We start from the raw sequence: 56,711 nt of genomic DNA on the forward strand, positions 1-56,711 counted from the left end.
AGAATCTGATTGGCTAAGCCATCAGCCCTTCATCTAAGAAAAAATTTTCACCGGGCGCCATATTGGCATACATTTTGTGCAACATTTTATTGATAATAACTCAACAAATTGCAAAAAATTTGTGTTTTTGAGCTTTCCGGATCAACTTGTCATGATGTTTTTTACTATACTATACGTCTTCGCCGTTCCGGTTGGACAAACAGGAGTGTAAACAACGATCAGCCTGACGTGCAATTTCCCGTTTGTGTGAAGTCCTTCGACAGCCACCAAAGCCAGAAAGTTTATAGAGAACAATACAATTAAGGATATCTATATTATTACAAGCATGAGTAGTAATGTGTATCGTTGTTTGATACTAGGACATAGTTTTGTACGTCGTCTGGAAAGATCCCTTCATACAGAAGCAGGCCTATCGCCTGATTTCTATTTAGGCACAAGCGAGACGATCAGTCTTGTGGGATACCCAGGTGGCAACTTTACTCTAACTTTAGAACTAGCTCGAACAATGTACATGAACACCTTAGGATCTATTGGCTCCACCACGTGATTATTCTACAGATCGTGGGCAATTGGATTTGTGTGTAAAATCTACGGCGGGGGCCCTTTGGGTTTTAAAAAAAACAAATGAAGCGGCTGACTATTGTAACGTGTTTGCTAAAGCCACCTACGTCAGCAATTTAATTGGGTTTTGGTTCAGTGTTGATTCTGGTGACATATTCCATACATCGCCCGAAACACCGAAGAGGCATGCATCCCCATGTATATGAAACTCGCATAGAGAGAGACCATTGCGGATATCTTTTGCGATATTTTAAACTTTGTGGCCTGTTCTAAAGCGGGGTATCCCCCACCTTAATAAACAATTAGTGAGAATGTTCGAGATTATTGTTAAGGTGTCATAATCGTTTTTACATAATTACTATAAAACTGAATTTATGTGTCTAATTTGTTTGCATTAGTGTCATATTTGGGAGTTTGGCATGGGGCATAATATTTGTTTTATTACTTATTGATATGAGTTTTATATAATTTTATAATAAATATGTCACCTTATGGTGGCCATTTTTCATTTCATTTAGCTCTTTGTTTTCTGTATGTGGAGTGTGCATAAAATGCAAGACTAGTAGAACGTATCAGACACTAGAATTTTATGTAGCTTGGACACATATAGAAGTAATTTGTGTACAAATTAAGTAGGAGTTATTCGCCTTTGCTTATGACTGTCCCCTTAGTTTTGGTGGGTTTACCGTATGACGTCACCCCTTTTGTAAAAGAATATGACTTGGCTAATGCCATCAGCCCTTCATCTAAGAAAAAATTTTCACGGGCGCCATATTGGCATACATTTTGTGCAACATTTTATTGATAATAACTCAACAAATTGCCAAAAACCCACCCTTTGTATACCCGCCCAATTTTTTTTATTATTTTAGTTCCTCTTTGAGATTTTTTTCATATTTTTTGGCCCTGTTCTATCGAACCCCCACCTTAATATCAATATTGAGATGTTCTAGATTATGTTATGTTTCATAATCTTTTAACATAATTCTATAAAACTGAATTATGTGTCAATTTGTTTGCATAGTGTCAATTTGTTTGCATAATATTTGTTTTATTACTTTGATATGAGTTTTATATAATTTTATAATAAATATGTCACCTTATGGTGGCCATTTTCAATTCATTTAACTCTTTGTTTTCTGTATGTGGAGTGTGCATAAATGTATTTTAATCAGATTGAGTTAACTTGGGGATTCTTCTGTATTGTTAAATTTAGGACGGTCTCCCATGTATGCGGAGTATTGTTTGTTTGTTTGTTTGTTTGATTAATTAACGTCCTATTAACAGCTATGGTCATGTAAGGACGGCCTCCCATGTATGCGGTGTGTTGCGTGTATGTTGTACGAGGTGCGTGTTTCGGGAGACTGCGGTATATTCATGTTGTGTCTTCTTGTATAGTGGAACTTTTGCCCTTTTTATAGTGCTATATCACTGAAACATGCCGCCGAAGACACCAAGCAACACACCCCCCGCCGGTCACATTATACTGACAACGGGCGAACCAGTCGTCCCACTCCCGTTTTGCTGAGCGCTAAGCAGGAGCAGAAACTACCACTTTTACAGACTTTGGTGTGTCTCGGCCAGGGGACAGAACCAAGAGCCTTCCTCACAGGGACGAACGCTCAACTCATGGCCAAAAGTGAGGCGGTGCCAAGGGAGGCATTAGGAAGGATAAAGTCAGTTAGGAAGAATAGAAAAGATAATATCCTAAATTTAGTCGCCTTTTACGATCATGCAATAGGGGCAGCAGGTACAATTCTAACGCCCTACCTGCAGGGTCAATGCGGAGTATACATCGTGTTAAATACGATATGTCACTCGACTAAAGCAGCAGGCTTATTTGGCTCTGGCACTAGAGCCGTGATTTTTACACCAGAGACCTGGATTCGATTCCTGGTAGGGACACATGCATCAGTATGATGCTAGATTTGTCCTCTTTAACAATAAAGAATTGTACCTGCTGCACCTATTGCATGATTGTAAAAGGCGACTAAATTTATGATCTTATCTTTTCTCTTCTTCCTAACTGACCTTATATTTGGTAATGCCTCCCTTGGCACTACCTCATTTTATGCCTTGAGTTGAGCGTTCGCATACAGGATGTGGGACGACTGGTTCGCCCGTGCACTTTAAAATGGGCAACAGCTTCACTATACAAGAATACACAACAGGAATACGCAGTCTCCCAAAATATGCACCTCGCACAACATACACGCAACACACCACATACATGAGAGGCCGTCCTTACATGACCATAGCTGTTAATAGGACGTTAATTAATCAAACAAACAAACAAAACAAAACAAAAAGTATTGAATGAGTGTAACCGAATTGAAGAGTTTTACGTGCCGTCACGCTATCGTTTCTGGGCACCAAGAAATGAGTGTAGTGAAGAGTTTTACGTGCCGTCACGTTATATATATCGTTTCGGGGCAAATGAGTGTACTGTAACCGTGTTATTTATAGTCTCGAGTACTGTCGCCAAAATCACAGGTAAATTGGCTCATCCAGCTTAACAAAACTGAATGACTAGTTAGCTTAACCGATCTATATATCATCAACAATGCGTCGGTATCTACTTAAAAACAAAACAAATATTCTTCAAATTGCATCAACATTCATTTGAAGAGTATTTCTTTATTTCAGATATTTTAACAAATCTTCATATTTCTAGTAAAATTGCATATGAAACTCCTTATAGATCTAGCGATGCTCATCACGTAGGGATCCGCCATACTATGTCCCGGCTGCAGGCCGTACGCAAAAAGTCTAAACACACGTGGGATTTATAAGATGGGTCCTAAACTGTCCTATATTTAGGATTTTCAATAAGTGGTTTGTAAAATTATTACAGTAAAACCGACAAGCTACAAGGTTAGTGGCATTTTTAACCGTTCTTTTATATATAATTAGCCATCAGATTGGATCTGGAGCCGTACAGGTAGTGAGTTTTACTCACCATGTGATTATTGTAAGCCAACGTACAATGTATCTGCTATCCGATTGCTCTTCGAAGTTTGTTAATGATCTCAAACACACTTTAACTTATTGTGGCAATTTAAAGTAACTAGATTATAATAATTTCAAATAGTTCTGATATCTATTCATGTGTAATATCTCCAGACATTGACATGTGTACGGAGTACGGCGGACTTGCAATATTTTGGACATGTTCTGCAAGATACATTTCAGTTACAGTGGCAAATAAAAGAAAACAAACACAGTGCAATTATATTATCTTATTTTCTTCTAAATACAACACTTCTTTGTGCAAGTTGTCAAGCATTTATTACATACAAATGGGTTCCGTCCGTACGAATGGTTTCCGGAGCATAACTCTAAAACCAGTAGAGATATTTCCACGAAACTTCATACACACACTGGTCTTATGGTCTAGTAGTGCCTTTTGCTATTTTTAAGGTTTTCACTTTTTGTACTTTTTTCTGTAACTATGGAAACATTGCTGAAAATGGCAGATTTTTGTGTAAAAATCGTTTCCGGAGCACAACTCTAAATCCAGCAGAGATATTTCCATGAAACTTCATAGACACATTGTTCATATGGTCTAGTAGTGCCTTTTGCTATTTTTAGGTTTTCATGTTTTTCACTTTTTCCGTAACCATGGAAATATTGCTGAAAATATCATATTTTTGTACCAGGTACGTTTCCGCAGAATAACTGGAAAACCGGTTGAGATATATGCACGCAACTTCATAGGCACATTAGTCATTAGAGATATTTCCATGAAACTTCATAGACACATTTTATGTATGACTTCTAATTTTGTATTATGCTTTACTTTTTATTTAATATGCATGCAGTAAAACTCAGATATATCAAACTCAATTACAATGAACATTCACTTAATTCCTATCTAACTCGTCGCTGTTTAAAACAAATCAAAAATCGCACTGTTAGCTGCTGAACTTTGTTAATGTTTAGATCAGTTCTGGTATTTTTCAAAGAAGCAAATGTTTTCAAAGTTGGTTTCACTTTAAGAAAAACATAAATATGTTTTTGTATATATTATTCAATTGCAGTTGGGTTTTGAAATACTTTCCCTATACTCTTAATAACATATAAAATTAATGCATTAATTGATTTAGCTCTTCATTGGCGGGGGATCTGAATGACTATGTCCTTGTTGTGAATGTTTTGCAATGAAATTTACCACCTTTATAACATTGAATTTGTGGTTCCCCGGACATCCTTTTTTCCCAAAGTTTTTGAATGCGCAAAATATACCGATAGTAGATTTTTTTCTCATTATTTTCAGCCCTAAGAAAAAAACGCATGTTCAAAGAACACTGGTGTGTAAGTTACACAAGTTTTTACGGTATTTGTAACAATTACGATTGTGTTTGGAAAAGCTAATATAGCCAGAGCACCCGCGATTTACCTGTGGTTGACTGCAGGTAGGGCGTTAGAATTGTACCTGCTGCCCCTATTGCATGATCGTAAAAGGCGACTAAATTTAGGATCTTATCTTTTCTTTCTTCCTAAATTACTTAATTCTTCCTAACGTCTTCCTTGACACCTACCTCACTTTTGGCCTTTAGTTGAGCGCTCGCCCCTGTGAGGAAGGCTCTGGGTTCTGTCCCCTGGCCGAGACACACCAAAGTCTATAAAAGTGGTAGTTTCTGCTCCTGCTTAGCGCTCAGCATAACGGGAGTGGGACGACTGATTCGCCCGTTGTCAGTATAATGTGACCGGGTGGGGTGTGTTGCTTGGTGTCTTTCGGCGGCATGCTTCAGTGATATAGCACTATAAAAAGGGCAATAGTTCCACTATACAAGAAGACACAACATGAATATACCACAGTCTCCCAAAACACTCACCTCGCACTACATACACTCATCACACCGCATACATGGGAGGCCGTCCTTACATGACCATAGCTGTTAATAGGACGTTAATAAATCAAACAAACAAAATGAAATCAAAATAATCAAAGTTAGTGAATGAACAGATATATAGATAGATTTAGACAATAGACAAATAGTACCAGGTATGAAGATATCCTTATAACATTTCAGTGATTTATGAGCTATACATACCATACCACAAAAAAAATATCAATGTCCACATGTTTCTTAAAGTTTGTACAGTATACTGTATTTCCTGAATAAATGTATTCAACAATTTACTAAAATTTAAAAGAAACGTCAAGAGGCATCTGAGTTTATATGCTGTCAATATATTGATAAACTTATTTACAGTTCCACTATACAAGAAGACACAACATAAGTATACCGCAGTCTCCCAAAACATGCACCTCGCACAACATACACGCAACACACCGCATGCATGGGAGGCCGTCCTTACATGACCATAGCTGTTAATAGGACGTTAATTAATCAAACAAACAAACAAACTTGACTGTCATTAATCAAAATCAAACACTTCAGTACATTTTGCACAAGAGAGCTTAAAACATGTTTTAACAGAATGGATATACATGATTGATTTAGTTGTAGCTAATAATTACTGGGCAACTAAGTTGTGTCAGATATTTGTTGTATTCTCATTATTTAATTTGTATTAAGTTATTTACTTGCATTTGCTTAACACCTTTTAGTATCTATCGATAATGTTAATTGTTATGTATACAGTACATTGACTATACTTTACATTCATGTATAACCATACTTATCAATGGATGAATGCTAGTAAATTAGAAATGAACCATTGGCTTATATTTTTCCAAACTGGAGATTATAGGGCAATATAAATTGTTAAATATTAAAATCAACACAAAGATATAATTGGTAAAATATATATATGCAATAATGAAAATAATAATCACTGTAGTAGTTATCCATATGAAAGGTATATCTTTCTCATATGAAAATATATTTTTGACATGGTCGCTTAGTTTATCGTTCTAAAATACAATTACAAAGAATAAAATTGGGCTATTATCGACTTGTTCTGTCAAAAACGCATCCTTCGGTACAATGCCCTTGCGGGTGTGAGGGTTACCGTCTTACATTCTGAAGCGTGCTGTCATGTCATGAGCTGTCGTATTTTTTTAACGAAAATTTAAAGACATTTCTTCTAAATCTTCCATTCTAAAAGCAAGTACTGAACGTTGTAAAATTAAAATTTACATTGGTGATTCCTTTGACTCGATAAGACAAGTATTTGTTGAGAAAATGGTTCTTATTCCCGGTTCATAGGCGTCTTGCGTGGTGTTTCGTAGTGTAAAGAGACAGTGATGATCCTTCGCAAATATAAATTCTTGCTAATATCAAAATTATTATATTTTTATTGCAAAATTAAATATAATCCTTAATCACTTCATATACCCTTAATGATTTTACAGAAACAGAGGTGGAGAGAGTATTATCTAAATAAGTACATATTATTGATTTTATAAGATTTCAACTATAAAAAAATAGATTTATGACCTTTAAAGAAATATAAAATGGTAAAAGGTATTGTCTCAGAAAAAATACTGATAAAATCAGGAAATAAAAAACAAGTTAAGATATTATAAGGTTATGTTATATATATATATATAATTACACATTCATGAATTTGGGATAATTGTGGCATCTTTCCCATTTGTATTGTACTCTACATTAGAAAAACGAGACATTTGCACAGGAAGTGACAACGACCGTTTGTCTTGTCAAAACACAATGGTGGATTGGTGGTCGTAAATAAACGACATGCCTATGTATGAAGCACCGTTTACGTCAATGTTCGAAACGACTTCATAAACGAAAATTTATTCAGACAGCTTTTTTTCGTGCCCTGATTTTACCGTCAAATCATCAATAAAATACTTTCAAAAGGCTATGTGTAGAAAACGTTGATTTGGCTTGTCTATTTCATACATACGACGCATGACAATATTTTATCATCTTCGTAGGGTGGACATTTCAGTGAACCACATCGTGTACTCACAGGGTAGAAGAGAATTCCATCATCATTGGTATCCGCTCCCCCAACAACAGTTTGTGGATTCTCGTCAACACACACATATTGTGTAGCAGCAGGGTGGGTATAATGACCAGACGACAGGTATCCGTGGTATGCTTCCTTCCACCCTGGGTAGCACTTGGTGCGCGCAGGGATCATGATTGTGGTAGAATGACTCGATTTACGGCATACGGCACATGGAACTTTCCTGTTTAAGTCAGGGACATTGTAAATAATGGGATCTTGATACTCAGCACCATACATGAAACTGCCAGCATGAACGGTTACATCTGCTTTTGGACCCCAAGAGGGATCTTTAGGAAGACAAACAAAATCTACCGCAGCTCCATTGTGATTGTAGTGAGATCCGCCGACGTAACCTAAAGATAAATAGACATGACTATAATTATATAATATAAAAAGACCACCAACATTGTTATATCTTATACAGTGTTTGGTAAGTTATTAACATAATTAATTATGTATCCACCTTTATACCGTTTTGCTACAGTTTAGTGTCTCTACAAGGCAGTTTCGGTCCACATTTATTTTAGGTGCGAATGTCGATTCCATTCTGTACAAGCAATTCAATGCAAGTAAATTCATCATCATCTTTCAAAACAAGCAATTGAATACTTTTATCATCTAATGTTCAAATAATTCAATTAAAACAATAGGCCCATAGGCCTTAACGGTCATCTGACTAATGGCAAAAACAACAGTAACAGTATAAAGTAGTGGTTAACAATATAAGCAATACAAGGAACTCCTTAGTTGAATATGTAAGTTTCTGAAATAGGTAAAGGTCATTTGTTGAACAGACTTGGTAGCCCTTCATCAATATATGGTTGTAACCCATTCAAGGATTAAGGCGGGTGTCAGATTTTAAAGCAAAATTTCAGCAAAGCTCCCATTTTGGACCCCCCTCCCCGTTCTATCCCGATGGATCTTACCTTTCCCCCCAAAAAAATATTCAATAGATATATAAATAACATTATGTTCCTTTCACAGAAGGACTTGCACACAAATTTCCATATTTAAATAGATTATTCTAATCTTGATCACAAACTTTCACCGCTTTCACATTATTTACAGATTTATTCATCATTTATTCATCATTACCTCTCAATCATACATATCAATTCAAAATAAATTGATATTTGTAATTTCAAATAATTAATTTACATTTTGCATATAATATGTCAGGTAAGGGGAGACAACTCAATAATATAAAAAATCGGTAGAAGGGAGACTACTCCGTATCACCTATTCTGACATTCTATTACAAATTGATATAAATGCTTTCTTCCTTCCAATAAATTCAGTTGTTACATATTATGTAATGTTATTTGTTAATATGTACTTTCTTCTTTATTTTTTTACATTTTTAAATTTAACTTCTAAAATAGTTTTAAGGATTTTGGTAAACACACAAAAAGTATTAAAATTGATATCAACAACAAGGGGAGCTAACTCTCACATATACTTGAGTGATAAAAGAGTAATTATAATTACATGTAGTTCTTAAGTCACAGTTTTTGTAATAAACTTCGGTATTTTGAAACTATCAATTCCTTTTTTCCATTTTGTTTGATGTTTATGTATAATTATAATGACATATTATTTTTAAGTAATTCTTTTAAAATTTGAAATGCTGATGTAGGAGAAGTTAATTTGTTTTGGTATTTTTTTATATTCCTGATCTTCCATATAACCCATTTAGTTGTAGTTATGACTGTGTCAGATATTGCATTTTTCAATAAATTATCAGTGCAGTCACCGAGCATCATTTTCTCCTCATCAATATTCCATGTCATATTTACAGTGTTAAAACTTTCATTATTGTAAAGCTTAAAAACAAATGGGTTAAAGTCTCATTTTCAGTTCTACACATATGACATAGTCCAACGAATCTATTCATTAGAATAAGTTTGTTTTCGGTATATATTACCCTATGTATACTTTTCCATTGAAATTCTTTCATTTTATTTGTAATTGCATAGTCGGTATTTCCAAAAAATTTCCAAACATTTATCCAATCTGTTTCCATCTGAAATTGAGTATTACATTTAATTTCTGCTTTTGGTCTTATAGTAGGTGTATTAATAGTATGCAGGGTTTTCAATTTAAGTTCTTTTGGTTTTACCATTTTAAAATGATTTACATTAAAAACACATATCTCTAATTTATTGTTAATATATATATGTTGTTTGTGTTCTAGTTCTGGTTCATTACCTTTAATAATTTCAATATATTTTCTAGGTATATCTTTCTTTGTTTTAGAAATCTCGGCAATCCAATTATGTTTAAATATAAGTTTCCTTAAAAGTTCTTGGTTGTTGATAAAGTTTTTCCTGTTCTCATCCCATATGTCAGACACTTAAGTGATTCCACTTTTCGAAAAATCTGTGATATTCCATTAGGTACTATTTTAGATTTCAAATTTGACCATGATTTCAAAATAGTGTAATAGAATTTAGGAATTTGATTGCTAATATTTAATCCATTCAAGTCAGAACATCTAGCTAGAAAATTGGTTTGCATATATTTATTATCAAATTTTTTAAGTAGTGTTTTCAAATAGCATTCCATGCCTCGGGTTTTTTGTGCATAATTCTGTAAACTGTTTTCGATTGTATATTTTTTACAAAGTCTGTCAAATTTATCATTTCAATTCCGCCATTCAATTTACTATTACAACAAACTTTTCTTTCTATCAGATTGAGTTTCCCATCCCATATGTAGTCCCATATGATTTTGTTTATTTCCTGTACATACTTTTCAGGAATGCCTCTTGCTTCTATCTCAATCCTAATAAGGATATAATATAAGATTTGATGATTAGTGTTTTCCCTTTTAAAGTGAGATTTCTTGTTTTCCATATTTGAAGACAATTTTTAATCTTCTGATTTTTTTCTTTCCATATATTATCATTATTTATCACATGTCCATGAAAGACGCCTAATGTTTTTACAGCAGTTTTTGACCATTTTATTTTTTTGAATATCGGCTCTTTGTTTTTCCATGGTCCTAGGTAGATACCTTCTGTTTTATTATAATTTATTTTTGCACCTGATGCATCTTCATATACCTTTAGTAGTTTAAATGTTTGTTCTATAGATTTTTCTGTTTTATTCATAAGCTGTGTATCATCCGCAAACATATTTAATTTGGTTTCAATATTATAAGTCTATTTCATGTGTGGATATGAAGGACAGGGATATTCTACCCGAGTGTCAAAAAATGTTGTAAAACCCGAGGCTTGCCGAGGGTTTTGCAATTTTTGCGATCCCGAGGGTAGAATATCCCTATCCTTCATATCCACTTATGAAAGAGTATTTTTCTTTCATACCTCGACGTTTTACTTCAATTTTACAACTATAATATCCCGCCATTTTGAAATAAATTCGAAGAAATCCACAACTGGAAGTCAATTTTCCATACATGAAAAATTATGTGATATTTTCAACACAAATTTCATTCTGAGCATCTTTTATAGTAAAAGCAGTCATATTTGTGAAAAAAGTTCAAATTTTACCGATGAAATAGAGATATCGTTGACGCCGTGACATCACGAGGCTTTATTGCATGGGTAGCCATGCAATACAGCCTCAGGCGACATGGGTGTATTGCCCTGGACCAGCCAGTATAGCTGTATTCCTTTTATTTCTGAAAGAATGCCCTGGACCAGCCAGTATAGCTGTATTCCTTTTATTTCTTTATCAGATCTTATAGCACATGCTAGTGGCTCTGCCTGTATAATATAAAGTAATGGTGCTATTGGGCAGCCTTGACGGGTTGATATTGAGATTTCAAAATAGGCCGATGTATAGCCATTTGTCTGTATTCATGTTTTTGAGTTCATCAAACGCATATATATCCAATTGCAAAAATTATTTCCAAATTTGAACTCTTGTAAATATTTCAAAACCCACCCCCACTCAATTCTGTCAAAAGCTTTTTGTTGGTCTAAAATATTATCGATCCTTCTTGATGTTCTTTTTCACAATAGTCAATTACGTCCTGTAGAAGTCTATTAGTATTCATTATGTTTCGCCCTGATACAAATCCTTTTTGGTCGGTATGGATTATTCTTGGTAAAATTATTTTTAATCTATTACTTAAATTTTTTGCATTTAGTTTGTAATCAGTATTTAAAAGTGTTAGAGGCCTCCAATTTCTTATATCTTCTCTTTCACCTTTTTATATAACAATTTTATAATACCTTTATGTTGAGAATTTGTTATCTTAAAGTTTCTAAAAACTTCCATAATCAATTTTGTATTCTCATTTTTAATCAAGTACCAATATCTTTTATAGAATTCAGATGTTATCCCATCTTCCCCTGGGGATTTATTTGATTTTAAGTTATTTATTGCTTTAGTAATTTCTTTTTGTTCAATAGGCCTATCTAGATGCATACTTTCTTCATTAGTTAATTTATTTTCTATACACTTTGTTAAGTATTCACCTTTATCAATACTCCATCCCTTTGTCATAAAAAGTTTTTTTTATAAAACTTTGTCTGCTCTTTGAGTATATTATCAATCCCACTTAAATAGTTACCTTCCTCATTTTTTATTCTATACAACTGCACATTCTCTGCATTTTTCTTTTCTTTCCCAAAAAAATATTTTGTTGAATGTTCTCCTTCTTCAAAATCTTGAACCCTCGATCTCACTTTTGCAGCATCTGCTTTGATATTATGATATTGTTTTATTTTAATTTTCAATTTCTCTATTGTGTTATGAGTTACTGGATCATTAGAGTTTGATTGTATTAGTTTATCTAGCTGTTCTTCTACGTGTTTAATTGCCTTAGCATTGGTGTTTATTTGTTTACCAACTTCCGTTGCTAACTCCTTGATCTTTATTTTTATTAAATCCCACCATTCTAAAATATTTTCATGTGTTTCTATTTCCTTTATCCAGCACTTCCAGCAGGATTCTAGAGTATTTTGAAAAACATCACTATTAATAATTTTTTCACTTAATTTCCAAGAGCCTGGTCCTCTATCAGACTCGTATAATATTTTCAGCGAAATTAATTTATGATCACTGTAAGGACAATGTTGTATTTTAACGTTACTTAATAATGACGATATATTCTCATGTGTAAGGAACATATCAATACGTGATTTTGAGGTCCCACGGATAAAAGTATATTGAGATGCGTCTGGATTATGAATTCGCCAAATGTCTTGTAATCTGAAGTTCCTAATCAATGCAATTAATTCAGTGTTACCTATGTCTTCCCTATTATGTATTAAGTTTCTATCTTTTTACTCATTTGACCCATTATTCCAAATACTTCCCCCACCTGTAATGTCCTTCCATTCATTTTTCCATTTTACAATATCAGAATCTGTACCATGTGTCTCTTGTAAACAAATGATGTCAATATTTTTACTATTAATCCAATGCATCAATCTTGCTCTTTTGGTGTTATTCCTCATGCCGTTCACATTCAAACTAGCACATGCTAAAGTATTATTAAACTTCTTATTTTCAACGATAATGTAAAATTTGCACCCATTACAAGTTTAAATATGCTCCACCGCCGACAGAGCAAAAATGATATTCATCATTTGAACAATAATTGGTATTTAATCGTGTATAAAATAGTCTAATTAACACAAAAAATAACATAAAATAATTTATTTTGCCTTTGGTACATGCGTATTCAGTAATTCATTCCATATAGGATATAGTGGTACGGAATTTTTTCGGGATGCAATTAATTATTTTTCATATTTTTAACTTAAGGTAAAATTGGAAGCTCAAACTTTCCAATGGTGGTAATGGTGTAAAGTAAGTAACTTTTGTAACTGAACAATAATACTAAATCGTCTGCTCCAGTTTTTAAAAGTGAAAAAATACCATTTGTCGGCGGTGGAGCATCTTTAAAGTTAACATTCTGGTTATATATATATATATATTTTTACACACTCTTTTTGCTTCATATTTACATTCTATACTTCTTACATTGAAATTTGGAGAATAAAGTACAATTCCAAATATATTATTGTAATACATTATCTTTACACTATAAAACAAAAAGATATCTATAGCATATACATGTATGTACCTACAAGTGTAATTGAGGTACATGTATACCGTTATGTTATAGACCTGAATAAACATATACATATATAAACACATAATCGCACACGAACGTATCATCTGGAAATTGAATGTAAACATTATATGTCTGGTAATGTCGAATATTTACTTATTGCATTTACAGTACAATCTAAACATTTAAGCATCACTCCTTGAAGACTTAGACAGTTGTCTGTCTTCTGGCGGTGTTGACATGCTGTTTCTACCACGTTTTTTTTACTGCTTTAGGAGTGTTTATTGAACTACTAACCGGCGAGGGAGCGTCAGATTCGATGAATGAGCTAAACATGTTCATGATTTTCTCTGCACCCGTTTTGTTTACGTGAACACCGCTATGATCGTTTGGATCATAATTGGCTCTGACTGGTGAACCGTTGTACATAAATTCACTTTGTAGGTCAATAAGTGTGAGTTTAACATTTCTTTCACAAAGTTTTCTAATAAAGGTATTGACCTCAACAGTCGTTTCGTTCAGAAGGCTGATGTTGTTGCTCTTACCTTTTCTCGGAATTATCGTACATAATCCTATTTCACTCGCTTCCGGAAACGCGTCCTTGACCTTACCAAGCGCCTCAGTCACACTGATGTTTACATTTGTAGCTTCCTGTTTGTTGACAGACACATCATTAGTTCCTAAACATACTACCACCTTGTTCACTTCGTCTGTCTCATTAAGTGTTTCTATAGCTTTATCAATCGTGACTTCTATTCCGCTAAGAGTTGTTCCGGATACGGCTGAGTTGACTATGTATGTAGAGTCTGTGTCTAGTCTGGTAGAGTTAGATGCACCAAGTAACACATTCTTACACTTACTGCTACATGTATCTGTTTCGTCGTTGTCGAGCACAATCCTGGTGGGTTGATTTTTACTATCGTCATCGTATGTTTGTGTGTTGACCGGTAGGTCACTTTCTGTAATGTCGTTTTTCGCTGCCTCACCTTCTATTATTTCGTATGCGTACTGACCGTACTTTTCTCTGGTGTCATTTCTAGTGTTGGTCTGTTTTGACAATCTCTTTGAATATGCCCAATTTGGCCACACAAATGACATGTACGTTTGTCCATTTGATTGCAGTCTTTGATCAGGTGGTTGGTGCCGTTACATTTATAGCATCTTTTAATATCAGATGTATGTTTGAGGGGGCATCTAAACGACGAGTGATCAGTTTGATTGTATCTAAAGCACGGGGTTTTATTATCATCAGCGAATAATCGTACTTTGAATCTTCCAAATAATGTCGTAAGGGGAAGGACTTGGCGACAGTTTACAAGTTGAATGTACCTGGTACCATTCTCTATATCAGTCCCTCTGATGACCCCCTGGATCTTACCTTGGTCCTTCATAAAATGTGATTGTCCTCACCAAAAGTTCCCCCTTCTGAGCCCCGCCCCTCTGTCCCCAAGGTTCGGACCTAACTCGTTTATATAAAATATGATAGGCTTCCCCTATAATGTTTTACACAAAATATGGATGAAATCCACTCAAGGGTTAAGAAGGAGTAGGATTTTAAAGCTAAAACAAGTGATCATTGTAATGGACACCATTACATAGTCCCCCAAACGACTCTCTCCCTTCCCTCCCCATCTCCACCTGCAACAAATGCAAGAATGCAGTTGCACAGTGTATGAATATTTGAAATTTGAAAACAGGATATTGGCCCAGCGACAATCTTTCAATTTTTGTATCATATTGATAAGCATCCCTTAAGACCCCTTTATACCAATTTTCATTGAAATCAGGACCAAAATATAAAAAACAGGAAGTTTGCCCAGCAGCCATCTTCGAATTCCAAAATCTTTACGAAAATGTTTGCATATTGTTCGCCATCCTTTAAAACCCATATAGACCGATTTTCATTGGGATAGCAGACCAAAACATGAAAACAGGAATTGGCCAATCGGTCATCTTGGAATACCGAAATCTTTATATAAAATATATTTGTCCTACCCTGCTAATGTTTTACTCCACATATGTATGATTTTCACTGAAGGGTTCAGCAAAACTCCTATTTTGAACCCCCTTCCCGTTCTATCCCCATGGGTCTAACCTCGGTCCTTTATAAAATATGATTATCCTCACCTTCTGAGTCCCCCTCTGTCCCCAATGGTCGGACCTAACTCGTTTTATAAAATATGATAGCCCTTTCCCATGTTTTACATAAACTATGGATGAAATCCACTCAAGGGTTAAGGAGGAGTAGGAATTTAAAGCTAAAACAAGTACTCATTTTATTACACCATTACCTAGTCCTCCAAACGACCCTCTCCCTCCCCCTCCTCATCCCAATCAGAAACAAATCAAGAATGCAGTTGCACAGTGTATCTTGGGAGAAATTTTGAGGTTTTTTTATATTCAATGAATTGCAGACGAAAATTTGAAAACTGGAAGTTGGCCCAGCAACAATCTTTCAAAGTTTTATCATATTGATCCGCATCCCTTAAGACCCCTTTATACTAATTTTCATTGAAATCAGAGACCAAAATATAAAAAAAAAAACAGAAAGTTTGCCCAGCGAACATCTTGGCTTACAAAAATCTTCACGAAAATATTTGCATGTTGTTCGCCATCTCTTAATAGGTATGGTAAAAATAGAGGTCACGTGGTCACGTGGCAAGGAGTCGGTCGTGTTTTGTTTGCTCCTAAAAATCGTCGAATTTTCACTGTTTTTTCATAAGTGTGGAAACTCATTTTAGGCCATGTAATTTGTGGACCTAACACTCGTCGATATACTGAAGAATCTTATCTTTATATTCTGGAAGAAATGTGTTATTAGGACTTTTTGAACTGCATAATGGATTGAGCTCCTCACGTTGACTACTGCTCACCTACGTACGTGCTATACTATATGGACTTACACATTGTACATGTATCATTGTGACTTTTCGTGACATATATTGCCAGTATTATAACACGTAGCCATGTCTGCAAGAGGAAAATCAGGTGCAAGACATTCTACACGTGGTGATTCGGATAGTGAGGGAAAGGAGAAGAAAAGTGTAGATCAGAGACTTGACGATATAACGAGTGCTATCTCTTCACTGTTGACACGGGAATATTTGGACAGTAAGCTAACCACGCTCAAAAGAGATATTTGTGCTGAAGTCAAAGTGTGGACTGATCGCTTGGAAGAGAGAATTAAAGATCTTGAAGAGGAAAATGATGATCTACGAAAACACGTGGAGAAGTTAGAGACACGGTGCGATGAGTTACAGGGTAACATCAACGGCAAGATTAACGATCTTGAACAGCATGGGCGGAAGGATTCCATCCGGATCGTGGGAATGGAGGATACTTCAGAGAGGGAATCTGTAGAGGAGTGTGTGCAGAAAGTGGTGGACCTCCTGAACGACAAGCTGGATGTGGGATTGTGTAAGGATGATATTAATATTGCACATAGACTAGGAAAATTCCGGAGAAACAAACCAAGGAATGTGATCGTAAAACTCACAAGGAGAAGGATTAAACATGACATTCTACATAAACGCAGAAAGCTGAAGAACACAGGGTATGTGATTTTCGAGGACTTGACTAAAATTAATCTGCAGATTTTGAAGGAAGCCTATCAATTGAGTTCTGTTCAGAACACATATAGTGTGGACGGTAAGCTGTTTGCGGTGCTACAAAATGGGACTAAACGTAGACTTTTTCATGATACACCATTGAATGATGATTATCTACGAAATGACAGTAACTTTGTATAAAGTGTATATTGACAATTTAGGTCGGTTACGGACAGTAAATGTACATGTATACTTTTGTACTTGTACAGCCGATCTTGAGACGCGTTAACGTTGTTTCAGTTTTATTCCTGCGGATAGATATTTGTATGTGTGCGTACGGATGTGTTTTCGGTGATGATGAAGATAAGTATTCGTATATGCTTTATGAGGATTTATACATATGTATAGACTTTCTTGTGACACGATCGGTAACGGACTTAAAGGCACGTGCAACGTGCTGCCGATCGGAAAAAAGCGTCTATGGTTAGAGCGAACTATATTGGATACGTGTTTGTGTATATATATATTCATCACCGAATGTGTGTTTGGGATTAATTGGATTATACATATCTATCTGTTCTACAGTGAGCAAGAAACGGTAAGTGTGTTTTGAAAGTAATATAGTACACTATATATGTGTAGTGAAAGGGTGTTCTGTAATGAAGGTTACTAACTATTAAATTTCCCGTATTATAAGGCTATCTCTGTCTTTTTTCTGCATTTATTATACTCATATTTTACTCAGATACAGTTGGTTTTAAATTTTAAAAAATGTTTTCCCTACCCCAATTTCTCTTGATTATTTTTAACTATTCCGGATTATTTATTCGGGACCTCTATGAGTTTTATATATACTAGAGTATGTATTCGGAATATCTCGGACCTCATCCTTGCGTCTACAGGTATAGCCTGAGTTATCCGATAGTCCATTTCCGGTTAATATCTAGTTTTCATTTCCGGCCAATGAAGCGTGCTGATGGGGTAGTCCTAGGTGTGGTGTACGTGACTTGTATGTATCAGACTGTTGCGTGGGAAATATATCTCTGTATTAACATATAATATGTCTATTCTAGTGTATAATACCTTAGTACGTAGGTGGGTAGTAGGCAAGAACCCAGACCTATTGGATGATTTTTTATCTTCTCTTTTCCTTTCTATATTTCTGTCTTTGGAAGGTAGGCTACATATCACATGATTTACTATATATTTTATGGTGGAAACTGGTTTGACTGTGGTTTCGGCCAATTGTCAAGGGCTTTCTGATAAACTTAAACGTAGAGATGTCTTTATGTATCTTAGAGATAAGCATTACAGTATTTATTGTTTGCAAGATACCCACTTTACTCCGGAAAATGAAGAGCTAATTAGAAATGAGTGGGGATATGAGTCCTATTTTAATTCCTACAGGTCAAATGCCAGAGGGGTTGCTATATTTTTTAATAATAATTTTGAATTTAAAGTATATAGGGAAAAGAAGGATTCAACAGGTAATTTTTTAGCTTTAGATGTTGAGATAGAAGGCTTGCGAATGACATTAATTAATATATATGGTCCTAACCAGGATCAACCAGATTTTTATAACAAGGTGTATGAAGCCTTAGATTACTTTAATAATTCAAGTATAGTTGTATGTGGTGATTTTAACTTAGTATTAAAACCTGATCTTGATTATGATGAAAACTATAAGAACATTAATAACCCTCGGGCCAGAGATAAAGTTTTAGAGTTAATTGATAATTGTAATTTGATAGATATTTTTAGAGAACAACATGAGGAAACTAGAAGGTATACATGGAGGAAGAACAACCCAGTTAGACAAGCCCGTCTTGAACAGAAAATTTATTGGGTAGTGTAAATCATTCTTGCATAGACCCAGGCTATAGATCAGACCACTCTCTACCCAAAATAATTATTAAAATAAATGAGTTTAAAAAAGGTAAGGGTCTGTGGAAATTTAATAATTCTTTATTACATGATGTTGATTATCTTAATACTATAAATAATTGTATTGATACTGTTAAAAAACAATATTGTATTCCTGTTTATGACATTGAAAATTTGAATAATATTCCAGACTATGATTTACAATTTATAATAAACGATCAGCTATTTTTGGAGACATTACTAATGGAAATTAGAGGGAAAACTATTTCTTACTCATCTTACAAGAAAAAACAGTTGAATATTTGTGAGGATAATCTTAAAAAATTAATTGAAAAGTTGGAAGTTGAAGAAAATGTTAATATAGAAGAATTAGACATGAAGAAAAAGGAATTACAGTCTATCAGATTACAAAAAATTAAAGGTAGTATAATTCGTTCTAGAGCACGATGGGTAGAAGAAGGGGAAAAGCCTACAAACTATTTTTTTAGCCTAGAGAACAGAAATTTTACGTCCAAAATTATACCTAAGTTGTTTACAGATAATGGTGTTATAACAAAACAGGATGACATTTTAGAAGAAGTAAGCAGTTTTTATAGGAAATTATATGATTTACCTTGGGATTCACCGGAAAATATAAATTTAGAACTTTTCTCCAAAATTGTGAAGTACCAAAATTATCTCAAATTGAATCAAATAGTTTAGAAGGGGAGATAACTTTTAAAGAAGCAGGTAAAACTTTAAAACACATGAAGAATAACAAAAGTCCAGGGTCTGACGGATTCACAGCTGAATTTTTTAAATGTTTTTGGAGGCAGATAGGTCATTTTGTTGTCAGATCAATTAATTATGGATATAGAATGGGAGAATTGTCTATAACTCAAAGACAAGGAGTTATTACATGTATTCCAAAAGCTAACAAACCGAAACATTTCATAAAAAATTGGAGGCCTATATCATTATTGAATATTGTTTACAAAATTGCATCAGGTACTGTAGCTTATAAAATTAGAAGTGTTATGGATAAATTGATAGATAGCGATCAAACAGGATTTCTTTCGGGTAGATACATAGGGGTAAATACTAGGCTGATTTATGATATAATGCATTATGCAGAAGAACACGATATTCCTGGGATGTTATTAATGATAGACTTTGAAAAAGCTTTTGATTCAGTATCATGGGATTTTATTGAAAAAGTTTTAAATTATTTTGGTTTTGGTAACAGTATTTTGTCTTGGGTTAAAACTCTACATAGGAATGCTTTCTCAGTAGTTAATCAAGGTGGTAATTTATCTTCTTCTCTTAATATAAAACGAGGCTGTCGTCAAGGAGATCCAATCGCTCCTTACTTGTTTATACTATGTGCAGAAATTTTGGCCATTAGATTAAGAAATAATGATAATATTACAGGTATTGATATTGATAATTGTCCAATACTAGTATCACAGTATGCAGACGACACATCACTTATATTAGATGGATCCGAAAAATCTTTGGCTGGGGCAATTAATGAATTGGACGAATATTCAAAAATTTCAGGTTTGAAAATTAACATAGAAAAAACTCAAGTAGTTTGGATAGGTCGCAAAAAGTATAGCCAGGACTCATTTTTACCACATTTAAATTTACAGTGGGGTAGAAACAAATTCACTTTATTAGGAATTGAGTTCAGCGTGAACCTCCATGAAATTCCAAAGTTGAACTTTGATAAAAAATTAATTAAACTTAAGTCTCTGATCAAAACTTGGAGTAGAAGGTCTTTGACCCCAATAGGCAGAATTCATATAATTAAGTCATTGCTTGTATCGCAACTTAATCATCTTTTTATTTCTCTTCCTAATCCAAACGAACTTTTTCTGAAGAATCTAAACTCAATTTTGTTTCATTTCTTATGGAATGGTGGGTCAGATAAAATCAAGAGAGATGTTGTGGTTCAAGATTACATGAATGGAGGCTTGAAAATGATAAATATTGACACTTTTATTTGCTCGCTAAAATTGAATTGGATAAGGAGACTATTCCAAACCAATGAAAAATGGCAATCTATTTTAAAACTAATATTTATATTGATTTATTGGACAACTGTGGTAGCGAATATATTTATGTATATATAAACAAAGGTAAAAACCAGTTTTGGAGAGATGTCTTAAGATCATGGCATAGCTTAACCAACAACAGGAAAAGATGGAGAACAATGAGTCAGTTTGGGAAATACCACTCTGGTATAAACAAAAAGATATGTATTGGGGGGAAAACTATTTTTTATAAAAAATTGGTATAAAAAAAGGTTGTTAATATTTTTGATGTAATGAAAGATATATCCACAGGATCTTTTTATTCTTTAAATGAATTCTCACAGAAATACCAGATTGTGACAAACTTTTTGCAATATCACGGCTTTACATCAGCCATTAAGAAGGTGATTTCAGGTTTGGATTTGAGTAATAATAGAATTGTCTGTCCCTTTATACCATCAAATTTAAAATCATTTTTCGAGTGTCCTAAAATGAAAGGCTCAAAGATATTTTACAAAAAGCTTATGAAAAATAACACAACACCATCTAGTAAAAGAAAATGGAACTTGATATTTGATGATTTGAATGATACTGATTGGACAAATATATATAAAATCCCTTTCCAGGTCACAAAAAATACAAAGCTTCAGTGGTTTCAGTTCCGAGTAGCTCATCATATTTTAACAACAAATTCTTTTTTATTCAAAATTGGTCTGGTTACCTCCCCTCTTTGTATACTGTGTAATTCTGAAAGAAAAAACTATTATACATTTTTTATGGGAATGTATTGAGGTACAGTCATTACTACAAAGTTTTGAAACATTCTTACAGGCTTTATTAATTCCCTTTGCTGTAAATAAAAAGTCATTTCTATTTGGGTTGATCTCTGATAATCATCCATCAATAAATAGGGTTGATAATGAAATTATTATTATTATTAAACAATATATTTATAGGATGAGATGCTTTCATAATTCAATACATTTAAATTCTTTAATTAATACAATAAAAGACCATTATAATGTTCAAAAATATATTGCTATTGGAAAAGGAAAAAAGGAAAAAATTTGATACAGAGTGGAGTAAGTGGAAAAAACTTATTGATTTCTCTTAAGCCTGTTTCAGTGTTCTTTTATTATATATTCTGCTGACTTATTTTGATTTTTTAAAAGACATACACATATTAAGTATTTAAGATTGTTTTTGACACGGCCGAATACCACAATTCTGCTAGCCTACCTTCCTCCTTTCTAAATCTTTATCTTACCTCCTTGCTATACTTTCCTTTCTTTTCTTTCTGCTCTACTTATAAGTGCAATATACCTCTATCAATATATATATACTATATGGCCCAACTTGCATCTAATTTACTATTATCACCTTACTAATAACCGCCTTCATGAGTGAAAGATAGTATGAGAGAAGAGAATATATGATTATGTATGCGTCTTTTTATGTGTGGACGGAATAGTGTGATTGTTCTTGAATGGTTAATATAAGATGAAAGTATGATAATTGACAGTATGATGAGATAATAAAGACGATGTGATGATGAATGCTGATGATGAAGATGAAGATGTTGATGATTATAATTATGTTGATGATGATAAAGATGATGGTGGTGATGATGATATTGATGATGAAGATGATGTTATGATGATGATGAGATAGAGTATGGTTGTGATGATGATGATGATGATGAAACTCATGGAACAATGTTGGTTGTGATGATGGTGACGATTGATGATGTGGTGATGATGATGATGATGATATGAGTAAGATGTTTTGAGAATGAGCGTGATAGGGATATTGGATGTAAATAAGAATGCGAGAATCTATTTATTATGTGGTATATTGCACATGAAAATGAAATAAAAAATAAATTATAAAAAAAATACCACTATGGACTAGTTTTCATTGCGATTGGAGACCAAAACCTGAAAACAAGAAGTGGGCCAGATGCAATCTTGGAATACCAAATCTTTACAATAATGTGTTTGCATGTTGTTCGCCATCCCTTAAAACCCCTAAAGAATACCTAACTCATTTATATAAAATATGATTGACCTTCCCTTATGATGTTTCATACCAAAATATTGGTGAAATACATCCAAAGATGAAAAAGGAGTAGGATTTTAAAGCTAAGATTTAAATCAAATTTGCCCTTTTAGGGCCCCACTCCTCAGCTCCTAGGGGTCGGACCAGGCTCATTTATATATAAAATTGAGTGTCCTTCCCCATTTATGCTTCACAGCAAATATGGATGAAATCAATCCTAGAATGAAGGAGAAAGAGGATTTTAAACCTTAAATTTAGGAAATTTTGTCCCTAGAGGTCGGACCTTACTCATTTATTTAAAATATGATTGTCCTTCCCCAATGATGTTTTACGTCAAATATAGATGTAATCCACTCAAGGGTTGAGGAGGAGTAGGCTTTGAATAAATAGTCTTGCGCACGGTGCACGTAACACGACGACGGACGACACACGATGACCTAATAAACTGAAAATTAATTTTGATAAAAACCCATATGTCACGTCAGTCTAACGTCATTCAAAGAAACATTTTGACCAAAATCATCGAAAACAGACATGCTACAGGCCTATTATTACGCTCTTCTAGAATTTGAGATTTTTAAATAATTTTGTCGAAAAATTGCCGTTTGCAATTTGACCCTTATTTGCAACCGGGAGTTGCTGTATTAAAGAAAAACTGTAATTTAGTTAATGTTTTATTTTTATTCTACGTAAATGATTGAAAAATGAAAGAAATTGGCTTTGTGGTTAACGAGTTACGGCTGTCTTTTTTCACTAGATCATAGCTGTACAATCACAAGAACTCTGTGACCTTGGAAAAAAGTCAAGGTCGTTTAGTTGTTCACACCCGATAGTCAACTACCAAAGTATACTTAATGCACAATATCAAGCATCTAGACAATGTAGAACTTGCCAGAAGACTTTTTCGTGATTTTCACCGAAAACGGCGAATTTGTACAATGAGTCAAACGGCGAATTTGTACAATGAGTCAAAGATCAACCGGAAGTTGAAATTTTGGCGATGAAAAAGGTACAATTACAAAGTTTATGCATATACTTTTCTACATAATATGATAAAATGAAAGAATTTGGCTTATTTTTAACGAGTTATGGCTGCCGAGGTTAACCCCGAAGTGACGTCATTGCGGCTATTTTTTAAAATTTGAATCGAAATCATATAAACAAGAATTACGGTAATAAAGAGAAGATTGGGCTTGATCGGACTGGTAGGGTCAGAGGAGATATTTAAAATATAATTGTCGAAATTTGAAAAAAAAATCTTAGTTAAGTATTTATTACATCATAAAAAGTAATAAGTGAACCAATTCTAAATTTTAAAGACATCAAAATTTTTAATATGACATACTGCATCTATGTTTTGTGCTGTTATTTGTATTTATAAAATTAAAACCAATGCTTTGAAAGTACTGTAATTTTCAAAATGTTAGTAATTTTTGGTAATGAACAATATATTATCATGATTCGTGAGTATTAAAAAACGCACATATAGCTTTAAATGACCCTAGCTGTTGATAGGACGTTTATAAATTAATCAAACAAACAAATATTTATATGCGCATTTAAATGATTATTACATCTTGATTAATCAAACCTGATAGTTTTCAATACATCAACGAAGAACAAGTTTCAACAAGAACAGATTTTCGCTGTTACGGAAATATAATTTATATGATGCTCCTCCACCCACAGAGCACATTTGAATAATAATTGGTAAGTCTAAAAGACAAAAATGATTATATTATTTGTTTTTCTTATTTGTGCAATCAGTACCTCATTCTTGTTCGGGGCATTGTGTCATGCATTTTTGCCGAAATTCATTATTTATTTACTACAATATAAATGTAAAATAGGAAGCTCAAACTTTTCAATGCTAAGTAATAGGTTAAAATAAGTAAATTTCGAGTAAACAAATACTTTTAATCTGCTCCTATTTAAATAGATAAAATTCGTAGCATCTTTAGCAGCCGGAGTTATTTTAAGGATGACCTTCAAAGAAATATCAAATGGCATGAAAGGTTACCTGAGTTTTGATAGAATTTGGTTTGAATTATTAGGTTTACCATCCTATTCACAGCCAGAGTCTATGCAATGTTTTGATGTCTGCATATTTTGGGAGGGTGCGGTTTGTTTGTGTTATGTAATAGTGAAACTCATGCGTTTTTTATAGTACTAACTATGTTTTCGAACAAGTTTAACCCTTTGTTGTAGAGGTTAAACAAGAGGGCCATGGGCCTTAACGGTCACCTGAGTTTGAATATATAATGAAACGAATTAAAGACATTTAGTACATCGTGTGACAGAATTCTGGATTCTGATTGGCTACACACATGGCTACTATTTGCAGTAGTGCCCGGGCAAGCGGGCACTATTGAAGTGACACGAAATTTAACGTGAATGTATTATGACGTCACCATCACATGACGTCATTATAACGTTGCGCTTCGACCAAGACCTCAAGATGGCGGAAACACAGTTTTGTGCGGGGATGGAAGCAACTGTTGCTGTTCTACACAGAACAGTTCACTCATGTTCTATATTGATATACTTTTTAATCATCATGAAGCTGAATTCGTTTTTTAGAAACAGATTTCTGTGACAATTTATATGTTGTAGTTTTAACGTAACAACATGGTATTAAAAAGAAGATAGCATTGCGAGGTGTTGCTTTGACGTGCTTCTGTCATAAAAATTAGTCCCATCTGAGGGTGTTGTACTAAACCCATTATGGCCTGTTTGAGAGAGCACTATTGCCCCATAGTATAACCTCGTGAAGGGCATTATTCCATCCCTTGACAATACTATCAGGAAATAGTGCCCTCTCAACCAGGCTATAATAGATAGATAAACACTATATACTGGGCCTTGAAGGTGGTCAGCGATTTTATAAATTTGACTTTTTAGTCTATGAAGAGTATTTGCTTCCATCAAACCTGTGAACCTAGAAGAATTTTTTGAAATTTAAGTCATTATTTAGTCCCGCCCCTCTGGTCCCCCAGGGAGTCAGCGACTGCTATGGATGTTAAAATGCTTTATCTCAGGCTAATAATTCTAATCAAGTTTGACTCATTTCCTATGAGAATTGAGCAAATAATGATCATAGATGTGTTTTTCCTTTAGTAAACTTTTGACCCCCTCCCCAGGGGTAACGTGAGACCCCAGGACCATGTAATTCACATTTGTTATTAAAAAATCACCTTTAGACCTTTTCATCTATAAAGAGTATTTGATTCTACCATTTCCAGAATATTAGAAATTCTTTTGACGTTTTAGCCTATTTGACACTCTTTTTAGCCGCCTCGCCCCTCTGTACCAGGGGGTCGGCCACTGCCAATAAAGATACGATATCGATATGCTATCTCAGGCTAATAATTCTAACAAAGTTTGACTCATTTCCTATGAAAATTTAGCAAAAAATGCTCATAAATGTGTTTTCCCTATATAAACAATAGTAAACTTGACCCCCTCCCCAGGGGAAACAGTAGACCTCAGGGTCATATAATTCACAATTTTAAAAAGGACCTTAAGGCCTCTCTATCTATGAAAAGTATTTGATTCTACTCACCAGAATTTCAGAAGAAGATTTTTGAAGTATAGCCTATTTGACCCCTTTTGACCCCTGTTAGTTTGATTCATTAACGTCCTATTAACATCTATGGCCATGTAAGGACGGCCTCCCATGTTTGTGATGTGGTGCGTGTATGTTGTGTGAGGTTCGTGTTTTGGGAGACTGTGGTATATTCATGTTGTGTCTTCTTGTATAGTGGAACTGTTGCCCTTATTGTAGTGCTATATCACTAAAGAAGTGTGTTGTGTGTATGCATGGTATAGTATGTATTTTGAGAGACTGCGGTATATTCGTGTTGAATCTTCTTGTATGGTGGAACATTTGCCCTTTTTAGGTCATCTGACCGAAGGTCAGGATGACCTATTGTCATCGTGTTTCGTCCGTCGTCGTGCGCCGTCCGCCGTGCGCCGGACTATTTATACAAAAGCCTACTCCTCCTTAATCCTTGGATGGATTTCATCCATATTTGGTTTGAAACATCATTGCGGAAGGACAATCATATTTGATATAAATGAGCCTGGTCCGACCCCTAGGGGCTAAGGGGTGGGGCCCCAAAAGGGCAAATTTTCTTATTTTAAGCCTTAAAATCCTACTCCTCCTTCATCCTAGGGTTGATTTCATCCATATTTGGTGTGAAACTTCATTAGGGAAGGACAATCATATTTTATATAAATGAGCCTGGTCCGACCCCTAGGGTCAGAGGAACTGGGCCTCAAAAGGGCAAATTTTCTTAACTTTAGCTTTAAAATCCTACACTCCTCCTTTATCCTTGGATGGATTTCAGCCATATTAGGTGTGAAACATAATTAGGGAAGGACAATCATATTTTATATAAATGAGCCTGGTCTGACCCCTAGGGGCGGAGGGGCGGGGCCCCAAATGGGCAAATTTTCTTAATTTAAGCTTTAAAATCCTACTCTTCCTTCATCCTTGGATGGATTTCATCCATATTTCGTTTGAAACATCATTGGGGAAGGACAATCATATTTTATATAAATGAGCCTGGTCCGACCCCTAGGGGCTGAGGGGTGGGGCCCCAAACGGCAAATTTTCTTATTTTAAGCTTTAAAATCCTACTCCTCCTTCATCCTTGGGTTGATTTCATCCATATTTGGTGTGAAACTTCATTAGGGAAGGACAATCATATTTTATATAAATGAGCCTGGTCCGACCCCTAGGGTCAGAGGAACTGGGCCTCAAAAGGGCAAATTTTCTTATTTTAAGCTTTAAAATCCTACTCCTCCTTCATCCTTGGGTTGATTTCATCCATATTTGGTGTGAAACTTCATTAGGGAAGGACAATCATATTTTTATATAAATGAGATAGGTACGACCCCTAGGGTCAGAGGGACTGGGCCCCAAAAGGGCAAATTTTCTTAATTTTAGCTTTAAAATCCTACTCCTCCTTTATCCTTGGATGGATTTCATCCATATTAGGTTTGAAACATTTTTGGGGAAGGACAATCATATTTTATATAAATGAGCCTGGTCTGACCCCTAGGGGCGGAGGGGCGGGGCCCCAAATGGGCAAATTTTCTTAATTTAAGCTTTAAAATCCTACTCTTCCTTCATCCTTGGATGGATTTCATCCATATTTCGTTTAAAACATCATTGGGGAAGGACAATCATATTTTATATAAATGAGATAGGTCCGACCCCTAGGCGCAAAGAGGCGGGGCCCCAAAAGGGCAAATTTTCTTATTTTAAGCTTTAAAATCCTATTCCTCCTTCATTCTTGGATGAATTTCATCCATATTTGGTGTGAAACATTATTTGGGAAGGACATTCATATTTCATATAAATGAGCCTGGTCCAACCCCTAGGGGCTGAGGGATGGGCCGCAAAAGGCCACATTTTTCTTAATTTAAGCTTTAAAATCCTACTCCTCCTTCATCATTCTTTTATCACCTATTTCAATCTCCCTGGTTTGTGCTTCTAATAATTTATTCATATCACCCATTCGTCTTTAATTTTGGATTTGCCTCTAGCAAAAGCATTACTATTGGTAGACATCATATTTATGAAATTTTTTCTTTTTTTTTTCTCTCTAATATATCAGCATAATAACTCGCTTGCAACAAATATGAATAATCTGGTTGCATACATATTTGGCACGAAGGGCACGAAGTGCGTAACACTTCTAAGGTAACGCATACATGAAAATATAAGAAAAAACACAATCTTCAAAATTCAATCGTACACACTGACAGCTTCAGTTTGCGGCCGCCATTTTTTTTACAAAATCCCATCAGCGTGAATGCGATGCTTTGAAGTCAGCTCAATATATAATCAAGCGGTTCAATCGCTTTTATGATCCGAGGAATGTAATCTTCGTCCGGTAGAAGCTCGATCAGTGCAATTGCTCTTTATTTGCAATCGTTCAAGTGATAGACCACCTTCCAATATAATCAGTCGACCCAAAACGGAATATCTGTTACGGAAATAAAAATTTCTTCTTTCTCTTATGTGAATTTCCTTCTCAAATGGGGGTTTTGGGACAAGGATAGAGTGAGATATATGAATAAAAAATAAACAGAAAATTTGCCTCCGTTATTTCCATAAAATTGAACTTTTTAGCTTGCATAATTAATGGTTACTGAAGCATCTGGCTGTGCCCTTTAAGGCCTTGCCTTCAGTCATATTATATTCTTTCGTAGTCAGTCTAGTATACAATATAACCTGACATATATTGATGTTATACATTGATGTTATTATGAGGTTAAGTGATGAGACATCATATTTGTTAAGTTACTTTTTATAAACAAAAATACTGTGTTGTTGTTTTTCTCAAACCAGAGGAGAAAGAAGAGAGAAAGCAAGAGAAAGGGTTTGTATAATGGATAGATAAAGGGGGTAGAGAGAAAAAAAAGAGGAAAAAAAAGAGAGTTATGGTAAGAATGGTCTCAGAAGATACAGCTGATATTACATTTGTATATAAATTTTTGGCGAGGTAATCACCTCGCCATTGTGATCGTGGTTGCAAAATTCTCTTTCAGTCAATTTCCTCAATATGATTGGCTTAAAACTTGCTCGCAGATACTAGCGCTCCTAACGGCAGTGTATTCAAACACTTTTGTTTTTACCGGGAATTTTAAATAGCAAATTTTGAATATGAAAGTTACTGAAATAAGCGTATCTGTAATGTTGAAATAGGATTAGTAGATTACTGCTTTCATATCCTTACCATATACATTATCCAAATGATCTTAGGTTGGAAAATTTTCACTTGAATTGTTTACAATGTATCTAGACTTTTCGTCCCGAAAATGTTGTTTACAACGCATGAAGACGTTTTCGTCCCGAAAATGCTTCGTTTCGCCCCACGCGTTTAGTCCCTACTAGTGACAATTATCCCGCAACGGAAAAAATGAAATCAATATTTCACCTCAAACATCAAAATTGTTACAATAATGATTTTTGTTCTTTGAATCATATTAGTGCGGGAGCAAATAAATTTCAGGACGAAATGGAGATTAGTTTATCACGGCTGCGTTATGCCACATGTACGTGTAAATCCACAATGGAAGAAAGACAACTCTAACAAAATTTAGGATAAACTTTGTCTACTGCTCAAATAGCGCGTGACAGACGATGCACATTTTCTAAATGTGGCGTAATCTTCCAACTTACGGCAGTTAATAAGGTATGAATATTTACCCCATCCATAATTATCGATAATTTTATAAGCACATGTATACATTATCAGATTATATATACATATTAAGCACATTTAGAGGTTGTCACTAAACCATACTTTAAATACATTTTAGCCTCTTTCATCAAATGTAGGCCTACAGGAGCTTGACGTTCTGATAATATATATACAATGTAGCATATTCAGTAAACTACGTAATTAACGAAGTAAATATTTGAACCGAATGACACAAATCATACATAAAATGTTCGTATAACTCGAAGCAAGGACGTATCTCACTTATAAATCCTTGCTCGAAGTTAGATTTTTTTGGGCTACTACATTTGTAGATCGATGAAAATGCCGATTTCTTTTTCATAATTCTACCGTAGAACGTCATTAAAAAGCTGTTTCAATCTACAACAAACGTGGAGAAAACTGTTAAATGTTTAGCAATTATCCGGAGTTATATTTTATCAACAATCATCAGAGATTAGCAATTAAAACTTACATAAACATACTCCCGACTCTCACTTGCATTGTGTGATCACTCGAGCGAAACTAATCTCTACCACATGACACAGTCTTACAAATGCACTCACACAAAAACCTACATGATCATTGTTTTTAGTGCGATTACATCTTTGGGTATGAACAATATATGTTTATTGATTTTTTTACTCGGCAAAATAGACTTTACGCCTTTCATATTCAGCATCCGCCAGTTTTTTAATAACTTATCAACGTGCCCATGCACACCTGCGTATACTTATACTTCTTTGTGCACATTATCAGATACATTATATGACAACTGCTATAATACAATCAATTTATGAAGGACAAAACTCTAAAGAACAGGAGGACTAAAGAACAACGGGAAATAAATTTCAATAATATTTACTCTAAACTGGTATTGATATTTATATAAAAAATGTTTAATTATATGATATTAGCCTTTTCAGTAATTACTCTGTTAATACAATTATTGTTTCCTTATGTTTTACAGAATGTCTACATGCAAGTATCATTTCAATTGGAACCAGTCCAGGAGAAAAATTGTGTGAACAAAATGAAAGAAATAATGTTCAACTGTGGTAGCTTAATACTTAATTAATACTGTAATAGTTTTTGATCTGAAAATAATTACTAACATCATGTTCAAATTCCATATATACATTTGTATAATACATTTAATGTTGTTTAAACATTTTTGATCCAAATAATTACCATCATCATGACATCTTCATTCCATATATACAATACACATAAGTGTTGTGATTTGTGAATTTTACTTTAATATGATTTAAGCATATACTTGGTATTTGTTTATTTTCTATGACATGTACATGCTTGAAATAAAAAGAATAAATAAAACATTCAATTTATAACACTATATGACATTATTTGTTAATATTTTTAGAAAACATATTTAGATTATCGTTTAATAATACACTAATCGTCATCTTCGGCACAATTTATTCAAAATAAATTAAATGTTAATTCGCATAACACAGGTGGTTTTCCCTCCTTGACGATCAATCTGTTTTTCCCTCCTTGACGATCAATCTTCTCTGATCACTCTGAAAGTGGTGATTTTACATTTTCTGCAATTCTGCAAGATCAGCTTACATATTGTTTATTTACCTTGAACATATGCATGCACGGTATGGTACCTTATTTATATCTCCTTTCCTATTTTCAATCTACCATGATGACTTGGAATCTTATCTGGTGAAAAAAGAATGTTAATTGTCTGACAACTATTGACAAATTATTTATAGATAATATTGAAATGTATCCCAGACTTTTTATCATTTTATATGCCGATGACACTGTTCTACAACAAATGTTACACGGATTTGAACAACATTGCATTACATAAAAATTATAACCCAATATCAGAAAGATAAAAGTTGTGATATTCTCAAAACGTAAATTGGTCCAACAACACCAGTTTACGTTATGGGATATATAATTATTTTGATAAGAAGGGTATACATATCTAGGTATATTTTTAACATTAATGGTAGCGTTTTTAAAGAAAAGGAAAAAACTGCAGAACAAAAAATTAAATCCGTGTTTGCTATATTTAAGAAACTAAGGAAGGAATGTATCCCTTCCTGTTTATTTTTAACTGAAAATACTTTAGTCACTTGTAATGCCAGTTTTATTATACTCATCAGAAGTATTGGGATTTGAAAATACAAATATTGTAGAAAAATTCATTTGTAATTTCCTCAAGTTAGGAAAGTGTATAAAACAATTCATGGTCTATGGCGAGCTAACAAGATACCCAATTGATATTGAAATAAAATGTAGAATGATTACTTTTTGGCATAACTACATAATATCAAATAAATTATCAAGTAATATTTATGAATTAATGTATACTTTACATGAAAATGGACCAGATGTTTTTTTAAATGTCTGAAAGATGTGTAAGATATTTTATCCAGAGCTAGTTTAAATCATGTTAGGATATTATATCAATCAACTTGCTGTTTTACAAAAGAATAATTACAAAAACTTGTTAAAAGTAGACCAATTGACCAATTTATTCAGAAATGGTATGACTGTATTGATAAGTCTTCTAGAGGACTGACATATTCTACATTTAAGACATTTTGGCATAGAAAAATATGCCTCTTGTCTGTCTCTGCTACAAAACAATACTTGTTAACTGATACTTTGGTGCCAGGAACTTGATGAGAATAGCAATTCAGAATGGATATTTTAATTGACATCAAATTAACAAGGAAAAGGTTAAATATAGGAAATATTAGAATGGGCTCCCAAGAGTTTAGTATGTGTTTCTTATTTAACACCTTGGTGTCCAAGAAATCCTCAAAAGTCCAAACTGGAAGGAACACTAGCAAAATTTATTTCTTATTGTCAAAAAAAAAAAGTGTTGACTTTAGAAATATATTCCTCCAATCATCGAGACCGAGCCATTTAGTACTTTCAGTACTTTGATTTAATCATGGTTTACTGGTTGATAAAATTCCTTTTTTTTTAAATTATTGAACCAGGGTTACAAATTGATTAAGCTATTAAATTTATTCCAATCATTGTCAAACTTGTAAATAGAAATATTTACAACACATAAAAACTTGTAATCGCTTACAAATAGTAATATCCTGTAGGTAAGTTATGTAAAAAATAATATATACAGCTTATATGATTGCCTTGAGATATTACAGTTTGTAATGGTGTTTGCATTTGATAATGCTAGCTATGGGAAACGAAAATAATATCGGTAATAAAAAATGGAAAAAAAATTACTTGCCCCTAGAAGGATTTGAACCAGCATGTTTAAATCCAGTGCAAGGGAGATAATTAAATACCGGAAGTGCTGCCTTCCCATAATTCCAGAGACTGTAAGGTAAGATGGACACAGTGTAAAATTTACAAGGAAGAAATTCAAAGATTTGTGACGATTTGCCCGTTATTTGAAAGTCTGTATAGTTTAAATTATAATCTTTATTATACTATGGAACTATTTATTGCTATATAGTAATAGTAATAGTATACTATTTTTTCTGTTGACTGATCTTGACACGTGGTGTTAGGCTAGGCCTATATAACTACTGTACTAGGTTGGCGGCGCATCGATGCAAGGTACAAGAATCAGTATCTTCTGTTGAATATATACCACATCTAGGGTAAGGAATTCAATCATAATTCTTTCAATGCTTCATATTATTTATACTTTTCAAATGCCGATTTTCAGCAGGTTTGGGACACTCCCGTGCGTAGATGCATAGTCCTGCATTTGAGTAACAGTCCTGTATTTGAGGGATAATTTTGTTACGCAATTGGTGGATTCTGTGAACTGAAAACTGATAAAGTTGTTTTAAACATTGTAATATTTCATGGCATTCAGTAGGCTCTTGTCGTTGAGGATATGTTTTTGACTCTCCAAAATCATATTTACATGCAGATCTTGAGTCTATTTGTCATATGTTTTGACTCTTCAGATTTCTGAGAAATTGTGATTTGCCTCTTGATATTGAGAAATGTGAATGGTCAACTGGATGATGCCCTATTTTCACTGAAATTACTTGTGAGTTGTCGCCAGCCAGTATAGTATATATATCATGACTCCTTTAGTCTCCTATATACAGAGCAATTTGAAGCCTGTCAAATATCGCACATTGATTTAATCCCTATTATTTGAATTTTCAATTGCGACCATGTGTTTTTGACAAATATAAATACAATTTCTGTGTTTGTAATAAATTTAACAAAACCATTTGACTTTCTTTTTTCTTTTTTTGTATTTTTGTTTTATTACGCTAAACGTATACACAGTTTGCAGCACATACATCTAACTATAAATGTGTTGTTCACATCATTATTATGTAGTCTCTTCTTGCTTTGAAATATGGAAACGACAGTGGTCAGGCGGAGTGGTTCACTTAAAATAATACGAGTGCACAAGTAAAATACCCATTCAAATCTGTCGAATACCTCTAAAATTTGTATGAACGGGTACTGATTTCAGAGTTGTGGAAATAGACACATGCGCTTGCCAAAATAAGTGGATTGAGTCGTCTGACAAGTGAAATGTTAACAGCACGCTTGTCCATCGGACAAGTAAAAGATTCTGATCCTGAATATGACCTGGAAACTTGAGTTTTTCTCCCTCTTTAATTTTATATGAAAAAATTATGACTTAAGTCAGTTTTTGATTTAAAGGCCCACTTATAAACTTTCTTAAAAACAAGTAAAACATCATAATAATTATATCGATGAGGTTACAATACTTATTGCGTAATCGAATAAGTGAATTTTAGATGATTAGTTGTGCTATAGACAATTACATTTTAAGTTTTTCCAAGGTCCTGCCTACAGATATCTGGATTACGCAATCAAATTATTATGAGTGTTTATATCAACAAATAAAATTGAAAGAAATTATGTAAAATCAGAAGAATTCAAGTTATGCTCAGATTACATTCATCGAATAGAAAGAAGAATCTTTCGAAGAATCATGGTTGACCGGGTTACGGTATTTTGGGACCTACCTGATAACAACATGGCGGACAGGCAGCCATCTTGGATTTTGACAATTGAAGATTGTCACTACCAGATCTCCTGGTCGCTATTTTATTTTGGGATCGATCAGAAAAAATCTAGCTAACATACAACCATTTTAGATTTTGGTAATTCAATTTTAGTCTGATATGAAGGTTATGATTTTATTTCACAGTTCCTCCTGGATATTCTTGTTACAACTGAATTTCCGAAAGTGTTGAAGGGCTATTCTTCAAATATTATGTAAAGGTTTTTCCTGGTCTGTATTTTTACATATTGTATTATGGGATGGATTGCAAAAAAAAATATGGTAGACAATTGCAAGCAGCCATCTTGTTTGTTATTTTGATAATTGATTATTATTTTGAGTTACACAACAATATGCCGATGTGTGTGAATCCGGTATGTTCAGATCGAGGTGGGTTGCATAAACGACACTCACAATTATCATGTCTAAATGCAGGTACGGTAACTTTAAATCTCAAAATTACTGTGTTAAGAACGCTTTAAAATCATCAAAATACATTGTAAAATTCATCTCAGCCATTCTAAATCGTAATTTTTTTTCCCATGGGAGACCCCCGACCCCCAAAACACAAAAATCCCAAGGCGCTCACAAATTCAACAAAATACATCGTAAAACTCATCTCAGCTATTCTAAATCGTAAAAATTTTTCTCTGGGGAGACCTCCAGACCTGCCAAACACCAAAATCACTCGCCTTAAGCGCTCGCAAATTCAACAAAATGCATCGTAAAACTAATCTCTGCCATTCTAAATCGTACAATTTTTTACCGAGGGAAACCCCCCGATCCACAAACACCAAAATTTCGCGTCTTCGGTGCTCGCAAAATCATCAAAATACATAGTAAAACTCATCTCAGTCATTCTTAATCGTAATATTTTTTCCAAGGGATACCCCAAAACCCCCAAACTGGCACGCTAATTTGCGCATTCATTAATTTCCTGTTAACGACGCCACTGTCAATAGATCTAGATGGGTACAAGGATTATGATATATGGAAAAAAAAGTATATCAAGTAACACCTGTAGGTGCAGGGGCACTCGAAGTGGGGGGGGAGGGTTACGAAATATTGAGGACCTTTGCGCCCCCTCCCCCACCCCCCAATTACATTTCATCTTCCTACGCCACTGAAATGTACATGTCTTGTCTATATACAACTCCTGCCAATTGTATCATATTAACAGAAAGAAAGGAAGACAGCAATTTTAACAACTTTTGTTGATATGTTGTAGAAGATGCCTCGACGGAAGAATCAGAAGCTGTCCTTGGCCCGTAGGCAGAGGTGGGAGGCCTACAAGAAGAAACAGACGGATGTAACTGTCACTTCAGATGATTTGACTGAGGAGATTGGCCTCGCTAAAAACATCACAAATGACATTACGAATGACGAGATGAGGAGATTGGCCTCGGTAAAAACATCACAAATGACTGTGAGGAGCCTGTCCTCCTTAAAAACAGGAAAGCCATTAAATCTGGCAATTACTTTGGCAATGAATCTGGCAATTACTTTGGCAATGAATCTGGCAATTAATGTGGTGAATCAGAATCTGTTACATTGGAACTTGCTACATTGACATCTGGTTTACAACAATGTTGCAATGAATCCAGCTGCAAAAAACTGCATTACAATGATCCTGAAAGCATATCCACAAACAACATTTCTCAACCTGATCAAGTTCAGATTAATAACCCAGAAAGTGATGTGAAGAAACCCAAGCCGAAAAGTAAACAAATTGGTAAACATAGAAAGTGTCCAAGGTACAATATTATGCTTATAACTGCAAAGGCAGATAGAAAATCAAAAAGTACCAATGTATGGTCACCTCAAAAACTGAGAAAAACACCAAAAAAGAAACGGGGAAGAAAACCACGCTACAATATAATGCTGTTAACTGCCAAAGCAGATAGGAAAACTGCTCGCAAAAAAAATCTAAATATAGTAAGTGAAAACGAAACGAGCACACTTCCATCAAAATACAATGAATATGGAAAAAACAAACACAAATTTAAAAAGACCAAACTTCAAAGGAAAATCAAACCCAAAAAGAATTTCATAGTGGTAACAAGCAAAAACAAAAATGAAGGTTCAGTTGATATTAATCTTTCAAAGATAAAATGTTTTAGAAAGAAAATGAAACAATCTGGGTATAGAGGAAAAAAAGAGGGAAAAAAGGACTATTTTTTGTCAGCAGAAAAAAGCAAAAGCATTCACAATAAAAGTACAGATCTTAAAAGTCAGCCAAGCACAACAAAAATGGAGATAACTACAAATAACAAAACACACTCTCCTAAAAATGTAAACACGAAGACCGCTTGTAAAGAGCCAATTAAATTATCACATGAAATGGAAGAACCACTGTTCAAAAGAATTGATGACCTATCGAATCATAAGTCAACTAAACAAGTTCCCAGTTTTGAAATTTGCCACAAGGTATCAACATCTGAAATTTGTTGTAGCACTAATGATGCAGATGTTATTTTTTGTGAAAGAATGTGAACCCACGGTATATAATTTCCATCCGTTATCATCGTGTACAAAACTTAAGTTGATGTCCAAATTGGGTATTGTGGAGGATATTCCTTCAAATTGTACAGCTGTTAAGAAATTGGGTAAACCAGTTGAAGTAAAAAGTATTTTGGCAGATGGAAATTGTTTTTTTAGGGCAGTGTCATGTGCTCTATCAGAAAAGGAATGTTATCACAAAAATGTTCGCAAAGCAGTTGTAAATCATATTTTGAATCAAGAGAAATATTATCACAGTTTTTTAAGGGTAAAAGAAATATCTGTATCATATTACATTTCAAGGAATCGCATGCTAGAATCGGGTACGTGGGCTACTGAGATAGAGATATTGGCTGCTGCAGATTTACTGCAAACGAAATATTTATATATATGATGAAGTAGGTTCATGGCACTTATTCTCTGCAAAACAGGTTCAAAACAGTGCTGAAGTTGAAAAAGAAGCTATATATTTAATACATCGCAATCAAGCACATTATGATTTGGTTATATCAGTTCAAGAAGCTGTCATTCCTGTTGAAAGCAACATATTGAATACTGAAAAGGAAGACATTGCTGAATGTTTTGAGGGAAAATCATTACCCAACATAAATTTGCAAAATCATGAACCTGTGCAAGGAATTTTTCATCAAGGTCATCCATCTTTTTCTGAAAATGCAGGGAAACAGTGTGTTCTCAACAGCTTATCTGCTCTTCTGTATAGTAGAGAGAAAAACTTATGTCTATGGACACCTTTTGATTTAGACCAACCTCTTATTAAAGGAGATGAAATGTATGGATATATAAGGAGAAGTTCTACAATGACTTATGATTACCTATCTATACCAGATATTCCAAGACTTGTTGAATACAATGAAAAGATGTTTGAAGTTCATTTTCAAGAATCTTTATCTGGCACTTTGGGTAATGTCCAAGATTTGGACCAATATCAGTTTGTTACTATGTATGAAGCATTAAAATTGGCTTTAGATCAAAATGAAATCCATGGAGCTTTTATCGACTTTAAAGGGAACACATTCATTGTTATTAAACAAACTGCAGGATACTATGTGTTTGATTCACATTCAAGAAATAGACATGGTTTGCAAGTCCCATCTGGAAGCAGTTTTCTTAGGTATTGGAAATATATTCAAGAAGTATATGAACACTGCATGAACTTAGCCATCTCTATGAACTATTCCCCAATATATCATCAATTGGAAAAAGATGACAGCTTGATTCAGAAAAAGGAAGACACAAATTCTCCCGTTATTCTACAAGATGAGATGTTCCTCGACAGTAACAAATATCAACAGCAGAGTCTTTTGGACAAATACTTTGAATACCAAGATACCATGAAGAAAAAGAAGTCTCATGCTGAGATGGAATTGGGTCCAAAGTTTGATAAAAAACAATACATGAAGAATTACATGAAGAAACGCAGAGAAAGTCGAGAATTCAAAGCTACCGATAGAAAATATACAACACAAAGTATGAAAAAATCAAGAGAATCAAAAGAAAAATACCTTCAAGAACTTCAAGCCAAATACAAAGCACGACAAAATTCAGATGTAAAAGCAAAACATAAACAAAGCACATTAAAAAGTATGGCTAAAGCAAGACAAAGGAAAGATTTTCGTGAACAAGAGTACAATGCTCAGAAAGCGGCTCGAAAAAAACCAGACTTGAAAATGAAAACTAAGCAAAGCACACTAAAAAGTATGACTAAAGCAAGACAAGACAAAGATTTTCGTGAACAAGAGTACAATGCTCAGAAAGCAGCTCGAAAAAATCCAGACTTGAAAATGAAAACTAAGCAAAACACACTAAAAAGCAAAAAGAAAAAGCTAGACAAAGCCAGGTTTTTTGTGAACAAGAGTACAATGCTCAGAAAGCAGCTCGAAAAAAATCCAGACTTTAAAATGAAAACTAAGCAAAACACACTAAAAAGCAAAGAAAAGCTAGACAAAGCCAGGTTTTTTGTGAACAAGAGTACAATGCTCAGAAAGCAGCTCGAAAAAATCCAGACTTGAAAATGAAAACTAAGCAAAGCACATTAAAAAGTATGACTAAAGCAAGAAAAGACAAAGATTTTCGTGAGCAAGAGTACAATGCTCAGAAAGCAGCTCGAAAAAATCCAGACTTGAAAATGAAAACTAAGCAAAACACATTAAAAAGCAAAAGAAAGGCTAGACAAAGCCAGGTTTTTTGTGAGCAAGAGTACAATGCTCAGAAAGCAGCTCGAAAAAATCCAGACTTGAAAATGAAAACTAAGCAAAGCACATTAAAATGTATGACTAAAGCAAGACAAGGCGAAGATTTCCGTCGCAATGAGATTGAATCTAAGAGAATAAAACGCCAATATCCACTGCAGTTGGAAAGTGAACGAATTTTTAAGCAAGAAAGCAGAAAAAGGCATCGGATAAATGAAAAGGAGAAGGACAAAGTAACAAAAGCTGTCAAGCGATTGAAAGTAGGTTTTTGTGACCATGAAAAAGATTTGACCATGAAAAGGACCCTTGGAAATACAATTAATTAATGTATTGAAAATTTCCGTGAGAATGCAGCTAAAGGACCTGTCTTTGTATGTACATGTTGTCACCAAACATGGTTTCCATGGAGTGTTGTTAAGCTTTCAAACACAAACATCAGTGAACAGAGTAAGGCCTATTGTACAGGATTGAAGTCACAAGATGATGAAGAATGGTTGTGTAGAACTTGTTTATCATCACTTAAAGAAGACAAAATTCCAAGACTTTCTACACATAATGGAATGAAATGGCCCACAAAACCGGAGGTCTTGAACTTGCATCCCCTTGAAGAACGACTGATATCTCAGAGGATACCTTTTATGCAAATTCGAGAATTGCCTAGGGGAGGTCAATTATCAGCTAAGGGAAATGTGGTCAACGTGCCTGTTGATATTCAACCGACAGTAAATGCATTACCAAGACAGATTGATGAACATGTAACAATTGCTGTGAAGTTAAAAAAACGACTGTCTCATAAATCAGCATGTTTCACTGAAAACGTTCGACCAAATGCAGTTATGAATGCACTGGAATGGTTAATGGAAAACAGCGAGATGTATAAGAATACAGGAATAACTATCAATACGTCATGGAAAGAAGACATTCAAAGTAATCAAGATGAAATTATTTCAGAATATATGGGCAAATCACAATTGATTGATAATAGAAAATTGAAACTGCTGATGAATTTTGTGAGGTTTCGCATGATGAATGCATTCAAGGTAATGCAGATACACTTGTTGCTGAAGCTGACACTGATACTAACAAATTATATGTTTTTGCACCCGGTGAAAACCAGAGACCCCTTAGTTTGTATGAAGATAAAGATGCTGAATATCTGTGTTTCCCTACCATATTTTGTGGCCAAAGACGCAAGGAAAACACGGATCGCCCACTCCCAGTTCATTACAGTGATATTGCAAAATGGGAATTGAGAAGTGTTGATCGCAGAGCTGCTCATTCTGTGCCAAATATATTTTTCAAACTGAAAAAAATTCAGACTAAACAAGTCAGCGACAAGGTTAATCTTGCACTTAGACGATGTCAATCAGAGGGAAAGATTTTGACTGCAGGCCAGGTTAGAGATTCAACAACAACAAAAGAAATCGTGAGACTGAATGAAGGCTATTACATATTCAGAACATTACGTAATTCTCCAGCATATCTGTCGTCTAAAAAGAAAGATGTTTTTGCAATGATAAGACAGCTTGGCTTACCTACATGGTTTATGTTTTTATCATCAGCAGATACAAGATGGCCAGATCTTCTCAAAACCTTGGCTCAGTTAGACGGGAAAAAATATCAGATGATGACCTTAAAACAGCAGACTGGAGTTTCAAAACAAACTTGGTTCAAAAAGATCCGGTGACTTGTGCAAGATTTTTTGATAACAGAGTTCAACTTTTTGTCAACTCTTTTTTAAAAAGTCAACATAACCCTATTGGTGATGTGACAGATACATTTCGAAGAGTAGAATTCCAAAACAGAGGCTCACCACACATCCATATGCTTCTATGGACTGACAATGCCCCAAGATATCCAGACGATGATAAAGAAGACCTCATTGCATATGTTGACAAGTATATTACTTGCTCCTTACAAACAGACAATCCTGAATTGACAGAACTAGTACAACTTCAGGTTCATAAACATTCTAAAACCTGCAAAAAAGTGGTAAACCAGTGTGTAGATTTGGGTTCCCATTACCTCCTTTACCAAGAACTATGCTTCTAGAACCACTGGAAACTGATGTTGCAGAATATAGGAAAAAAATACACAGATCTTCAGAAGAAAATGAATGAATACAAAGATGGCTGCAGTTTAAGTTTTCTGGAATTTTTACAAACAATAGTGCAAATGGAAGAGACAGAATATATAAAATGTATCAGAGCATCACTGAAAGGTCCTAAAATATTTCTCAGGAGAAACCCTGCTGAAATGAGGGTGAATTACTACAATCTAGCAATACTCCAGGCATGGCATGCAAACCTAGACATTCAGTTTGTTTTAGATCCCTACGCATGTGCTACCTACATAGTATCTTACATCAGTAAGTCTCAGAGAGGTATAAGTGCTTTACTTGAAAAAGCCTCACAGGAAGCAGTAGAAGGAAATATGGACCTAAGACGTCAAGTCAGGCATATAGGCAATAAGTTCTTGAACTTTGTAGAAGTCAGTGCCCAAGAAGCTAGTTACTTAATTCTGCAAATGCCACTAACACAGGCTACAAGAGATGTCGTTTTTATAAACACTTCCCCTCCTGATGAAAGGGTGTTTCTCTTAAAAAGTCAAGAAGATTTGGAAAATCTACCTGAAAATTCAACTGATATCAAAGCAGATAATATGATTACCAGGTACACTAAAAGACCAAAACAACTTGAGAATTGGTGTTTAGCAGATGTAGTATCTGAACTTGAAGTAACATTTCCTAAGGAAGAATTTCCAAGGGCAGATAAAATATTGGAGCACAATGAAGATGATACATTTGAAGAAAAAAACTTTGAACAGGAAGATGTTTTAGTTCACTTAAAGAACGGTATTAAGATTCGAAGAAGAAAGAACAAAAGAGTTATACGATATGTTGGTTACAGCAAGAAAACTAACTCTGAACAGTACTTTCGAGAAAGAATTCTTCTATTCCTGCCATGGCGCAATGAGAGAACCGACATAATTAATGGGTACACAACTTTCGAACAGCATTATAGAAGCAAATCTAACATCATTAATGCTATGCAAAAGAAATATGAAAACTTTGTTGACGAACTGGAACAAGCCAGACTTCAAGCAGAATGTGAACTTGATGATTTTGATGAAGTTGCTCCAAATACAGAGCATAATGAAGCAGAAGATGCAGACATAGGTCCACAGCCTTCAGAGCAGTTTGTACATTTTGATCCAGACACACAATGTCATAAAGAGTATGATATAGGTCCAGATATTGGTTTACCAGCTAAAACCTCAGATGTGCAAAGTCCTGTCCGAATCTCTGAACAACAATACCGCAAACTCCTACAGTCTTTAAATTGCAAACAAAGAGAATTTCACAATCATGTTAGTCACTGGATCCGACATAAAGATGAACCACTGTATGCATTTTTAACTGGTGGTGCAGGAACAGGAAAATCGGTTGTTATTGAAACTATTTATCAGACTTTGCATAGAGCTCTTTGTTCAGAAGAAGGAGAAAATCCGGATGATGTTCGCATTTTGTTATGTGCATATACTGGAAAAGCAGCATATAATATCAATGGAATGACCATAGCATCAGCATTTCACAAAAAAAATGTATCAGACACAGCAAAACATGTATGCAGATGAGTTGAACACCTACAGAACAAAGTACAGAAATCTTTCTGTTATCATAATAGATGAGATATCAATGGTTGGAAACAAGTTACTAGCATTTATCCATGAGAGACTTCAGCAGTTGACTGGTACTAAACAAGATTTTGGAGGTGTCAGCATCATTGCTGTTGGTGACTTATACCAGCTTTCACCAGTTGGAGATTCTTGGATTTTCAAAGACCTGTCATGTCCGGGCCAAGGCCTTGCAAAAAACCTGTGGAAAGAGCATTTTACAATGTTTGAGCTAACTGAAATAATGCGACAAAAAGATGACATTGAATTTTCTGAACTACTCAACAGACTCCGACACAATCAGTTGACAAATGAAGGCAAACAACTAATTTTGTCACGTCACATTGAAGTAAGCTCAATGCATTATCCACATGCAGCTCCTCATCTCTTTATTGAAAATAAATTTGTTGATGATTTTAACAATCATTTCATGCAAAATCTTGCTACAAGTAAAGTAAATGTCAAAGCTGACACAGATGTTTTTATCACAAACCAAACTATCACAAGATGTGAAAAAGTCCCTGATTGAAAAGCTTCCAGACAAACAAGCCAATACTGGACAACTGAAAACTAATTTAACTGTTGCTGTCAATATGATATATGATATTTCTGTAAACATTGATGTTGTTGATGGTTTGACAAATGGCAGTACATGTGTGGTAAAACACATCGAATACAAACTGTCACCAGTTAGACCAGCAATTGTATGGGTATTATTTGGTGAAGTAAAAATAGGAGCAATGAGAAGAAATCAATACCAGCATTTATTTGGTAATAATATAGACAAATCGTGGACACCCATCTTTGAAACAAAACGAACATTTATGTATAACAGAAAAACATTTGAAAGAATACAATTTCCACTTCAACCTTCTGCTGCAAAAACCGTTCACAAAGCACAAGGTGCAACACTTGACAAAGTTGTAGTCAGTTTGTCACAAACTAGAAAACGCAAAATTCCACACATTCATTATGTAGCACTCTCTCGAGTTAGATCACTAGAGAACTTACACATCGTTGATTTCAATGAAGGAAGTCTTTCAAAAGACAACGATGTTGACACAGAGATGCAAAGATTAAATGACAATGGATTAAAGTTGTGTTTTACTCCACTATATGATGTTCAGATGCAGGGTAAATTTCTTTTCAACAATGCTAGATCATTTCACAAACATTTTCCTGACATAAAGTCCGACCCCAATGTTTATGCAGCTGATGTAATTGGAATAGCTGAGTCTTGGCTTTGTAGTAGTGATAGAAATGATGCATTTCACTTACAAGGTTTTAATATGTTCAGAAATGATGCACAACACTCGCAGACTAGACCTCATCATGGACTCGTTACATTTGTCAAATCCTCTTCACATGTCAGCAAATATGACGATTATTCCACAGAAAACATTGAATTTTCTTACATTTCATTCAACCTGTGTAATTCTGAAGTGCAATGTGTTGTTATTTACAAAAAGCCTGCTTGCCCAATGTCACACTTTTATACCATCATGAAAAACCACTTGGTACCACTTGTAAATTTAAATAAAAACCTTGTTATCATGGGAGATTTTAATGTAGATTTAACCAAACCTGGATGTAACACTTTCATAACGTTTATGGAATCAACATTCAAGTGTAAACAAAGTATCAATCAGTCAACTACTAAAATGAAGTCACAATTGGATTTGATATTTACAAATTTTTGCGAAAAACAAACTTGTGTCTTGGAAGCATATTGGTCTGATCATGACATGGTGTATTGTGCTGTAAATATGTAAAACCCGCCGCATTTGAATATTGGTGATGTTATTGACATACATCTCACTAATGAGATGTATGACAAATACATCACCTGGGTGGTTTGTCAAAGAATGGGTTTCCACCAATTTTTACCCTATGGTACTGTCACCTATGTAGTGAACATCTACATGGGAGACATTTCAATTTACCGTAAATTGGGATAATTTGGTTGTTGGATATAAAATGCGCCAAAATTTCTCTATGAAAAAATCAAAAATACTGACTAATGGTATCTTAGTATTAATTTAGATAAAATAAATAAGGAGTACATCAAACTGAAAATATGTTATTTACAAAGAGATTTAAAGACATTTTGATAAAGCTGCATAATTTGACACAGAGCACAAGGAAACACAAAATTTTAAACTTTCCATTTTGATACCAATCGCCAAAACTACCCCAATTTATGATAAAAGCCTAAAAGAATAACATGGAAAAGATTAGTGGCCTCCATATTTTGTCCGTCAATTTACCATTAACAATGTTTTTGTATGCATGCATAATTTGTTATATTGAGAATGAGGTTAACTGGATTAAGTTAAGTTTGCTTTATGTAATTATATTTGAAATTTGCTGCATCTATAAAACTGTTGAATTAAATCCATGCTCTGCGAAAATGTTCATAAAAGTGTCGCACATGATATGCCGATGAACTTATAATAATATTCAAGAATTTGTTTTGTTTCATTTGCAATATGTTTTCCAAGAAATCTGTTTCTTTAATAATTGATTTGATGTGTATTTTAGGGTCTTTGATTAATCAAGTCAACTTGCTTCTATTTAACAATTAATGTAATTTGCAACATCTTTTGTACTGGTATATGAAATGTAAAGTTGAAAATATTTGATCTTAATTTTAAAAAAAAACATACTTTACATGTATTATTTTCACATTTCATTGTCATAGCCTTACTCACCATATTTGCAGTCTGTTTTGATAAGCTTTTGCTTTGTTGTTTAAAAGAATTTCATGAATTTCTAATTACAGATGGACAAATCAACATTTTTTGGAAGTAATACTCCTAATATGTATCAAGGTTACCTCCAATCATTTTACACAATCTTTTTAACTGAACCATTTACTGTTTGTTGAATCTGGTAATATGTTTATGTATTGTCAAACAGTAATATTCAATACAAAAGAAGATTGTTCTTAGGACCAGTTAATGATTCAAATTGTCTTTTGTAATGTTATAAAATATATATGAATGTTTCCAGGGTTTTCAGTTTTTGAAAGAAAATTGTAATCCTCATTGATTTGCTAATTAATTCATGTACTTGAATCTCGTAATTTTTCATGTCAAAAGAATTCATTATATATATTCCTATTTCTTCAATTAAAACTCTTTATCTCTTATCTCTATCAATGCTATCAATTTGTATGTAATTTGCAGCATTTTTTTTTCTTTGCACACATTAGATATGAAGAGTGATAAAAGATTTATTATGAATTTAATAAGCATCTATATATATTGAAATAATAAGACCTGGAAGCACTGCAAAGTGAAAAGAACTATCAGGAATATACTAATAACTTATATGAAGTACATTACTTAGCGTAGTTTAAAAAAAAATGTCATCAACTCTATCCATAGAAGCTTCATTTTGTTAAAAATGAAAGGTAAGTATCTTGTAGAGGGGTCACTGCCGCAGCTCTAAAATGCTCGTAAACTCACTCTCTACTGATGAATTGTATAAATTAAACTACATTTAATGTAGTAAAATGGAAATGAAGAGGATAGATGTTTTTGTCATGATTACACATTACAAACTCGTATGTATTAACATTCCACTTGATATGGATTATTTCATGTGAATGTGAATATTCAGCAAAACTTCATGAAATACATGAACAGATTGTTTTATTACTCTTGTTATCTATTGTGCATAGCAAAGGACAATTAGCTACGGTATATTATACAGTTTTTCATATCACTAGTAATATTCATAGCTTGTTTTATTACTTATAATTAACATAGCAGTCGTTGCATAAATCTTGTAACAAGTGAATTAGGCTGCCATTTTAAGTTATACTATTATTTTTTGTATGTTACTGCTTTTACGTACAATTTAGTAGCATATAAGTGAATCATTGTTTTGCATACCCATTTTATTCAATCATAAATTGCACATTTAAAAAATCAACAATAGTAAAAGATTTTTTTTTACATATGATTATATCATTAAGGACATTTTTAAGCTGCATGTTCATAAATTTCCCCTTTTTAACTTTTAGCAATCGAATAATTCATTACTTGGTTTACAACTTCTTTTATTTCACAATAGTATGTCACCACTTATTTGGCAGCCAGTAAATCAAGTACTCCATCATTCCATACCAGCTAAGATTTCCCTTACTTAAGCTTTCGATTTTTGTTGATAACAAATTTCTAGTGTATATCTTGTTTTTGTGCTGCTGTAATAGATATGACAGCCCTTGTTGTATTATTTTGAATGAAAGTATACTAATTGTTATTATATTATTTTTCTTTGTAATTGCATTGCATCATAGCAGAAATCTGTTACCTATTTCTCTGTACCATAATTCCACCAGCTTAGCATTAATCAACAGAATCAATGTAAACTAATGAAATAAACACAACATTTGGTATCTTTTAAATGAAACAACTCAATAATTTCTCCAGTGTTCTTTCAAAATCAGTTGATTTATTTGTTTTGCTTACTTCAGTTATCTGTACACTGATTTGAAATTTCCTTTCACAATGTTGCATTTGCTGACTGTAAACTTTTATTAATACAACATCCAAAGACAATGTTGTGTGTTTATGTCACTTCATTTAATATATTGTCACTGACAAAATGTTTCATTTTACAATAAATTATTTACTGTGTATTCATGAATTCTTGTTATAATTTTTACATAAGGCTAAAAGGATATGTCTGTTTAGAGAAAATAGAGTCGTTAGGTTGACATTTTTTTTTTTTTTTTTAGTGTCTTTCACTCGAAGGTAATGGCCAAAATTGAAGTCTGAAATTGAAATCCCGGCTTTAATTGTGGGTTTCTTCGTCGGAAAAATAGAAAAAAAGAATTAGGGTCGAGGGGACGGGGCCCAATAGGGAAATAAAGGTAAAGTTTTAAATCGCTACTAGTCATAGAGTTATTTATACATGGATTGTATCCAAAATTGGCCAGAAACATCCTCTAGGAAAAGGGAACAGACTTTTGTGTGTAGGCCTGAACCCTTGGAGGCAGGAAGGCCAGGGCCAAAAGGGGAATTAAAGGTAAATTCTTTAAATCGCTACTATGTAGCCATAAAGTTTTGCATGGATTGTAACCAAATTTGGCCAGAAACATCATCTGAGGCAGGGGAACAGAATTAGTATAAATTTTGTCTCTGACCTCCTTGAGCAGAATGAGTGGGGCCCAATATAAAATTAGAGGTAAAAATATAAATTCCTGCAGAAACAAAACCAATGAACCTGTATTCAGAACATTTCTTAGCATTACAAACCAGGTGAGCGATACAAGCCCTATGGGTCTCTTGTCTTAATTTTAGCTTTAAAAACCAACTCCTCTTTCATCCTTGGATGGATGGCAACCAAATTTGTTTTGAAACATTGTTGGGAAAGGACAATCATATTTTATATGAATGAGCCTGCTCCGACCCCTAAGGGCTGAGGGGTGGGGCCCCAAAAGGGGGAATTTTCTTCATTTAAGCCTTAAAATCCTACTTCTCATTCATCCTTAGATAGATTTCATCCATATTTGGTGTGAAACATCATAGGGGAAGGTCAATCATATTTTACAAAAACGAGTTAGATCCAACTAACAGAGGACAGGGGCAGAGGGGCAGGGCACGAAAAGAAGAAATTTTCTTCATTTTAGCTTTAAAATCCTACTATTCCTTCATCCTTGGATGGATGACAACCAAATTTGGTTTGAAACAATGTTAGGAAAGGACAAGGGAACAACAAATACCTTTTACCTATTTCAGAAACTTCATTCTCAACTAAGGAGTTCCTTGTATTGCTTATGTTATTGTTAACCACTACTTTATACTGTGACTTTGTTGTTTTGTGCCATGAGTCAGATGACCATTAAGGCCCATGGGCCTCTTGTTATAGTACTATATCAATGTAACATCCAACCTGGTCACATTATACTGACAACGGACGAACCAAAGCGATAAGCAGAAATCACAACTTTTATAGATTTTGCTGTATCTCGGCCAGGGGACAGAACCCAGGGCATTGGCCCTGCAGGTAGGGCGTTAGAATTGTACCTGCTGCCCCTATTGCATGATCGTAAAAGGCGACTAAATTTAGGATCTTATCTTTTCTCTTCTTCCTTAATGACTTTATCTTTCCTAATGCCACCCTTGGCACCGCCTCACTTTTGGCCTTGAGTTGAGTGTTCGCCCCTGTGAGGAAGGCTCTGGGTTCTGTCCCCTGGCCGAGACACACCAAAGTCTGTAAAAGTGGTAGTTTCTGCTCCTGCTTAGCGCTTAGCAAAAAGGGAGTGGGACGACTGGTTCGCCCGTTGTCAGTATAATGTGACCGGGTGGGGTGTGTTGCTTGGTGTCTTCGGCGGCATGCTTCAGTGATATAGCACTCTAAAAAGGGCAACAGTTCCACTATACAAGAAGACACAACATGAAAATACCGCAGTCTCCCAAAACACGCACTTCGCACAACATACACGCAACACACCGTATACACGGGAGGCCGTCCTTACATGACCATAGCTGTTAATAGGACGTTAATTAATCAAACAAACAAACAAACAAACCCAGGGCATAATTCACTGCCCACAGGGCGAGCGCTCGACAGGAGGCCAAACGTGAGGCGTTGTCAAAGGGAGGCTTTAGGAAGAACAAATTAGGAAGAAGCGAACAGTTAAATTTACACGCCTTTGACGATTATGTAATAAGGGTAACATGTACAATTCTAACGCCCTACATGCAGGAAAGCCAGTGTATGGCATATAATGCGTATGTCTGGTGTACACACATGATGATACTTACCAGAGTAAACCAAATCTGTTGTATTCCCGGAGCAATCCTCCCGGCCCCATCTGATGTAGGTTGTAGCAGTCACAACTAATTAATAAAAATACCACAACATTAAGGTAAGTTAATGAATGTGTTTACTTTTACCGATACCTTGTCTTGTTAAATAACAATCGCTCAAATACTTTTTTTTCTCTCTCCTTGTTGCATTTAACATTTATAAATACATGTACCATAAAATCAAATATGACTGGACATAAAGATTGTATTTCAATAACACACATAAAATCACAACAACATCAAAACTAATAACACAGCATGCTGAGCCAGTATATATAACAAAACCAACAATAGTTTTGATATATAACGGTGATGATGAATTACTATGATATTTGATAAATTAGTTTTGCAGTTTTGTATGGCTGTACCAATTGTATAAACATGTATCATGAACAAATATAAGTAATAATTATAATATTGATAAGGGGAGAGGAGACACACCAAAGTCTATAAAAGTGGTAGTTTCTGCTCCTGCTTAGCGCTCAGCATAACGGGAGTGGGACGACTGGTTCACCCGTTGTCAGTATAATGTGACCGGGTTGGGTGTGTTGCTTGGTGTCTTCTGCGGCATGCTTCAGTGATATAGCACTATAAAAAGGGCAATAGTTCCACTATACAAGAAGACACAACATGAATATAACACAGTCTCCCAAAACACTCACCTCGCACTACATACACGCATCACACCGGATATGTGGGAGACCGTCCTTACATGACCATAGCTGTTAATAGGACGTTAATAAATCAAAACAAACAAAGGTAAGGGGAGATAACCCAGAAATATTTAAGTCAGCAGCCACATAGACAAACAAGAGGTCCAAGGGCCTTAACGGTCATCTGACTACCTTGATAATAATCATATAGGAAATTAATTAGATATAGTGTTATGGTAGACATATTAGATTTGGGATCAACCAGTGATGTAACAACACTTTATCAGGATCATTTTATGCATGTTTCAACCATATCCCACAGGTCGAACCTGAGAGGTTCAAAATGTGTTTTCAAGATGGCGGTTATCTTGAATTTCGGATCGACCCGAAAAATAACAACATTTTGTCGGGACCATGTCAGGATCATTTCATGCAAGTATCAGCCAAACGCACCAGTAGAACTTGAAAAGTTCAAAATGTTATTTCAAGATGGCGGCTGTGGCGGCCATATTGGATTTCGAATCAAACAAAAAATAACGCCTTTTTGTCGGGACCATGTAAGGATCATTTCATGTACGTTTCAGCTAAATCGCACCGGTAGAACTTGAAAAGAAGTTCAAAATGTGTTTTCAAGATGGCGGCTGTGACAGCCATCTTTGCTTTTGGATTGACTCGAAAAATAACAACACTTTGTCTGGACCATGTCAGGATCATTTCATGCAAGTTTCAGCCAAATTGTACTGGTAGAACTTGAGAAGAGTTCAAAATGTGAAAAGTTAAAGCACGGCGGACGGTGCACGACGAGGGACGAAACATGACATTTTAGGTGATCATGGCCCTTTCGGGTCAGATGACCTAAAAAAATCCCAAAAAGCTGTTACACAATATATAAAACAGAGGCCCAAGGGCCTAGCCGGTCATCTTGCCCTCTATTCGCCGACGAAACGAAATTATACCGGCAGATCAATAACGATGTGGATAAGGACATTTTACAAACAGATATGAATAATCTCCAAAAGTAGTCCGATGATTGGCTTCTGAAGGTTCAACCGAAGAAATGCAAGGTTTTGCAGGTAAAGGGATCACCGAACAATGAAAGAAATTACCGTCTCGCAAGCCACATTGAAGAAATGGTAATGGAAAAAATAGCTAAGGAGAAAGATTAAGGAGTAGCGGTGGACACAAACTTGATTTTCGAACACATATTCAAAATTCAATAAATAAATCCAATTCAATTTCTTGTACGATTCGATGATTAAACAATTATTTAAGGCACTCGTAAGACCCCATTTACAGTATGCAGCCAGTGCTTGGAGTGTATACAAACATAAGGGTATTCAGATATTAGAAAATATGCAGCGAAGAGCTACTAAGCTACTACCTGGATCTCTCCTATGAAGAACGTCTTAAAAAATCAAAACTACCAACAGTTAAGCACTGAAGAACTAGAGTGGATTTAATAAATGTATTGTTTAAGATTGTGAAGATCATGACCGGCCGCCATCATGGATTTTGATACTTGAACTTTGTTTCCAAGGTTTCTCTGAAGGGATCTCTCAAATTCCTAAGGTTGGTTTCCCTTGGGCAATAGTTTTGTGCATAACATATTTTGGAACTAATTGGTCAACAAGATGGCCGACAGGCCTCCATATTGGATTTTGATAGTTTAAGTTTGAGAAGTAGAGAAAATATCCCTCTTTTAATTGTCAGACATAAATTAATCTTTGGTGGGCAAGATCCCTCTACGATCTCTTGTTTAGTTACCAATTTGACATCAAGGGTCATTAAAACATTTTCATTTTAATTGAAATATATATAATTATCTGTATTTGATATAACTGAAATTATGAACATGTTCGCTATATGTATAATTAAGCAAAATATTTCTTCGTTTACCATATGTTGTCTCAAATTAGCGTGAAATCTCACCTTTGCGATCTATCTCCTCCTATAAGAGGTCCGACAACTCTTTTACTTCAGATTGAAGCCGCAGTAGATCGGTTTTGCTTGCTAAAATAAAGTGTGTAATTAAGGAGCTGTACTGTAACAACGATTTTATATATTATGTACAAAGCACATGCATTTTCGAATTTTGTGAACGCATCATTTTCGAACACCATATAAACTATTACCTTTTCATATAAGTGGACTCCAATTAGGTCGTTTAGTGGGGGAGGAGAAATAGGTTCCCATGTACCCCTCTGGCAGTTTTTCGAAACATGGTTTTTTGGACCGGTATGATCAGGTATCAAAGCTTGTCAAAATGATACATTCACACATATATGCGCATAAATAGAGAAACAAACAACAATCAGAGGCAAATAAAACACATTTTTTATATGATTGAAACATGCTGAATACGATTAAATCATAAAAATGACGTTACGTCTTCTCATTTTTGTGAAATGACGGGAAAACAATGAAAATTTCAGGGGTTTTTTTCCCTAAAAATTGATAAGTGTCATGATTTTTATCACAAGTAAAAAAAAAATGATGGACAAATCACCTTGTAACAGTCATTTCGAATTGCACTAATCCTTGTGTAAACATATGTGTACTATAAAAGATTTGATCGCATTAATGAGGTCGGAAAAAGAGAGGACCCCCCCCCCCCCCGAAAAATTTATCAAAAATGGCCAAAATGACATTCGTATATACGCACATAGATAGAGAACCAGACAACAATCAGAGCCAAATAAACACGATTTTTAAATATGATTGAAACATCTTGAATACGATTAAATCATAACAATGACGTTACATTTTCTCATTTTTGTGAAATGAAGTAAAAACAATGAAAGGTGGGGTTGCAAAATCCGCCCACGCGCCGATTTTTTTTCAAATTTTGCAGTGTTAAAAAGGTCTAGGTACATAACTATTTAACATAACTATTTTTGTGCTTTTCATTTATTAGGGATTTCCATTAAGGATGGAAATCCCTATTGTTTTTGTTGTTTTTTCTTATTACTATTAATAGGGATTTCCATTCAGGATGGAAATCCCTATTGTTATTGTTCTGCTTTTTCTTATTATTCTTATTATTTCCACGAAACCTTCTTAACACTTTTTCTTAAGAACGGAACAAGGTACGATGCTCAAATTTGGACACGTTATGTAGGTACACGAGTGCTTGAAACGTACGTTCGATTTTGTACAATAAAGGTCAAGGTCAAGGTCACGGACGTAAAAAAACTGCTTTTTTCGAACGAACTTTAAACGCTCATAAACATCATAAACTATACGCTGTAACATGTTTAGTTATTCAGGTAGATCGCGATATTGAACGTGTTTTTCTCGGTACATGTTATCAGAGATAATGTCTAGGTCATGAGTTCGCTAGAGGGTCAAATGAGGTCAAACAAAGGTCAAAATATGAACTTTACCATAGAAATGTCTCAATGGGCGCATATGAAAGAGCATTTTCTCGTACATAAAATGACCAATTTCAAAGTCATATGATTCAAAATGACGGAGATATTGAACATCTAAAATCGAAATTTTAGTTTATATTTGTCCCTATGCGAGACGTTTTCAGCGCTTTTAAACCTGTATGTACAGTCTTCATTTTTCGTACCCGTGTTGTATGAACTTTTGTCTTCAAAAATTATAAATGTCAAAGGGTTATATTGAAAAATGGCCTGAATATGGCGATTTGTTTCATTTTCTTATTTTTTCCGTAATTTGTGAGCTCGTAGGGCCTTTATCATTTAATTTTGGGTATTGATTTTATGTAAATGTAAACACTGATATATGGTCTGTACAGGGTTATAATTTTAAAACCAGGAATTAGAAAATGGCGGAAATACAGCCCTCCGAATATGGCGTTTCGTTCACTTTTTTAACGTAAATTTTACCGTAATTTATGAAATTTCAAAGAGAAATGTTTTGAATTGGATGTGAAAGAGCATGCTCCTAGACACATAAAATGACTAATTTCAAGGTCATATGATTCAGAAAGGCGGAGATATAGGACATCAAAATCGAAAATTTAGTTTATATTTGTCCTTGCGGCACGCGTTTCAGCACCTTTAAACCTCTATGTACAATGTTGATTTTTGATACCTATGTTGTATAAACTTTTGTCTTCAAAAGTAATGAATTTTAAAGGGGTTATATAGAAAAATGGCGGAAATATAGCTCATCAAATTTGTCAATTTGTTCCATTTCCTTATTTTTTCCCGTGATTTGTGAGCTCGTAGGGCCTTTATCATTTAATTTAGGGTGATGATTTTATGTAAATGTAGACATTGATATATTGTCTGTACAGGGTTATAATTTCGAAATCAGGAATGAGAAAATGGCGGAAATACAGCCCTCCGAATATGGCGTTTCGTTCACTTTTTTAACGTAAATTTTACCGTAATTTAAGAAATTTCCGAGAGAAAGGTTATGAATCGAATTTGAAAGGGCACGCTCTCAGACACATATATTGACCAATTTTAATGTCATATGATTCAAAATGGCGGAGGTATAGAACATCAATTGTCCTTTCAGCGATTTTAGTTTGTGCGTTGAGTGTTGTGTATGTAGTTGAGATTACATGATGTGGCTAAAGGGAGATAATGCTCTAATACTAAAACTCTAATCGTACGAGTTATTCCGCATTGGTCCAAGATCTTCATATGAAAAGGAGAATTTTTGCACTTTAAAAAAATACTGTAATTATAATGTGTTTACCTATTCATTTATCAAAATTGATATTTTGAACCTAAATCTCAATCTGAATTTCCAAATTCATATCATGGTTATCTAGGAATAATTACCTGTCAGAGAACATTTTTAATTTTGAAATTCATAATTAGCCAGCCAATCACGGCCGGGTTAACATTATAATCATCTTGTATACACAGGGGGGCCAGTTTCGAAGGTCATTTGGCTGGATTGTTACCTATACCCTACTTGAATACTTTAATTTCGAGATGAGTTTTAAGTTCTACATCAACAATGTACACAATCGCCGTGTTTGCGTTAATACACGTCTATGTATCATGTGTAGCTACACCGCATGCCATGGGAGGCCGTCCTTACGTGAACCTCAGCTATTAATAGGACGTACACATTTATTCAAACAAACAAACAAAAAAGGTAATGCACAACCCCAATAACTGACAGGTTCAAAACTTTTTATGTGTGTGGCAGAGCTGTCACATGTGACACCGGATGTTTAAGCAAAACCGTGCTATGTTGGGAAAATACACGGCAGTTTTTAAAACCACAGAACCAAACAAATTCACATCAAAATTCTTTACAAAATTTTTACATCTACATGTATTGCCCACACATTAACCATTAACTGATGTACCCTGAATATATCCAATCAGCAGGCTTCGATAATATTCACCTTTCTATGAAATCTTGATTCCCCTAAATCTGTTTTTCGGTTGGACCAGACTACTTTCGTAAGAAACGCTTTCTGATGAATATCGAGTGAGATCGTCCGTTCGTTCAAGCAATCGCCTGTTCGCTAACATTACTTTTATCATTACATAGGTGGAAATCCCGTGTTTTGATCGCGATC

The 56,711-nt window shown here is 34.4% G+C and overlaps 1 protein-coding gene across 1 annotated transcript; it reads right to left on the bottom strand.

Annotated features, from left to right (window-relative positions):
- Positions 1-7,106: 7,106 nt before the first annotated feature.
- On the bottom strand, positions 7,107-50,570 carry LOC138312731 (short-chain collagen C4-like; the record flags this gene model as incomplete). The annotated part of the gene is made up of 2 exons (XM_069253505.1): positions 7,107-7,868; positions 50,496-50,570. Coding segments are annotated over 2 exons (551 nt in total), but the record flags the coding sequence as incomplete, so codon positions are not given.
- Positions 50,571-56,711: the final 6,141 nt, after the last annotated feature.

Source organism: Argopecten irradians, unplaced genomic scaffold, assembly GCF_041381155.1.
Source record: "Argopecten irradians isolate NY unplaced genomic scaffold, Ai_NY scaffold_0449, whole genome shotgun sequence".
NCBI lineage: Eukaryota > Metazoa > Mollusca > Bivalvia > Pectinida > Pectinidae > Argopecten > Argopecten irradians.